Source organism: Arvicola amphibius, chromosome 13 (assembly GCF_903992535.2).
Source record: "Arvicola amphibius chromosome 13, mArvAmp1.2, whole genome shotgun sequence".
Taxonomy (NCBI): Eukaryota; Metazoa; Chordata; class Mammalia; order Rodentia; family Cricetidae; genus Arvicola; species Arvicola amphibius.
Window position 1 is genome coordinate 50,786,265 of NC_052059.1, and position 71,697 is coordinate 50,857,961.

Here is a 71,697-nt window from a genome sequence, read left to right on the forward strand (position 1 = left end):
AAGAGGTAACCCAGAGGAATGGGTTGTAGATAAAACAGTCATCCATGCTGATAGCAAAGTGTAATCACTATGACTATATCTGTATCTAAGATCAGAGCATCTAAATGTATAAAGGACGCCTGTAGAACTGGAGAAGGGAATGGGAGCTGTACGGTAGTCATTGAAAGCTTTGATTCCTACCCTAAGATCAGCTAGAGCACCAGATGGGAACATTGTAAACGTATTTTTGAGCCTTGGCAGCATATATACGGAGTTTACCGAGCAATGGCAGAAGCATGTGCATTCTTACCAGGCACACACAGAAAGGCTTTGGGATGGAGTGTTTATTAGGTCACAGAAAACCAAATAAACTTAAGAAAACTCAGAACCGTGCGAAGTACCTTTTCTGAACACGATAGACTAAAACCAGAAGCTGGTTAAAAAACAGAAATTTCACAAATGCATGAAACTAAATAATGTTTCATGGACTAACTTTTGGTTGTTTTTATATGCATGTGTTTATTTAGCATGTGCACATACATGTTAGGTGGCTGGGAATGCCTGCTGCATCATGTGTGGGGGTCAGAAGGCAACCTGCAGGAGTTGTCATGTGGATCCCAGGGAACAAACTCAAAGCCTCTGGCTCAGGGGAAAGCGCCTTCTTGCTGGCCCTTTAACTTCTGGTTCAGCAATCCCACTCCCAGCTCTGCTTCTGCCTTACTCTCTCAGCTTCTTGGTCTGTACCCTATGGAAGAAGTCTACCATAGACTGGCATCACCAGAGACTAAACTACTCCCACCACCATGCCATGATGCAACTTTCTAAAAACCATGAGCCCCAGACAAGCCTTTCCTCACTGTGACCAGAGTGCCATGAAAGTTACCAGCCTAGCATCACAAGCAAATGGCAATCCCCTGTGCTCCCTCCTCCACACTTTTGAGCTCAGTGAATTCTGAAAAACCTTTGCTTCCTAGTGGAGGTCCCGAGGCCTAGGAACAAGACTCAAGGACGGCTGTTGAAGTTACGCGCAGTGGCTGCTTCTCACAGGTAGCATGGAGATTTCCACAGGCACGTCCCAGACTTGCCCCATGTCTGTGACATCAGGAGTTCCCTTGCCACATTGGGGCCCTGCTGTTCTTTCTTTTGGAGAGCACGCTGTAAGAAAGAAATTTCTTAACTTTCTACCCGTTACCATTCCTGCTCCCGAGGTCCACACTTTGAGCTGTCTTCTCTGAGATTGACCAGTATTTCTACAATGTGATTTTATGTCAGTTCTCAATCTCAATCTCAGCTGTAGGCCTCGCTCATGGCTTTCCCGTTTAGTTTTGGTAATTCATAGCTCCAGAAATCTTCTTTATTTTGTATTACTTTTTATAGTACTGGGGGTCAAACCCAGCGCCTGTGTATGCTAGGAAAATTCTTTAACCCCTGCGCTATAACCCCAGCCTATTTATTTATCTATTGTTTATTTATTATAATTTCAATTTCTCTGTTGAGAGCACGTATTTCCTGACTCTTAACATGAAACGTAACAGTTTACACCTTAAAGACGAGCTTCCTTTAATTCCCTGAACCTGTCCAGAGTAACTGCTTTGAAGTCTCCTTGGGCTTTTTTGATGGCTTTGCCTTGTTTTCTGGTCACTTTGGGTTTTGTTGCTGTTGTTGTTTTTCCTCATGTCTGGTCACTTTGTTGAAAACTGGTCATTGTAGCTCAGCAATTCTGGTTTTGCTTGATTTTCCTGAAAGTTCCTGGTGCTTGGTTTTAGGGACTTATCTGGGCTTGGTTTACCAAACGAGCCACCTCCATGGTGCTTGGCCGCTGTCATCTCTGCACAGAGCAGTGCCAACCAGTATTTATTTTTTAAGATTTATTTTCATTATTTTCAATTATGTATGCTTTATTATTTTCAACTGTCTGTGTGTCTGTGTGCATATGTGCAGGTGCTTGTAGAGGCCAGAAGTCCTGGATCCCCTGGAGTTGTAGGTACAGGCAGTTGTGAGCCAGCAGACATAGGTGCCGGGAACCAAACTCAGGTCCTCTGCAAGAGCAGCAAGTACACCCAGCCACTGGGCCACCTCTCAGACCTTTTACTCCCCTTTTCAGTCTGGACCCCCAGGGGTCTGGTCTCTTTCCACGTTGCCGGATAAATCGTTTGAACAGAGAGCGTGCTCAGACGTCTTGAACAAGAAGCTCTCCACGCTTGGCTGCCCAAGCTGGGTGTGGTTGGAGAAACAGTTGTACAGCAAGCCCTCCCATCTCTCTTTGATCTCACTTTGGCTGCACTCTCTTGGGTCTCCCCCCCACCCACCCACCACCTCACTCACGCTTGTGTTAGCAATCCCCTGGGTGTGGGCAGAGACTTTATTATCTCAACTTCATTATAGCCACCTTGCCTGAAGGATTCTCCCATTCTGGCTGAGTGTTTTGCCACCTGGAACCAAAGCTATAACCTTAAGCCAGGAAAGTTGTAGGTTTTCCTACCTCTTGTCTACAACTGAATATATAACCTTTAGCCTACAAACGGCAGATTCTCTTCTCCTCCTCCCAGACCAAACCTGCTCCCTCTACCTGGTACACCACTGGTTTCAATTAGCCTTGGGACCAAGCCCACCACAAGCAAATATATGATTTTTCTTATCCAAGATAGCACATTGCAGGGTGGCAACACAACCAGGTCACAGACTAGTGGCCATCCTGGCACAAGAGAAGTTCTTAATGATTGGTCATTTTCCAGTGATCTGAATGGCTGTTCTTTATATTTTTTTGTTGACAATTTTGTCTGATATACTTGTTGCCGTTCAAAGGGAGCTATCTAATGTCTCATGCCACCACTTTGAGGTGAATCTTGGGTTAGATTATTGTAACTTCTTTTCCCGCTCAACTATTTTATCGCTCACATCTTTTGATTTTAATTAGAGATGTGCTGCTACCAGGAGGTTGGTGTAGAGTCATGGAAAGAGAGCCCTGAGTTTTGCATAAGTCACCTCAAATGCTCAAAAATAAACGGGGAAAGTGACCGAGGGAGGCAGTCAGGCTGAACGCAGAGCCGGGAGAGTCAGACCTAGGGTCTGGTCTCAGTCATGCCCCGAAAAGACTTCTCTGAGGCTCCCTGACTTTCTACAATGTCTAACAAAGGATACCCCATCTAACCTGACATCCTTTACCATCTTTCCCCTGGGTCCTGTCCCCACCAGTTCTCTTAGGGGCCCTGTGACTTTTGGGGGTGAAAATGGCTGAAGTCAGCTTTCACTTCTGCTCAGACATCTGAAGCCAGCAGCAACATTTCCTTGTTCTTGTCTGAGTGGTTGCTGGAATCCGTGTGTGTGTGTGTGTGTGTGTGTGTGTGTGTGTGTGTGTGTGTGTGTGTGTGGTGTGCAACCTCTCTTTGCGAAAAACAGAAGGATACATTTTTCTCAGGCTAAACCAAGGCAAAGGCCATAATCTACAGCCAGCGAATTGGAATCTCTTCTCAGCCAACTCTCCCCGCTCTTCCTCTGTATCTCTGGGTAGATGAACCAGTGTCAGAGCAAGGAGAATCCTGACTTCCCTGTGTATTCTCCTAACCTCAGGTTCAAGTGTATGAAAGCTATCCAAACATTCTCTGCTCAAGGGAGATAGTTCAGTTTGTAAAGTGCTTTCTACGCAAGCAGAAGAAGCCAAGTCCGGTCCTCAGAACCCACTTTAAAACAAAAGCTGGTGTGTGCTTATGATCTCAGCCCAGAGGAAACAGAGACAGGAGGATTCCTGGAGTTCAGTGGCCAGCCACCATATCCTGTTTGTCAAGTTTAAAGTCAATGGGAAAACTTGCCAAACAAAAAACAAAAACAAAAACAAAAAAAAGACACCTGAGGAACAATTTCTGGGATGTTCCTCTGGTTTCCACACACGTGCCTGTTTGTTGCAGCTGAACACTCCAGCTGTTTACTCTGTCATAAATTCTGTGACAGGAACATTTGTACGTGAATCCAGCTCCCATCCCCAATTCAAACCTTTGGGGACAAGCAGCAACACTTAGCACCCAAGAGTTCTGAGCCCTGCCGCAAAGAACTTCTTAAAGCTCTTTTCTACAAGGACTTGCAGTGAACACTGTCTTAGCTGTCTTAGCCCTAAACTCCCAGGAAGGAAGCTCCATTTGGAGACAGATTATAGGGTGTGGTGTAGAAACTGGTAGGGTGATGACACACTCCATCCACCCAGACCATAAGGACCAAGGAAGATCTGCCCACCGGTTCCTAGATGCCTGGATGAGGGTCATCAGGAGCCCATGACGTCTCAGTGACCTTCTTAGTCCCATTTGCCCCTTGACTGATGTGGGAAGGGACATGCCCAACCATGGTGTTACAATCCTTCCCCCGTCACCTCACTCTTTCTTCTCTGAGTTTCATTGCCAAGTAGAGCGGTTAGTTGAAGAATCTCTGGGGTCAGAACCACGCACGGGCTGCTGCACTATCCAACGTGGGGGATTTGTACTTACCAAGCATCTATTCCACACACTCTAGTCACACCCATTCTGCCACTGAATGGTCACAGCATCCTGTGACCTCACTAATATTAGCATCGTTTAAAAGCACAGCCAAACCAACGGACTGGAGAGGACAACGGCCCTAGTTCCCACAGGTGGCCCAGACAGAGCCCACTGAAAAACACTTCCTCGAGTTAGCTGGAGGTGTGTTGGCCCCGCTGAACCAGCTGAGGGAAAACACCAGCCACGCGGTGAAACCAAAACCCATGAGAAAACTTTGGGGTGGCAGAGGGACATCGTGACCAGCACAGCTGAAGGCTAGGTACCCATGGAACTTCCCAGGAGCACTTCTGGGGCTGAGGAGTCAGCAGTCCCCAGAAGACTTGGCTGGGGGGTGGAGCTCACATTGAGCCACTCCTTGGGGCAGTCATAGAAGTCTGATCACAACAGGGGGCACACAGGTACCTCTGTGTGCTGCTGGCAGGAAGCCACGAGCAACCAACGCTGACTGAGATGAGAAGTATCCCTCTGGGGATGGGATTGAATTATCTTAACTGGGTCCAGAGCTTCTGGTTACCACTAGAGGTTTCCTCAATCACGTGTACCCTGGGATCTGAAGAGCCATGGTGAGAAGCTACTGAAGTCTTGCAAGGTCGGTCTCTCAGCTGGGTTCTGGGCAGTTCATTTCTCTACATGATGCCATTCGTGCTCTGAGGCCTCTGGGATGGGTGAGCGGGCAGGGACTTTGCTGTGGGTATTACAGATAAGATTCATGCGCTCTGTGCTGTGCCTATGGATAAGGTACCCCACTGTCTGTTCCCTGAGAAGTCTTTGGATTTCTAAAAGTGCATCCATTCAGGGGAGATCCTGTGTCTGAGGTTCCAAGATGGGAAGGGTGGTGAAGGTTCCACAGAGGGCCTGGGCTGTGAGAGAAGATGGATGGGGACATGCAGAACAGCTGTGGGGCTAGAGGCAGGGTCCCCAATCTCCTAGGAAGGAAGGCAGCTGGAGCCACCATGCAGAGTCCAGTGAGGTTGGCAGCAACGTGTGGCTCAGTCTGACTCAAGGTCAGTGTCTGGCCGTTGCTTTTTCTTACTTTGTTTTTGAATGAAATTGTCTGGTTTTTTCAGGTATCCCAGGGGTGATATGGCAGGACTGATTTCTGGAATGATCTTTTTGGCCAAGATATGTGTTGTTAGGAAAGGCAAACTAATGAAAGAATAAATAGTTGATAACATATTTTGAAAGGATTTTTGTTGTTGTTGTTGTTTTGGTTTGGTTTGGTTTTTGGTTTTCCAAGCAGGGTTTCTCTGTGTAGCTTTGGTTGTCCTAGAACTCACTTGGTAGACCATTCTGACTTTGAACTCAGAGCTCTTCCTACCTCTACCTCCAGAGTTCTGGGATTAAGGTCCGTGCCACTACGTCAGGCTTTCTTGAAATGATTTAAAAAAAAAAAAAAAAAACAAAAAAACAAAAAAACGTATCTTGGACCTGGCATGGGGAGATAGATTAATCAGTAGTGTTTGCTTTAGAAGTGTAAAGACAGCTTGATGCAGTAGCATACGTGTAAAAAAAAAAAAACCTGGGCCTAGTGGCATACACTTGTGATCTCAGTCCTGGGAAGTTAGAGAAAGAAGGATCCCTGAGGCTCATTGGCCAGTTAGTCTCTCCTACTCCATGGCTTTTGCTCCAGTGAGAGATCATGTCTAAACAAAACAAACAACAAATAAAAAATACAAAACAGCTTCTGAGAAACAACACCCATACATGTGCACACACATACATACAATTTTATTTATTTATTTATTTAGGTCTTTCAAACAGGGTTTCTCTGTAGCTTTGGAGCCTGTCCTGGAACTAGCTCTTGTAGACCAGGCTGGCCTCAAACTCACAGAGATCTACCTACCTCAGCCTCCCGAGTGCTGGGATTAAAGATGTGTGCCACCACCACCACCCGGCCCATACACACAATTTCAAAGACTTTCAAAGCTCTCATTTACTTTGTACTTGGCCATTGATTCCATCCTCACTGGCCCACACCAACAAAGAATCAGTGTTACCTTGAGCTGGAACTGTGGGGGAATTCTCTTGACTTGTCTGCAGATGGAAGGGCTAGTTCCCTTGAACTTGAGGGGAACTGGGCCTAGAGTATGAGAGGCAGACACAGTAGCGGTATAGGATAACTTTACAGACTGCCGCTTAGCCAGCTCACCAAGACCAACCACACCAGGGATAAGACGTGTGCTTCTGTGAACTTCTGCCGCCATGCACTCCCCGCCCCCGCCCCCGAACCTGCAACACAGCCCGAATAAACAAAGGACTGTAGAGAACCAAATGGAAGGCCGTTCTCCAATGTCCTAATCTTCAAGACTGACAGGGTCACAAAAGAACAAACATAGGTGGTAAAGCCCCAGATCAGTGCCCCTGGTGCCACTGTACCAGTGTGAGTATCTTAGTTCTGGTGACTGCCATTTTCCCCATCATCCTTGAATTGTTTTCAAAATAAAAAGTTCAGAAAATAAATTGTACTCATCTCGCCTCAGGGCAGAAGTGGTCACATCATGAGCACTCCTGGGGAAACTTGTCTTTGAACCTTCTGGAACACAGGAGGCCTTTGCCACTCTCTCTGATCCTACTCCTTCCAAGCCTCCATCTGTTTCAGGGCCAGGTTATATTTCCTGCCCCTCACTGTATTTTTCTTCTGTTTATTTTTTGTTGGGTTTACATTTTCAAGCTCTCCCTTGTGTCAGGGGCTGTGGAGCTGAGCACGGCCTGCCCTGCACGGCAGTGCTCACTGTCTAGTGTGGACTCAGCCTCCCAAGCCCAACTGTTCTTCAAGGAGGCAAGGGGGCGCCCAGACCTCCAGAGAGCCTCTCGACCAAATGGAGACAGTCATCCTTTAGGAGATACCACACAGGAGTCCATGGCTAGCCCAGCAGCTGTGGTCTGTGTTTGAAAACGCTTCCCTCTGCTTGAACTCTGGTCTGTGGGATGGAGCTCGGGGACCGGAGGCTGAGGCTGGCAGTCAGGGACCTGCTGCGAAGGTTCAGGGGTGTGGAGAGGAGCTGTGGCACAGAGCAGCCCAGCTCTTCCCCAGCAGGCCCAGAAGAGCAGGTGTGCTTGCCTCAAAAGCGATGCCTCTGCCAGATTGGCGATGCCTCTGCTAGATTAGCGACGCCTCAGAAGCTGAAGAAGGAAAGAGACTGATGAAGTTGCAGGAAGATGATGCCTAGATGTGAATCACAGCGCAGAGATGAGGATCAAAACAGAGCACAGTGGTTAGGACCTCACCTCAGGGGGCTTCCTGCCAGCATGGCTTCTGCTAGGCCATGCTTTGTTGTGCTGTGTAGTGTTGTGTTATGTTGTCCTGGAATCCTCTTCTACCTACTCATGGAGAACCCCTTCCCTTTCCTTTCTTCCTTCTCCCCTCCCTTCCTTTCCCATTCCATCCCATCCCCTCTGCTCCCCTCCCTTCCCTTCCCTTCCTTTCTTTCCTATTCTCCCCCTTTCTTTCCTCTCCCTGACTTGAGACTGAACCTAAGGTTTCAAGCTTGCTAGAAAAGTGTGTGCCACCGACCTAATCCAGCCCCTTGTTTTCCTTTCGTTCTTTTATTCTGAGACAGAGTCTCACTGGGTGTCCAGGCTGTCCTTTACATCGCTCTGTGGCCGGGACAGGCATGAAACTTTCAGTCCTCCATCCTCAGCCTTCTGAGAGGCTGGGATCGCAGACCTGATCCGCCAGGCTGGGAAACCATTTTTAAGTGACTGAGAGAGTGACGTGCTGAGAGCAGGGGAAGGTTAGGCTAGGAGGAAGAGAGCCGGAGGAGGAAGGGCCGAGCTCCAATAGTTCCCCTTTAACCGTGGTGGACACCACAGTGGTCTCCATGGCCTGTGCTGTGGGCTGAAGCAGCACATTCAGGAGAAGGGGCATCCTTGAATCCTGGCACATTTTACATCCCTTGATGTGGTGTGGTACAGGGGTCTGAACAGGGATGAGGCTGTGGAACCTGCTAGGTGAGGGAAAGTGAGACCGTGGCCTGACTGTTCTGTGTTCTGCTCCCTTGCCATGTCAAATAGTAGCCACAGCCCCTTCTGAGCAGAGATCTGGGTGCTAAACAGAACAAGATGGAGGTTCTCCTGCAGAGCAAAGTCTCTCACAAGGTGACCGTGGGGCTCCCAGACCTCCCTCACCAGAAGGATGCTAATTTCCCAAGCCAGTGGCAGGAAGTTCTCGGGAGACCTTGTCATCTCCACCTTGTTGGCCTCTGTACACCTGACAGCTCGGATGCTGCCCCAAGACCAACAGGAGAAAAACATGACGCATCTGGTGTGCACATCAGGGGATGCTTGTGTCCACAAACCCACTGTGTTGTCCACAAGGGCTTTAGGTGGTCCTCGTTTCCTGGGTTAAATCCCTTCTGACCTTCAAGACCAGGGCTCCTGCTGTGTTTCCTGGAGCTGATGAGTGCTCTGAGCCTGTAGCTGTTGAGTAGAGGCTGTTGATCAACGGTGACAGAAAAGGGCATACGAGGAGAGAGGAGAGGGGCCTCTAGGTGTCATCTATGGTACAGTGTGCGCACTCTTACATAGAAAGCCCTAGGGTTTGCAGAAGCTTCCCTTAGGTTGCAAGGTTTGGGCAGCTGGGGGAATAGATGACCTGTTTCATTCCTGTGCTTAATTCACTTGTTTCTGGGCCAGAGGGAGCCTTTTCCTAGCTCTATCCTGCACTGGTTATGCTGTAGGAAGATCTCCTCTGCAGAGGTTCCGTGTCCATAGGAGGCAGGAGGCTGGGTGGGTTTCCGGAATGGCTGGGCTCTGTTGAAAGGGACAAGAGTGTCGTTTACATCTGAGATGGGCAGAGACACTTGCTCTCCAGAGCCCAGGCCTGGCAATCCCATTCCTGTGTGCAGGCTTGGAGCATGACGGGACAAAGGAGATGGGCAGATTGTGGACATGAGATAGCTGGCAAGATGTCTAGAGCTGGAGTGTGGACAGGAGGGGATTTTTAAAAGATGAACGCAGTCAAATATATCAGTACAAGTCTTTAGTGCCAGCAGTCAGGAGGCGGGGGAAGACAGATCTCTGTGAGCTCATGGTTAGTCTAGTCTGAATGGTGAATTCGAAGCTACCCAAGGATACGTATGAGACTCTATCTCAAAGAGATAGAGAGATTAGATAGATAGGTAAATAGATGATAGATAGATAGATAGATAGATGGATGGATGGGATAGATAGATGATAGATGGATAGATAGATGATAGATAGATAGATAGATAGATGATAGATGGATAGATAGATGATAGATAGATAGATAAATAGATGATAGATAGATAGATGACAGATAGATGATAGGATGTCTGATGCTCCTGCCTGGCATCAGCTCTGCCCCTGGAATCTATCCTAGATCTATGGCCTCTAGCTGGTCCCCGTAAGGGTGTCAAGATACAGATGGCTGCTGATGGATATTGTTGAGTGCGGAACGGGCCTGTTACTGTCACTAAGAAGGGCAGGTGTGGTCACCCTGGCTGCAGGTACAGGCAGCACCTCCCTTCAGGTCGGAGTTTTAGAGGACGTCAATGTTCTAAAGCAGGCACATTCACCCTGTTTGGCGGCTATGAGTGCAGCCTCAACACAAAGTCATCCGTGTAATTAAAGCATTATGAAGTGGGGTTTGCGACTGGTTGATTGATTGATTGATTTAGTGTTTTTGTAACTTCATCGGACAGTTCTGGAGCATGAATTTTGTAGATGACAAAGTCATGTTCCAATGTCAGGAGCTGGGCAAAGGTTTAGGGTAAGGGGGACTCAGAAGGTGAGAGGCCCACTGGCCCCACTGGAATACAAGGCTCAGATGAGAGGCTTCTGAGCACTTGCAAGTTAGGTACATTCTAGATGCTGACCTGAGGTGGTGGTGGTGGTGCTGTGTGGGTGGGTGGGGGGGGAGCTTCAAAGTCCATGTTGATGAATAGCAAAACCACAACCTAGTATTAGCCAAACATAGGATGCTGATAATGTAGACAGGACAAGATGGTGAGCTGGAGTTAAGACTGGAAGAAAAGCCCAGAAGCCAAGTGTTGGAGGTGGACAGTGTCCTGATGGTCTCTTTGTCTCTGAGACCGTACTGCTAGATGGAAGCCCTGGCCTGGTACCTTGGCTGGGTGCCTTCCTTTTTCTGAGTTTCTGTTTCCAACTGTGCTTTTTGCAGTGGGGTGGGAGAAATAAGCTATCTCTCAGAGGCCACATCAGACCTTGATGGCTCTGTGGGTATGGCATTCCCTCGGGTCAAACAGTGAAGAATGGTTAGATAGGCAGCTAGAAATCTGGTCTCGTTTGGTCCCCAAAGGGTCCTGTGTGTGTTAGCTGCAGGAACCTGCTCCAGGGCCCAGAGCTGGGTAGGAAGAAGGCTGAGATGCACACTGAGGCTCATGTCCTTGGGATTAGTCCGAATCTTAGCACCGAAGCAAGGCTAGGAAGTGAGAGTGGGGGCGGGTGGAGTTGGGGAGGAGTGAGGTAGGCAGTTACGGAGGTGAAGACTGCTAACAGGTTGCACCATGACCTGTGCACAGCGACTGAGAGATCAGGAGCTCGGATGTCATGAGCTCTGAGCTACGCTAAGGGAAGACCACAAGCTTTGACCTACAACCTCTAGCCAAGAGAATTTCTACCCCCAGGAGCCTCTGGCGCCTGTTTGCCTGGGGACACGTCCTTGCTAAGCCTGCGTCTCTGCCCTCTGGGCTGTTCATGTGGTAACCTTCCCTTGTTCCTCTAGGCCACTGGCTAGATCTTTCCTGCATTGATCCCTCCTCCTACTATCCTGCCACTTTTGGGGTCAAGTTCTCCTCACATTCCTCTGCCTCTTTGGCCCTCAGCTTTGCGACTCTCTGTCACCCCTCAGTCATTAGACGTTGGGTCAGTCAGAGACCAAGATGCTGTGTCAAGTCTGAGGAGAACAGAAGTGACAGTGGCTATGAAAGTCGGTCTGGCACGTCAGCCTTTCATTCTAACAAGAGTCTGAGTTATGAGACTGTGGAACTGTCCCCATGGTCCTGCAGACTGCTTTGATCCAGCAGAAAAGGAAGCCAGGGCATTTGTGTGTCCAGACTCAAAGGAGCACTGGAGTCAGAGAACAGGACAGGCCCCTTAGGCCCTTGTTCACTTCTCCTAGAAGGACTGTCCATGAAAGAGAATCTCCTGGGAGCCCCGCTTGAGGACTTCAGCTGGGCTCTGAGGGCAGACCTGAAGGTAGTTCACTCGGATCTGACTTTGACCTCTAATTAGCCTTTGGAGCCTCTCTATGTCGGAGCTGTCTCTTTCCCTCAAATTCTGCGGTATAAACCTATTCACAGTTTTCTCGGTAGCTGTGTGGGAGTAGCTGACTTCATGCTCTCATAGGGACCCCATGAGGACCGCAGATGCCAGGCAGAAGCTGGGCCAGGCCAGGGTCTTGGCAGCTGAGGGACTGTAATGTTTCTCACCACTAATTGGTCACCACAGACAAGCCATTTACAGCTGACTCCAAACGTCAGTCTGTGGGTGATGTGAATGTGACCATCAGTCTCTGATGACATGAAGAAAGCAAGACAGCATGTCTATTCCACAAACCCCATGGATTTAAACACAGAGCCCCCCTCCCCCCTCACACCCCTGCACACAGAAGCCAGTCTCTTCTGAGGACAGAAACTAGGAGGAGTGTGAAGGGAAGCAGGATGGATGCTGGAAATGATGATGGGGTCTTCCCTGCTCTTTCTCATGCCAGGCTTGGGGTTTGTGGTCATCCGAGTCTGGGGGTTCTGCTAGCTCTGCCCTGGCCTTACACCCCCAAAGCCAGTCACAAGGGAAGCCACAGGAGGAGTGGACTGCTGGGATCAGAGAGGGAGGGCCACTGGGAGCTAATCTAACACAGATGTATTATTTGTTTCCTGACTTCAAATCTGTAAAATTTATGTAACCCCCAAAGGTAATACTGAAAACAGACAGGAACCGCGATTCGCCTGACTTTGCTGATGTTGGTCCTAAGGCCTGGTGCTCACTTTGGCTTATCCTGGGCATAGTTTATCACGGATGCATGGGAGATATTACTTTGGCTCTGCTTTTTCCTCCTCTTTCCATCATAAGCTAAACATCTTCCCGTGACTCTATGGCACAATGGCCATCCTCAAGACTGCAAAATATTGGACTTCTAGTTTGCTTTGATTTTTTAAATGATTACACAGCAAGATGTGACTCAAAACTGAAACAGCATACAGGCAAAGCTATTCTGAGCTGCGCCGTGTAACCAAAGGCTGTCTCTTTCTAATCCCTCCAAGGAATGGCAATTAATTGGGAACACAAGATGCTTATTTGGGGGGCAGAATAGGGTTGGCACCGAGCCGCATTGTAAGTGGTGACGATGGTGGCTGAGAGTTTTATCCTCTTTGATCTGGCTCCCTGACAACCGTATTCGCTGGCCAGTGCTGTGATGTGGTCTTTGGCCAGAGAACAGACTTTCCTGCCTGGGAAATGAAGTGACTCATAAGGAAACAATCCCCAGAGCTTTGGGCTAGTTTGTTCTTAATCAGAAGTCTGTGAATCTGCTTTGCCAGGAAAAGGGATCCTGAAAGTCGGTGCCAAATTTAGCATATAAAAACTCTCTCTCTCTCTCTCTCTCTCTCTCTCTCTCTCTCTCTCTCTCTCTCTCTCTCTCTCTCTCTCTTTCTCTCTCTCTGTTTCTCTCGGGCATGGGATGGGGTGGCAGAAAGTTGTCAGCTGCCATACGGATGCTGGGATCCAAACTTTGGTTCTCTGCGAGAGCAGCAAGTACTCTTAACCACTAAGCCATCTTTCCAGTCCCTAAATTTCTAATTTATTGTTTTGTTGTTGCTTTTTGAGACAGGGTTTCTGTGTACCCCTAGCTGTCCTGAAACTCACTCTGTAGCTCAGGCTGGCCTCAAACTTATTTAGAGATTGGCTTGCCTCTGCCTCCCGAGTGCTGGAACTAAAGGCATGCGCCACTACGCCCAGCTCTAAATATCTATCTTCAAAAAATGTTTGAATACTCTAATTTTAATAGTAATAAAAGTAAGCTCTCTTACTATATTTCTTTTTTAATTTTTAAAAAAGAAAACAAACTTTCCTTTTTCATTTTACATACCAATCCCAGTTCCCACTCCCTCCCCTCCTCCCATTCCCTCTACCACCCCCCATCCACTCCTCAGAGAGGCTAAGGCACATTGCTCTGAGAAAGAACCAAGGCCCTCCCTACTACATCTAGACTGAGCTAGGTATCCATCCAAAGAGACTGGGTTCCAACTCTTACTGTATTTCAAAAATAAAAAGCAGTTACTTTTTAGAGCTGGCCTATTTTCATTTTCAATATTTTCAATTTCGTTACAGTCACTAAAGAGACTGTGTACTTTGAAATATTTTTTAGAGAAAGAGTGTCAAGCAACTCGGGCTGTCCTAAAACTTGCTAGGAGGCTAAGGATGACCTTGAACTTCTGATCCTCCAGCTCCTGAGTGCTAGGGCTGCAGGTGTATGCTTCCAAACCCAGTTTGAGATGCTAAGGGTCTCGTAACCCAGAACTTTGTGTATGCAATGCAAACTTTCTATCAAACAGAACCACATCCACAGCTCCATATGCAAGGTTCTTACTTAAGAAAAACATTTTGTTGTTTCTACACTACGTGATTTCACCAGTTTCGTTCAGATTTCCCTCCTGAGAGTCAGAACAGCCTGTCAACTTGTGGAAGATGGCGCTTCCCACTGTGAGTGAGCTATAGGTATCCACCTTAAATGTTTTTAGCTAAGGCTGAAGGGGCCTTTTGAAACGCAAGAGATGTCAGCCTGATAGTCTGACAGCTTCCTGATGCAACAGCAAGCTCCTTCCTTTTCAAATAGCTTTTTTTAATATCTTAAATTTTTATATATTAAATTTTTCATTTTACATACCAACCCCAGTTCCCCCTTCCTCCCCTTCTCTCGCCACCCCCCATACACTCCTCGGCGGGTGGGGGGAGGTAAGACCTTCCTTGGGGAGTCAGCAAAGTCTGGCATACCAAGTTGAGGCAGGACCAAGCCCTTCCCCCCTGCATCAAGGTTGAGCAAGGAAATGGGCTCCAAAAAGTCAGTTCGTGCACCTGGGATAGGTCCTAGTGCCACTGCCAGCTCCCTTCGTCCCCAACAGCTCAAATCACATAACTGTCACCCACATTCAGAGGGTCTAGTTCAGTCCCATGCAGGTTCCCCAGCTGTCAGCCTGTAGTCCGTGAGCTCTCACTAGCTCGGGTCAGCTGCCTGTTTTTCCCATCATGCTCTTGACCCCCTTGTTCATATGAACCCGCCTCCCTCTCTTCAACTGAACTTCAGGAGCTCAGCCCAGTGTTTGGTTATGGGTCACTGCATCTGCTTCTTCCGGTTACTGGATGTAGGGTCTATGATGACAATTGGGATAGTCACTAATGTGATTAAGGTGGATGGCCCCTTCAGACTCCCACCTGCTAGGAGTCTTAGCTGGGTGCATCCTTGTGGATTCCTGAGAATTTCTCTAGTACCAGGTTTCTCTCTAACCCCCAATGGCTCCCTCTATCAAGAAATCTCTTTCATTGCCCTCTCCGTTTGTCCTTCCCCCAACTAGGCCTTTCTGGTCCCTCATGTTCCCATCTCCCATCCCCTCCTTCTAAGCCCCCCTCCCAGTTTACCTAGGAGATCTTAACCATTTTCCATTCCTGGGGCTCTCCGTGTGTGTCCCTCCTAGGGTTCCCCTTCTCATCTAGCGTCTCTGGAGTTGTGGATTGTAGCCTGGTTATCCATTGCTTCAGATCTAATATCCACTTACAAGTGAATACATACCATATTTGTCTTTCTGGGTCTGGGTTACCTCACTCAGGGTGTTTTATTTTTCTAGTTCTCTTCATTTGCCTGCAAATTTCAGGATGTCATTGTTTTTACTGCTGAGTATTACTCCATTGTGTAAATGTGCCACATTTTCTTTATCCATTCTTCGGTTGATGGGCATCTAGGTTGTTTCTAGGTTCTAGCTATTGCAATACCACTCTTGGGCATACACCCAAAGGATGCACACTTATACCACAAGAACACTTGCCTAACTATATTCATAGCAGCATTATTTGTAAGAGCCAGAACCTGGAAACAACCTAGACGCTCATCAACCGAAGAATGGATAAAGAAAATATGATACATTTGCACAATGGAGTATTATTCAGTAGTAAAAAAAATGACATCTCATATAGCTGTTTTTATTAATGACAAACTCTCCTGCCCCACTCTATGGCTAAGAGACTTTCAACCAAAGTGATGTGAGTCCTTAAGCCCAGTGACTTCTTAAGTGTGACTGACCTCCTTCCCTCGCAATCTTGTTCTGGAGCTCCTTAAAGTTTGTGTGAATGGGACACCAAGCACAGGCATACTCAGCTTCCATTCTTACCACTTCAGAAGTTGGTGCTAAATTCCCTAGTTGATACTGCTGAAAATGGGAAGTCCTCATTAAAGGGAAAAGACTTCTTGAAATCCAGCAAGCAGTCCTGTTGTCAAAGCCAGCAGATTGTGTTTGCATTGTGGTGGTCTGTGATGTAGTGATGTCTCTGTGTCAGTCCCAAGTCATAGCTAATGACCCAGTCAGTGTGCAGACAGACACTGGCTAGAGATGAACGTTTTTGTACCTTTGTGAGTTAAAGCACACATTCTGTGTGGCAGTAGGGTGTTTGGGAGGTGAAGAAGTGTCCGGTTTTGATGCTTGGGTTTTCTTTAATTGACTAATTGGTTCACTCATGCATTCAAAAAAGAGAAATATGTGCCATGCGTCCTGTGCTCCCAGCACTAAAGGGTCTGCGAGGCAAAGGTGAAAACAGACGCTAGTTCTTCTCCTGGTCTCAAGGGAGGCTGGTTCCTTGCCTTGGGATACATGAGTCCAAATCTACCTTTAAGGTGTTTGGGGCAACATAATATGGTCGTCTTTAAGAAAAATCACTTAAGCAGCAAAGGCTAGACCAAGAGTCTCTTGAATTCTACATGCTTAATAAAATATATTCTCTTGCCATTTTATCCTTATGCACCATCCTTCTCTTCCATACTGGGTACCTGTGTGCTCTCTGGTGTTGAGTCTTGGTAGGGTATGCCCATGTTCCAGGCTCATCTTCCATGTGCCTCTCATTGTTCCAGGAGAAGGCTGGTGATCACACTGGAAAGGGACCCTGAAACTTATCAGTATAGGATTCTTTTACCCCATATCTTGGCAGGTCTGGGCATAGGTCTAGGTCCCCCTTCCACCCTATTGTACCTCCATAAACCTGCCATAGACTCATGGGACTGCTAACCGTGGGGTTGGTGCTACTTGGGGATCACTCGTTACACTGCTGAGGAGACAAAGCCCCAAGGGGAAGGGATTTATACCAGGTGAGTCAGGGAAATCTCACCACCCCACTGAGCCTTCAGAATGGTCAGAACGAGCAGTTTAGAGCATTTTTGGTAGCCACACGGGAGAACTGATCAATCCCATGCCATTTAAATGTAGTCTATCAGCAAACCTCAAATCCGGGACTCTGTGGGCACTGTGTGGAGGAGAATGACCGGCAAAGTAGCCCGCTGCCGGGCCTCCACGGGGCTTGGGGGCCACTGCAACAGGAGAAGTCTGCCTGGGAGAGGCTCCAGATCACTGCCCTGCCTTTAATGAGATGAACATTGAGGACTTCTCTGAATCACAACAAGCTTAGAGTTGTGTTACGTTGAATAAAGAGGAAGGCTCTACTGAGAACCACACTTTCTCTTTCTGCCACAAGGACCACTTTATTTCAGCATCTTGGGAAACAACTCAAGGGGCACCTCTGCTTATGAGTGGATGGGGTCCGTGCGAGCTCTCAGACTCTCGGTCCCTCATCACCCTGACCCTGTGCCACCTGTGCCTGAGTTAGGCGATCATTCCCACTCGCTGAAACATACAACCCAAACCAGAACCACAATCTGTCCTTGAGGAAAACACTGGAAGCCCAGCCGTCTGCTCATAAGAGGCGCTCGTGTCCCTAGGTAACCATACAGCCATAACCAAAGAACACTAAACAGAGCATATGGACCTCTGAGGCTCCAAAGGTCACCCCGGGAAGATGATAGGCTATGTTTGTCCCCTCCCACCTTTCATCCGGGTAAAGAACCTCTGGCATACCTGGTCGATCTTTCTAGTCTGTTTTCTTGTTTATAAAATAGGGCAATGGGGCTAGGGACTGCCTTGGGGGCAGTGTGAAGTCTGTGTACAGTGGAGATGCAGGGCAATAGGTGAATAATTTAATCCACCTACGGATCAAAGGCCTGATTGGAGGACATGAAAAGGAGCAGAGAGACCAGAGGAGACCCTGCAGTATCACAGTGAGGGAGACGACAGTTCAGATCGAGTAAAATATCAGGGATGGAGGCTGCAAGACATGTCCAATTAGGCCACCATGTTGATGATGGCACCAACAGAAATTAGTTGTGCATGGATGTGAGGAGGAAGAGGAGTTGATATTAGGGCAGCACAGTTGTGAGGGGAGGGGACAGTTTCACATTTTGTTAAAAAAGAAAAAATCAGACGTCATAGCACCATCCACGGAGTGGCTTTCCTTCTGGTCATCCACGGTGTGTGTCTGGTGTCTAGTGTGCTTCCGTATGTGTGGTGCAGGGTGTTTGTGATGTGTGTGTGCATGTGTGTGTGTGTGTCTGTCTGTCTGTATGTCTCTTCCTGTATGTATGTGTGTGCTCTTTTACCATCTCACAGCCACTGCAGCTTTTACTGAGGCCTTTTTGCCGTTTCTATTCTTTCCCTTTGATGACATTTTTTTTTTCTCTTCTTGAGCATTTATCTCATCCCACCGAGTTTTAGAAACATCTTGTAGAGTCTCTGCTGGAATAGTGATAGAAAGCCCACTTGGCTTTTTGGAGGCTGTGGGGAGAAGGCTCGCCTCTGTGCTAGCGTCATCAGCCTGTGAGATTGTCCAGCAGGTACAGGGACTTACAGTGCACACCCGGCAACCTGAGTTCAGGACCCACATGGTAAAGGGAGAGACCCAGCTCCACAGAGGTGTCCTCGGATCTCTGAACACCTGCTTCTACACACACAGCATGAGCACACACAGCAACAAATGAAATGTAAATCTTTGAAATTTACTATAAATAGTGAGCAAGTTTCAACAGTTACACGTTTCTGCATAAGACAGATGAATGAGCTGAGCAGATACAATAATGGCCCCCGTGTGTAGTGTACCACAAAGGAAAAAATGCAAAAGCTAAATTGAGAAAAACCTCTACGACATACGACCCAATGATGTGTGTATTAAACATATGTGCCTTTTATAAAATTCTCTGGCACATTATGAGGAAACCAAACAGCAGCATTAGAAGCTGTGGTTAATAAACACGATAGATTTTAATAGATGTAAGTTAAAATTGTCTATGATCACTTTTCATTTGCAGGTAGGCAAGATTGGCTTCCCCCACCCTTTTCCCCGTTGACAAGGAAGTAAAAAATCAGAGTGTAAATCAGTCCACCATCGCAGATCTGAAGATTAAAAAAATGTGCCTGATTTTGACACCGAATCCCACTGTTAGAGTCACAGCTTTAAAAATTCCCAGGGGCAGAAGAGAGGGCAAAGGGGCAAAGGAGCTTGCCACTAAGCATGACCATCTGGGTTTGATCCCGCCTTGTGAAAGGAGAAAACCAACTCCTACAAACTGTCCTCTGATCTCCACACACAGACCATAGTGTATGTGACACATATGCACATGCACGCACGCGCCCACACCCACACACTATCAATCAATGTAACTGCAATTCTTCCAAACGCACAAACAACTAAATATATATTTTACAAGTTTGTTTCCAATAGATTTATTTATAAATACTAAAAATTGAAAATAACTTGTTTGGTTAAGAGTGATTATATAAATTAATGGTAAATATGTAGAATGGCAGTTAATAACCTGTCAAAATTATATAAGTTATATTTTATTTAATTACCTAACTTTTAATCACTTAATAAATACAAGTTATATTTACTTATGAATATAATTCACAGAATAATACTCATGAAAATAATCAACTTATTAAACAGGATAAGCAGTCTGGATATTTTAAGTATGCGTGTATATGTAAAAGCCCTGGTAACGTTAATGGTAACTATTTATAATGGTTTTCCGTTGTTGTAGCTATTTTTATTTACTGTGATCTCAGTTTTAGGGTTTTTTTTTTGGTTTTGGTTTTGATTTTTGAGACTAGGGCTCATGTAGCTCTGGTTGACCTTGAACTCTTAATGTAGCGGAGGATGACTTTGGACTTCTGATTGTCCTGACTTCACCTCCTGACACAGCTGGCAGTGTCATCAGACTGAGCCACTGGCTTTGTGTAGTGCAGGTGATGGGACTCAGGGTTTTGCACACACTCGGCGAAGCTGCCAGTGAACCACATCCATAGTCTGCCGCTGGGGTTTTTCTACAGATGTTGCGAACTTAACAAAAAAACTTAAATTAAAAGGGAAAGAATACTTTTTAATAAGCAAACTTGGGGAGCACACAGGGTGAGCTTCGTTCCTGCAGGGGCATACAAGCCCCTCCACTGTGGTTAGGGGTCAGCTGGCGACTCGCGGGAGGACACTCAATGCCTGTGCCTCTGGAAGTGCACCCATGGCAATTTAACCTTGACAAAGATTAATGCAAGGGTTTAGTTAGATTCTGACCTTAATCCAGGACATTTTCACACGTGTCTGGGGTGCAAAAGGCATTGGAGGTCAACTGGTGTGTAAGAGAAGGGACGGGAGGCCCGGAGCTCTAATGAGAGGCTTGATAGACACTTGAGCAATGAGGGGATCGAAGCAGAAAGCAGCAGGGAAAGACAACTGTGCCGAGCATTTTCAAATCAGGTCGCAAAACAGGATGTAGATAATGATCCCATTTTTGCTTTTTAAAAATAAAATGGTCTTGGAAAATTACATACCAGAGTGTTCACAGTGGCTGTCTCTGAGTGATGGTGTTAGGGGTAATTTTTATCTCCCATAGTTATTTTCTGAATTCCCTGTGGTAAAAACAAATCACTGTGTAAAAGAGAAGGGACGTTGATTCATAATAGGTCTCATTCTGCAAGAGTGGATGGAACTGGCCAGGGGCAGGGTGTCACCTCCCTCCTGTCCCTCTGCCTTTCTCAGATGGGGTTCAGGACACGCACTCTGTTTTTAAAAATTGAGTGATTGCCTGTTTTGCTTTGTTTTGCTTCTCTCTGCGAAAGGTGTTTAGGCAGCATTTGACAGCCCTGGTAGAGGCCCAAAGCCTTCCAGTGCTGGCAGTTTGATTTGACTCCATGGATTTCTATGTATTTTCTTTGACATCCTCAGATATGTACAGATTGCCCTCTCTGTTCCTTTTACACATCTTGATTGTGTAATAAACACCACCTGGGAATTTCCTCTGCTTAACAGTAATATATTCTGGATGATTTACCTTTCTCTTACTTCATGTCTCTCTTACTTGCTAGTTTTTACCCGTGCATTCACTACTTAGCTGCATGTTGTGTTGTATATGCTACACGTGGATATTTCTTTCTTTCTTTCTTTTTAAATTTCGGATAGCCCCAAAGATGTCAGCTGGAAACTAAAAATGTGCCTCCCAGCCCCCCTTAGGGCTCCGTCTCAGAAGCAAACGGGGTAGATGTGTTTTTAAACCTGCTTTGGCTATGATTGGCACTGCACTGAGTCTGGGGAGCTGGGGAGATTACTTAGTCCATAAAGTGTTGTACAAGCGTGAGGGTGAAAGTTCCATTCCCGGAACCATGTATATCAGCTGGGTGCAGCGACAAATGCTTTTAATCTTCTGTGGGAAGATAGACTGGTGGGTCCCTGGGGCTTGCTGGCCTGTCAGCCTCCCCTATTGGGTGGACCCCAAGCCACCCAAAGTGGATATATTTGAATTCCAACACCTCAGCGGTAGCTATTCGGAAAGGCATGGAAGGCCTCTGCCCTGCTGCCTCTTTTCTTGCCTTAAATCACCCAAGCTCTCCCTTCCCCTATTTTCATCAGTTACTTATTCTCAGGGGTCGGTTTTATGGTTTAAAATAGCACATTTAAATGCTGATACCTTCATTCACCAGCTTCCAACTAGATCTGTCTCCACAGTCTCTACTTTGAGCTGCACATCCTATTTTTAACCATGCGGTTATTATGTTTATTATAATATTTATAATATGATTTATTATATTAATACATACAATATATGTAAAATACTAAGCCTTATAACACTCTTGTTCTGTGCGCATATTAGCTTTGCTGTGCTTCATCAGTAAGTTACTACCAAAATAGATTAACTGAAAAGCAACCATTACAATAATGGACTAGACAACACTTTTATACTGTTAGTAAGATAGTTAGACACACAGAAAGGCTTTATGATACAGTATCAGCATTGTGAGGGATGATCGCCCAAGTGTTGGGCTCTAATGAAGCATCTTTTGTTTCTCTTTCTGCATTCAGAGATTCATTCCACTGCCAGTATCTCTCCTATCTCACACTGTCCTGGTCCTGACCACAGCCCACCCAGTCTTTCTTGCTACTTCCCTTTGCAGTTTTCTTTCTCTTGTGAATGCATGAGTATAAGGAAAACTTCCTCTGGCTTTTTGGTATGATTTGGGATGTCCCCACGGAGATAAAGGAGCACACTTAGGGGTCCAGTTATGACTTAGTGAAAGCTAAACTGACTTACTCAGGAAATGAGCACACATCGGTAGCCCCAGGATTTAGAAGGCTGAGGCAGGCCATGCTGGATAATGAATGAGACTCTGTCTCAAAAAAAAAAAAAAAATGTAAAGATGAACACCCTGTTCAACCTTCCCCACGTAAACACTTCCATCACCCCCAAAGTTTCCCTTAGTTGTTATCCATTCTGTCCCTCTCACCATCCTCTCTCCTGGGCAGTCACACATCTCCCACGCCAGCACTTCGTACATGAGGAGAATAGGTTTTCCTGTATATTCAGCCTCTGTTTCACAGCACAGTGCTCCTAAGACTCACTCATGTTCTTGGAGGTGTCGATGGCTCATTACATCCAAATTTTTTTCCTCTTTTTTTATATTTATTTATTTATTTATTATTTATTATTTATTATGTATACAATATTCTGTCTGCATGTATGCCTGAAGGCCAGTAGAGGGCACCAGACTCCATTACGGATGGTTGTGAGCCACCATGCGGTTGCTGGGAATTGAACTCAGGACCTTTGGAAGAGCAGGCAATGCTCTTAACCGCTGAGCCATCTCTCCAGCCCCTACATCCAAATTTTTATCCATTTATAGTTAGTGGATGTTTGGGTGTGTCTACTGAACGCTCACTTGAGCAATGCTGCTATGACTGACTGTACATGTGCAAGACTCTCTGTAGTCATTGTCATTTCTCTGTGGCAACTGGAGTCCAACGCCAACTTCTTATGCCACGGATCATGCTGTCAGTGTTCCGTCTAAAAAGACAGTGCCAGCCTAGATGTGGTAGCACACAACTGTGAATCCCAGAACTCAGGTAGTGGAGGCAAGACAGTCAGGAGTTCTAGACCTGATTGGGTCTCATGAGGCCCTGTCTCATCATGAATAAGATACACAAATAAATAGACAATACCAGTGGGAGGTAAATAAAAGAACATGATATTTATGAACGAAGATGTCACAGGGAAAACTCACTATTTTGTAGACTAAAATTTCTAATATGAAAACAAACGTGCTTTTTAAAAGACGACATTAGTAAGCCAGGAGAGATGGTTCAGTGGGTAAAGGTGCTCACGGATGAGTGAGTTCTATCCCTCAGACCTGCATGGTGGAAGAAGAGAACTGGCTCCCACAGGTTGTCCTCTGACCTCCACACAGATACCGTGCATGTGTGCAAGCGCGCGCGCACGCACGCGCGCGCGCACGCGCGCGCACACACACACACAGGCACCATAGCTCTCATGAGGGATCAGAGGGCAACTTGCAGGAGTTGGTTCTCTCCTTCTACTGTGTTCTGAGGACCGAACAGTTTGTTAGTCTTGGTAAGTACTTTCACCCACTGTGCCATCTCTCCAGATCTTAAAACTTTTGGTTATTCTTTGGGATTTCTTTATGCAGGGAACCAAGTTGTCCATGAACAAAGACAATGTTTATTTACTCCTTCCTGACCTCATCTGTCTGTTTTTCCTTTCCTGTCAGATTTCTAGGACTCTTAGAATGATGAGGAATCTGAGAGGTGGGTGCAGACACCCTTGCTGCCTGTCTGGTTCTAGATTAGTTTTTGCTTGATTTCTTTTTTATGTTTCAGATCACCAATTCAAACTCCATCCATATCGCTCATATTTATCCTATTGCTCAGTCATTTATTTTCTGTTTTTAGAATGTTCTTTCCATGGTTATTGCAGAGAAAGGCGAGCAGCTGAGAAGGGGTAAGGGGAGAAGGATAAGGGAAGAGGGAAAAATTCTGCAAGTCGGAAAGTATCACAGAGGTGCAAGCTAGTACAGAAAGGAAATTGTTTCCTCTGTCAACAAACTATGAAGGAGGAGCCAGTGACCTGGGCTGGAGTGGGCCTGGGATGGTGAACTCCACAGGAGCAGGACTGAGCCAGTGATCTGGGCTGGAGCAGGCCTGGGACAGTGAACTCCACAGGAGCAGGAACGGATCCATACCAGTGACATTTATGGAAGCAGGACAAGGCCAGGCCACCTAGCCAGAGCGGGCCTGAGACAGAAAGCTCTGCTGGAGCGTGAGCAGATCCAGACCAGGGACATTTGAGGAAACAGGACTGAGCCTGCAACCTAGGCCAGAGCAGACCTCAGACAGTGAACTTCACAGGAGCAGGTACAGGGGAGCAACCACTGAGGGTGTGGGCCAGAGTCAGAGATCTCTGCAGGTTCAGGCATGAGTCTGGGACCTACAAGGGTATAGGCAGGAATCAGAGACCTCTGCAGTTTGCAGTTTAAGCATAAGTCTGAGACCCTCGAGGGACTAGGCCTGAGTCAGGACCCCTGCGGGTCCAGGTGTGAGAGTCTGGGACCTCCAAGCAACTGGCCTGAGCAAGGACCTCAGAGGGACCAGTCATGAGTCTGGAGCCTCCAAAGGAGTGGGCAGGAACCAGAGACCTCTGCAGGTCCAGGAATGAGTCTGGGACCTCTGAGGGAGTAGGCCTGAGCCAAGACCTCTGCGGGACCAACCCCAAGCCAGGGACATCTGCAGGAGCAGATCCAGACCAGGGACATTTACAGAAACAGGTGTGAGCAGGCAACCTAGACCAGAGCAGGCCTGAGACAACTAACTCCATGGTAGTGGAGCAAACACCAAGAGTGCTGAGCCTCCTCCAGGAACACAGAGTTACCAATGGCTTGACTGGAACCGAGGCATTGACTACACCACAAGGAACAGCCATCTGAGCCTTGGATCTAATGATACCTGGAAGATTGATAACCAGAGTCACAGACAGCCCCAACTACACCAATTAAAGGAAAAGATGGGTAGACAAGGTAAGAACACATGCAACACCACAAAGAACAACACAATGCCAGAAAAATCTAGTGACCTACAACAGCAAGACTTGAACAACCAAATATAGATAAAGCAGAAGAAAATGACCTAAAAAATAACTTCAGGAGAATGTTTGAGGCCCTTAAAGAAGAAACCAGAAATTCCCTCGAAGAAATAGAGAGAGAAACAAAAAATTAGAAGACATCAACAAATCCCTTAAAGAAAACCAAGAAAAAGCAATGAAACATGAAAGAAACTATTCAAGACTTGAAAACTGAAATAGAGACAATAAAGAAAACACAAGCCTAGGGAATTATCAAAACAGAAATCATAAGAAGACAGTCAGGAACCACAAATGCAAGCATAAACAGCAGAATACAAGAGATGGTAGAGAGAATCTCAAGCGCTGAAGATACAATAGAGGAGATAGAATAATCAGTCAAAGGAAACATTAAATATAACAAAAGCTTAAGACAAATACCCAAGAAATATGGAACACCATGAAAAGGCCAAAGCAAAGAATAATAGCTATAGAAGGATAAATTCAACTCAAAAGCACAGAAAATATATTTAACAAAATCATAGAAGAAAACTTTCCCAATCTAAAGAAAAATATGCCTATGAAGATACAAGAAGCTTACAGAATACAAAGTAGATTGGATCAAAAAAAAAGTCTCCTCGCCACATAATAATCAAAGCAAAAAACATGCAGAAGAAAGAATATGAAGAGCTGAAAAGGAAAAAGGGGAAGTAAAATTATAAAAGACCTATCAGAATTACACCTGGCTTTTCATTGGAGACAATGAAAGCCAGAAGGTCCTGGTCAAGTGTTATACAGACATTAAGAGATCACGAATGCTCAGACTACTATACCCAGCAAAACTTTCAGTCACCATAAGAACAAAACAAAATATGACAAAACCAGATTTAACCAATACCTAGCCACAAACCCAGCCCAACACAAAGTACTAGAAGGAAAACTCTAACCCAAGGAACTTGGCTACATCAACAAAAACACAAACAATTGATGATCTCACAGCAGAAAATCCCAAAGAAGGGGAAAACATACAAATTAATATCACCAACAATGAAAACTAAATTACCAGGAGCTAGCAATCACTGGTCATTAATATCCCTTAATATAAATGGACTCAACTCACCTATAAAAAGATACAGGCTAACATTTAGATACAAAAACAGAATCCATCCTTCTGCATACAAGAAACACACCTCAACCTCAAAGAAAGACATTGCCTCAGAGTAAAGCGTCGGGGGAAAAAAATTCCAATCAAATGGACCTAAGAAACAAGCTGGTGTAGCTATCCTAATAGCTAACAAAATAGACTTCAAACTAAACTCAATCAAAAGAGAGAAAGCAGGACATTTCATATTAGTCACAGGAAAAATCCATCAAGAGGAAATCTTAATACTGAACATCTATACCCCGAATACAAGGGCACACTCACATGTAAACACTTCTAAAGCTTAAATCATACATTAAATCCTACACACCAATAGTGGGAGAATTCAACACTCCACTCTCACTACTGGAAAGGTCAGTCAGACAGAAAATTAACTGAGAAATACAGGAACTAACATGTTATAGCTCAAATGTACTTAACAGACATCTATAGAATATTCCATCCAAACAGAAAAGAATATACCTTTTTCTCAGCACCTAATGGAACTTTCTCAAAAACTGAACACATACTCAGTAACAAAACAAACCTCAACAAATACAAAAAAATTTGAATAACCCAATGTACCTTATCAGATCACCATGGTATAAAACTAGAAGTCAACAGCAACACTAATTCCAGAAAACCCACAAACACATGGAAATTAAACAATGCTCACCTGAATCAGCAATGGGTCAAGGAAGAAATAAAGGGAGAAATTAAATACTTCCTAAAATTCAATGAAAATGACCACACAACATACCCAAATTTATGGGACACAATGAAAGCAGTGTTAAGAGGAAAGTTCATAGCACTAAATGCCTACATAAAAAAAGCTGGAAAAATCCCACACTAGTGAATTAACAGAACATTTGAAAACTTTAGAACAAAAAGAAGCAAACTCACCCAAGAAAACTAGATGGCAAGAAATAATCAAATTGAGAGCTGAAATCAACAAAATAGAAACAAAGAAAACAATAAAAAGAATCAATGAGACAAAGAGTTGGTTTTTCGAAAAAAAAATCAACAAAATAGACAAACCTTTATCCAAATTAACCAAAAGGCAGAGAGAGACTATCCAAATTAACAAAATCAGAAACGAAAAAGGAGACATAACAGCAGACATGGAGGAAATCCAGAGAATCATCAGGTCATACTTTGAAAACCTATACTCCACAAAATTGGAAAACATAAAGAAAATGGACAACTTTCTGGATAAATATCACTTATCAAAATTAAATCAAGACCATATAAACAAATTAAATAGACCTATAACTGCTAAAGAAATAGAAACAGTCATCAAGAGTCTCCCAACCAAAAAAATCCTAGGACCAGATGGTTTCAGCTTAAAATTAAAATTCTACAAGATTTTCAAAGAAGAACTAATACCAATACTCTTCAAATTGTTCCACACAATAGAAACAGAAGGAACACTGCCAAACTCTTTTTATGAGGCTACAATTACCCTGATACCCAAACTACATAAAAACATTACTAAGAAAGAGAATTACAGACCAATCTCACTCATGAACACTGATGCAAAAATACTCAATAAAATGCTGGCAAATCGAATCCAAGAACACATCAGAACCATCATCTACCATGAACAAGTTGGCTTCATCCCAGAGATGCAGAGATGGTTCAACATATGAAAATCTGTCAACGTAATCAACCATATAAACAAACCGAAAAATAAAAACCACATGATCATCTCATTAGATGCTGAAAAAGCTTTAGACAAAATACAACATCCCTTCATGATAAAGGTCTTAGAGAGAGCAGGGATACAAGGAACATACCTAAACATAATAAAGGCAAACTACAGCAAGCCAACAGCCAACATCAAACTAAATGGAGAGAAAGTCACAGCCATCCCACTGAAATCAGGAACAAGACAAGGTTGCCCACTCCATATCTATTCAATACAGGTCTTGAGGTCCCAGCTAGAGCAACCAGACAACAAAAGGAGATCAAGGAGATACAAATCAGAAAATAAGAAGTCTCATTTATTTGCTGATGATATAATAGTTTATATAAGCAACCCCAAAAATTCTACCAAGGAACTTCTACAACTCATAAACACTTTCAGTAATGTAGCAGGACACAAGCCCTCCTTTACACAGATGTTAAATGGGCTGAGAAGGAAATTACAGGTTAAGGCCTGGGATGGTTGGCATGGGAGAAGGCAAACCATGGCCGAGGTGTGCTCTGTGAGGTCGCCAGTATTTTTCAGCAAACTGGGGAGCTGCCATGCTGAGATCTGGCATGGGTGGAGGATAAGCCACAGGATCCAGAGGGTGAGATGGGTAGAAAGATGCCCATTGCTGTGGTGGTAAATGGTGTCTTCCAGTTGTCAAGAACTCTGGTGGCCAAGAGGCACTCACAGACGACTGTGACTCAATTGTTGAGGAATTCAGCAGGACAGGCGACAAGGACTTAGAATCTTTGATCAACAGGTATCCGTTGCGAGGAGCAGAGGAAGTCTCTAGGGACGTACTGGTGGCCACAGACTCCTCTGTGGGCTGCCTATGTGGCAGGTGGGCTTTGACAGCATCTGGTGTGAATGCTTCACCTGAGGCATCTTGTCCTATGAGCTGGCAAAAGCTGATGGTGCTGACAAGTCTCTCCAGCATGCTGTGCAGACGTGAAACTAGTACCTTGTACTCCTTGGATTTCTTCCTGCGGCCTCTGAAAGCCTTCACGGTCCTGATTCTCTTCCTGACTTTGCTATGCTCCCTCTTCGCCACCTTTTTGGTGGTGGTGCTTTCTACTGGTGGAGGTAAGGGTGAGTCAAAGGGGAGGAGGGGTAATAATAGGTGGAAGAGCCCCAGCCCACATGCAAAGGCAACGATCATGTCCATTGCCCAAGTGGTGGAGCTGGGGGTCAGCCATAAAGGATCAATGCTTTCCAGAAGAGAGAGAAAATTCTCCATCTGAATCGCCCTGTTGCTCTCAGGCAACTGAACACTGAGAGTTCTCTCTGAGAGTTGGTAACTGGACCCAGGTCTGCATCACAGAGCTCCTGTCTCCCTGTCACAAAGGGCTCCTGAGTGTGGGGGAGGGGCGCTAGGAAGAACTGACCAATCACTCCATCTTCCAGGTTTCACATGGCCTCCATCCTCCTCAGCCTTTTGTGTCTATTTCCAATTCCATCTGCACACTCCATCAGAAACAGAGTCTCGTCCATTTTTTCTTCCTTTCCTGCCCCCAGAGAGAGGCTTGTCCATGTTCTGTGGGCTTTAGAGACCTCCAAGCCACCTCCAGTGACATATGTCCTCCAAAAGGCCCCACCTCCTAATCCCTTCCAAAAGTTCTAGCAACTGGAGACCAAGCCCTCAAATATATGAGCCTGTGGGGTTTATTTCAACCACCACAGTCCATTCTCTGTCCTCCATAGGCTTGTAGTGATATCATAAAGCAGAACTCACTTCATCAAACTTCAAAAGTTCCCATAGTCTTTCATAGTCTCAACACTACTTCAAAGCCCCAAATCTCTTCTGAGACTCATCAGTCTCTGTAGAAGAAGCAGCAGGCTGCGTTCCTGCTACCCGGCTCCCGGCCACCTGGTTAGCTTATGCCCCCAAATAATAACACACAAATTGTATTCATTTAAACACTGCCTGGCCCATTAGCTCTAGCCTCTTACTGGCTAACTCTCACATCTTGCTTAACCCATTTCTAATAATCTGTGTAGCACCACAAGGTGGTGGCTTACCAGGAAAGATTCAGCATGTCTGACCTGGTGGCTGGCTTCATGGCAACTGTCTCAGAGAGGAGAGGCATGGCGTCTGACTAACTTCCCTTCTTCCCAGCATTCTGTTCTGTCTACTCCACCTATCTAAATCCTGCCCTATCAAAAAGCCAAGGTAGTTTCTTTATTAACCAATGAGAGTCCTCCATCAAGTCTTAATTGTAACCTAATATAAAAGTAAGCATCAAATTGCCTGTTTCAACATACAGTGTCACAGAAAACATATTTCCATTCCTAAAGGGAGAAAAGAGGATGTTGTGAGGACATGCTGGACCAAAGCAAGACCAAAACCCAGCAGGGCAAACTCTGCATCTCCATGTCTGATATCACAGGGTTCTTAGCTCTCTCAGTCCTCTCAGCTTTGCTGACAGCAACACACTTCCTTCTCTTGGGCTGCGTCCACTCCCTGTTAGCAGCTTTCCTTGGCAGGGATCCACGACTCTGGCATCTCCAACATCTTAAGGTCACCGATAAAATCCAGGCTTTACCTCCACAGCTTCACGTAATGGCCTCCCTAAGCCTCCATGCAGGGACACCGCAGACTAATGCCTGTCCTCAGCAGCTTTCCTTAAGCCAAGAGGATGATTCCACAATGTCTTTACTCATGTTTTCTTCATGACTATAACACCAGAACCACATGAACGAAGTTGCCAGGTTCTACTGCATGCTTAGGATAAAATCTGAAACCTAGACCCATCTTAAATTGTATTGGCAAAAGTTGTGATTTGCTGTTGCTCTTTAGGGACAAGTCATTCCTTAAGGCCTTTTCTTCTCACAAATTGCTGGATTGGCTGGCTGGGGTCTTGCCCTGAGGGGACCCCTCTCTTTACTCCATTCCTCTTTACCTCTTTCAGCACCAAGCCAGGCTCCAACATTACATTTTTTGTGCTCTTAGTCCCCTCAAACTGGACATTTGTATTTCCTTCTGCCATGCCTGATCTTTCTCATTGCAGATGTGCATGCCAGTGACTGATCTCTAATAACCACACAACAGAGACAATAGAAAGCTGTCTTGAAATCTTCTCTGCCTTGAACGCATTGGCACGGGAGACCACTTCCTTGGCTGTAAGATCAGAATGTTCCTGCAACTTGTAGGTGTTAGAAGAAATCTAGTCTGATTATAAGAAACATTAGAAGCCGGGCGGTGGTGGCGCACGCCTTTAATCCCAGCACTCGGGAGGCAGAGGCAGGCGGATCTCCGAGTTTGAGGCCAGCCTGGTCTACAAGAGCTAGTTCCAGGACAGGCTCTAGAAACTACAGGGAAACCCTGTCTCGAAAAACCAAAAAAAAAAAAAAGAAAAGAAAGAAACATTAGAATTCCTTCGAGAATGAGATGGTATGTTGTAGAAGCTCTTTATGCACCGGGATTTATCTGCTTGCTCGCACAGTTCAATCTCCAGGCTTCGCATCTGTGTGGTGACACCAACACAATCATGTTTTCTGTGTTTCAGTTTCTATAATGTTCTCTGTTGCAAAGGGAAGTCTCTTTGTGGAGAGATAGGATGTACACTTATCTTTTTCGGTGAGGCAGTTACATCTTGCTTGCTCTGTGTCTGGCTTCCTCTGTGTCTGGGTGGCTTGGTATCTTTTTCAGCAAGGCAGTCACATCTTGCTTCCTCTACGGCTGGGTGACTTGGTCTACACGCTCTTGATGACTGCTTTTAATCCTTAACTTGTCACAGTCTTGAGCTGTCTGGGAAGAGATCCTCAATGAGTAATCGTTTAGAGCAGGATAGCCACTGGGCATGTCTAAGGGGAATTAGCTTGATGACTGATGTTGATATGCACAGACCCAGCCCACTCTGGGCAGCACCATTCCTTGTCAGGGATCAAGGGTTGTGTAAAGATAGAGAAGGGACTGAGTATAGGTAAACACACTTGCTTTGCTTTCCCTGTTCTTGACCCTAATGTGATGTGATGAGCTTCGAAGTTCATTTTGTCATGGTTTTCCCACAATAATGGACTGCCACTTGGAACTGTAAACTTAAATAAACTCTTCCTTCCCCCCCAAAAAAACAAAATTAAAAAAAAACTATGCAGGAAACATAGGGCCACATAAGAAATCTTTTGCTTGTTTGTTTTTGTTTGTTTGGTTGGTTTGGTTTTTCGAGACAGGGTTTCTCTGTAGCTTTGGAGCCTGTCCTGGAGCTAGCTGTTATAGACCAGGTTGGCCTCGAATTCACAAAGATCTGCCTGCCTCTGCCTCCCAAGTGCTGGGATTAAAAGCATGTGCCACCACTGCCCGGCTAGGATCACATAAGAAATATTTGTATGGAGGACATAAAAGAGGCAGTTCACTTATAGACAAGTAGATAATTAGCATTTTTTATGGGAAACTCAAAGAAAGGACTGCGGAACTACTGGTCCCTATTACAATGCATGCTCCGGAAGCAAAGGCAATTAACAGCATCTATGTGAAGTATCATCAATCCAATCACTGACCTTAAAATGCAAATCCTGGAACCCAACCCCACCTTTGAGGCAGAAACGTTGGGATGGGGCTCCCTTCAGCTGCTCACTGCACAAAACCATGTTTCAGAATCCTTTGCCATACAAAGAATGGGTTCCATTAAGAAGTAATGAGCTTGAGATTTAACATTTCATTGAATTGTTTAAAGTTACAAGAAAAAACCCACCAAAGAGTAGATTACGACCCTTGTGCCGTTAATGCAAGATATGAGGGTAGGCTATGCTGACGCGAGAGCAGATCACTAGCGTGTTTCCGTGATCACTAGCGTGTTTCCGTGATCACTAGCGGGGGATTTTTAAAAATATAAATTTGCATGTGATTTCCCTCTGAGGATAATTTTGATTCACATAAAGGAGTTTCATTTATGTGTATAATCACACAGTGCGTGTTGGGCTTCTCCAAGGCTTCAGAGAGACTCGTAGGTTTTAATGCGTCATCGCCATTCCGTATTCCCAGCAGCCTCACGAGAAGGTCAGCTTCCCTCCTGAAGCTCTGCTCAGAACCCTCAAACCGTTTATCATCAGAAAATCTTCTCTAACAGATTTGCCGCAGTGGGGGTGGGAGGATTTCCACAGCAGAAATGATCTGGGTTTTACAGAATTGAAACAGCACCAGGAGAACCTCCTCCTAACCGTGCGCCTCAGTCACACTGCTCACACCAAATCACACGTGCCCAGGGGTCCTCGCTCGCTCAGCCAGACGGTACAAAACCACATGTTGTTATCAAACCCATTGCTCACGTTGGGAGAGTAAACTACTTGGGAGCTAAGTAGGAGCAGTTCAGGTGTCTTAGTTAGGGTTTCTATTGCTGTGATAGAACACCGGGACGGAAAAAAAGTGGGGGAGGAAAGAAGGAATTCCGATTATACTTCTGCATAATTTACTTATTTAATTATAATTCTGCATAATATACTTCTGTTTATCATCCAAGAAGGTCAGGACAGGAACTCAAATGGCAGGAACCTGATTCAGAGACCATGGAGGAGTGCTGTTTACTGGTTTGCTCCCCATGGCTTGCTCAGCCTGCTTCCTTATAGAACCCAGGACCTCCCCAATGGGCTGGGCCCTCACCCATCAGTTCCTAATTAAGAAAAGGCCCTACAGGCTTGCCTACAGATCTTATTGAGGCATTTTCTCAGTTTAGGTTCCTTTCTTTCAGATGATTTTAGCTTGTGTCAAGTTGACATAAAATTAACCAGTGCAAACAGTTAATCCCTTGATGGGACTATCAGAAGTGTTCAGCTATCTAAAGAAATATTTGTTTGTCTATGTTCTGCCTGCATGTATGTCGGTACACTACAGATGAGGTTGTCAGGTCTCCTGGGACTAAAGTTACAGGTTGTTGTGAGCTGTCATTTCAGTACAGGGAATCAAAGTCTTCTGGAAGGTGCAGCCAGTGCTCTTAACTGCTAAGTGATCTATCTCTCCAGCCCCAAATTATCAGTCTTTAAAAACCATTGCACATGACTTGGACTGTGTTCGCTTAAATGATTCTGATACACACTCTATAATTCAGCTAATGGAAAAATCTTCATTTTCTCAACACATTTCCTGCCTCAAATGCCCTCGGGAAAATACCTGCCTGTGGTAGGATTGTGATTGGCAGTCTTTCTGGGTTTCCCATTTTCTGGCCATTTCTTCTCTCAACTCCCAACTAACAAATGTGAAACCTATGATGAAATTAGAGTATTAGCTTTTGTAACTATTAATGAAAAGTCTGCTGAAATGTTGGTGAGAACATAGTGGATGGAGACAGAGCACTGAACTTTGATGAGCTTAGCATCGCTACATTGTGTCCCTCCTACAGCATACATCACCCTTAGGGAGCATCCCTAGCAGGGAAAGATGCATCTGAATCAAATTGAGCCTGTGGCTTTTGCTCCATGTATAAGAAGGAGAGAGAGACAGAGAGAGAGAGAGAGAGAGAGAGAGAGAGAGAGAGAGAGAGAGAGAGAGAGAGAGAGAGAGAGAGAGAGAGAGAAGTTTGCTATGAACCATAACGAGGAAGCAAAGTCCAAAATATAGAACATCCTATAGGGCTTGTATTGTAAAAATCAAGGACATGGAACTAGTCAAAGTTGGGGCAGGAGACTAATGATCATCTCAAGTTGTGTAGGACTGTGTTGGAATCTCAAGGGCAAACCAAGGAAGAAGCCAGCATGAGGGAATTACTGGATGCGTATTGGGTGAGCTGGACACCTTCTGCTGTGTGAGACGCAGTACACTGTTTGCAAGTGTGGAATGTTTGAAACAAAATGAATAAAAGGTTATAGATTCCTGAGAGCCATGGCTGGGGCTGCTTCAAGTTCAGGTGTGGAGGGAACGATACTGAGTTGTAACTGTTGAAAGCAAAGCTTGCTATCCCCTGACTGCACGATGGCAGACAGATTGCTGCTGTCCCTAACTGCCATCTGCAGAGAGGGACTAGGAACATTAGCCTCTCCTGGTCATTGAAGGAACTGTAACCAATGGTTGTTCATGTATCTGGCCTAACAATGTGGACATTTAGGTGAGCTGGACACTGTTTTAAGATGTACTAATAATAAGTAACCCTAATTCAGGCCTTATAACAGCACCCTGGGGGTAGAAATAGTCACTACTCCAATTAACACACTCAGATCCTGAGACACTTACTGAAGGGCAAACAGTTGCACTCTGTACCTTTGCTTACTACGCTGTGTGACCCCCAAACCAGTGCCCTGTGGGTGGATGACCCCCAAACCAGTGCCCTGTGGGTGGAGTGTTATGATCGCTGCACCAAATACCAGACAGCCCCTGCCACTCGAAAGTATGAATCAGAGTCAGACAGACCTGAAACTGTATACCCTAACAATGACTTCATTCGTGATATCTGTTTCAACCAGGAGTCTCATGTTTCTAGAAGAACGAGCCTGGGTTTCTGGATTAATGATGCCAGTGTAGGTATATAAATGGCTCAATGCTTTGCTGGCTGCAAGGGGGTTCCACTGACCACCATCTTTCAGCCCACTCCCAAACCTTCTGGTTTCTTATACCAAGACTTGGCCTCCAAAGAAAAGACAGACAATCCCAATACATCTCAGGACTATCTTGGAAATTACAAAGCTCTGGGGCGGGGGGAGAATCGTGACTCCCACAGGCCACTCAATAGCTTATTAGCATCTGAAACAAGCTATCATCTGTGTTAATCATATATATATGATTATATATATATGTATATATATAAATGTTTATTTGGTGTCCTGTTTATTCCTTGCTTCTTCCTTGTCTTCATCTTGTGGGATGGGGTGGAGGACGCTGGGCAATGCTTGTTAATTGTATATACATTGTTGACCTTTCATTTTAAACCTACACATCTGCTCTTTGTGCATCAACTTGCCCAAACATCTTCTGTGCACTGAACCTAGACAGGAGCACATCAGGGAGAGACGGAACAGTTGCAGCTGCCCGGGAGCTGCGGCTGCTTAGCAACAGCCCAGCGGTGCTGGGACAACTGCTCTTGCCCAGGCAGCAGTGTTCACACAATTGTTTTGATATTTCGGTGCCCTTTCCCCTTATTTTACACAAATAGACACAGGAAAGCATAATTAAAAGACATTCGTGACCAGCTGGAAATGGATTGCAGAGACAAGCCAAGCGGACAAGATGGAATTGAGAATGTCGTACTTTGGTTTTAATTCTGCAGAAAGAGAGCTCTTGGACCCCATCCTAGATGATAGGGCAATTATTCGATTTTCTCAGCCTCATTTCAAGGATGCCTTCTTCAGAAGGCTTTGTCTGTGGTACTAGGAATGGACTCAAACCTTCCCATCGACAGGGAGACAGACTCCAAGAAGTGAAATGGTTTGCCCATGTTCAGAAAGCCGGTGGGCGGTCTGTTCTGAGCTCTGGTCACCCAACCCCTGACTGCCATTGTTGGAACAAGGGGGGAAAGAAGTGGCCTTGGAAGCTCTGTGAGCAGGTGGCATCCCTCTCAGGGAAGAAAACAGATCGGAACTTGATCTGTCCTGGCAGGGTCGCCTGTCCACCTGTTTCCTGAGTGAACTACCACAGTGTCAGAGCTGCTGCTCCGCCACCTTCCACGCCACCTCAAAGCCTCCCTGGATCTCCTGTTTTATGCCCAAGAACTATTGCAGTCAGTCTGCTGATGTAATCACAGACATCAAAATTGGAGGTGTCGATTGCTGTTCAACCACAATACACATAACAGGTGTGGCTAAAGGGTTTCTGCTCTCTGGCTTTAACTGTTGCCTTCACCACATCCCGTTTGGTTGAGGCTGGGTTTTGGACTTTGAGCACCTCCCTAGGGTAAACAGGGACCTCCCAGCCCTTGTGAGAGTCTACATGGGGGTCAAGTATGTTTCTAAGCAACAAAAGTCTCCTGCCCTCTTTTTGGTAACCCACAAAGTACACACACACACACACACACACACACACAGAGAGAGAGAGAGAGAGAGAGAGAGAGAGAGAGAGAGAGACAGACAGACAGACAGACAGACAGACAGACTCACATCCTCCTCTCATCTTTTCTGGGAAGGGAGGCCATTGTTTACTGGATGAAGACAAGCCTCCCGAAACACCGGAGTTACGTGTGCTCCCCCTGCCCTGCTGGACTTCTGTACTTCCTGTCTCTAACCACCCTGAAATTGCAGAGTTAGCCCAAGCCCAGTCACAAAAAAGTTGTCACACAGCCTCCTGAGTGACTAGTCTGTAGTTAGTCTTCACTGAGAACCTGTGCATTCCCTAAAGTCCTGGAAAGTCAGTTGTTCATGGAATGTAAGTAGAGGGTCGTGAACTGGACTTCCTGTCAGAGACTTTAAATATTCCATTTTGCTGGTTAAGTGAACACGGGCTCCTCTGTCAATGGTGAGGTTTTATTTTAGCATGTCGAAGAGGGTGCTCTGCAGTCGGAGTTGTAGGGTGAGATGCCCTACGCAGTGGACAGACTGAAAGCTAGCCCAGCAGGCACTGAAGGCCGGCCATAGGTGCCTGGTAACACTGGAAATTTTGTGTGGAGGAGCGATCACGGTCAAGTTTATTCTTTGGCGAAGAATCTTAGTGAACGTGGGAAAGACCCAAACACCCAGGGAGGGAAAGGGAGACTACTCAGTGACATAGAGGCCCTCTGGCAAAATAAGACTAAAACCAGGCCACCAGACATGGTCAGGCTCCTGTCAAATCAAGATCACTCCCCGGCCCAGGTTACTGTCCCTGAGAAACTGGGACCTATGCCAGATGATGGCTGTGTCCTAAACATGAATAGTTTTCCTCCCTGGGTCACTGAGAAAAAGATGGGTACCAGATTAGCCCTCTTGTCCTCTTCTCCCGTGCTCTGATGTGCAGAGCTGCGCCATCACATATTTCTAACCAGAAGGGGTTGAAAGGTTGGATGCAGGGAGCCAGGGGCTTGGGTTCTCGTTCACTGCTGTGTACTCTCCTACAGGATGGGGCTGCTGAGCAGCAAGAGGCAGGTTGGCGGTGAGAAGGGCAAGGGCTGGAGCCCAGTGAAGGTCCATGCCCAGAGCAAGGCTCCCCAACCCCTGCCACCTCTGGTAAGTGATCAGCCCCTTCCAGGAGAGAGTCTACGGTATGAGTTACTCCCTGAATCAGCCCCTCTGGTGTCTAGATGACTGTTAGATTTCAGTTTCTGCTTGGTCACAAATCTATTAGTTTGGGGCAATTGGAATCATGCCTGGACCCATCCTGGTCTGTCTGTCACTGTGGGCAGTACCATGATTCTAGCAGAGACCTGATGGTAGCAGAGACTGCTGGTTCTCTTTCATAGATGGGCCCTGGCCTCTCTTCTAGCTGTGTCCAAGTGTCACACAAGACTCTGCACACGGTGAAACATTTATTGAGTGAATGAATGGATTAATAAATGAATGAATGAATGAATGAACAACGAATGAATGAGAATTCAAACTTAGGTCAAGTTATTTCCCTGAAGTGACATACTAATCAGTAGACTCCTAGAACCTAACTTTTTAAATCTGCATAATGCATACTAATTTGAGAAAGATGGTGATTCCTTACTATTGCACTTGCCAGAGATACTTAGAATCCGCTCTCGTGAGCTCCTGCCCCAGGCCCTTTCTTCATCCATTTAGTTCATGGTTCTAGGTTACAGTCCATCACAGCCAAGACGTACAAGCAGGAGGCTGAGGCAGCTGGTCTCATTGTTGCTGCTTTAGCTACATTTCTGTTACTATAACAAACCACGGTGACTGGGGTTACTCAAGGAAGAGCTTCTTTGGGCTTTGGTTCCAGAGGGATAAGAATCCCTGGGTCCAGCATGGTGTTAGTGAGATTTAACCACACTGGTGCCTGGTAGATATAGCTCCTTATTTCATTGTTCTGCCACGGATCGTAAGGGATATTCCCGTGATGAAAAATGCTTTATGTGAGACTAATATTGCACTAGACATACCCTTGTGCTGTGTTCTGGCACAAATGTGTGGAAGTCTACCCTTGGGGTAGACACCAGAGAACATTGATGGAGTTATAGGGAAACACAATTTTAAGATATTTTTCTTTCCCAGTAAATACCTGTCTGCAACTTCTTTAATGATGGAGCCAGAATTTTAATGGAGGAGACAGGGCTTTTTCCCCTTTGAAGCTGTGGCATCTCCATATATAATCAAGGCAAGGATGGCATATATAATCAGGGAGAACAGTGGTGCTCCAAGGAGCGTATACAGAATTTATTTAAGTAATCCCGTATGGTGGCACCCCTCCTTCCTCAGAGCGGGTCCCCACAGGGAATCTAGCCAACTGGTCATTTAGTCTACTTTTGCTGCAGACTGCCCGCTAACTCAGTATACTTCTTTCTGCCCAAGGTTGTCTTCAACCACCTCGCTCCTCCATCTCCTAACCAGCACCCGGATCAAGGTAAGAATGGGGCACAAGAGCATCTCTCCAGGCCACACCATGTGTTAGAACCAGAGCAGTTGGGGTGGGCCCCATAGGACTGGAAAGGGGAAGGGGAAGCTGGGAGTGTAAAAACCACTCTGCAAGCTATCAAAGAGCCCAAAGAAAAGAGTTACGGGAGTGGATCTGGCACTGTCGCGGCCTGGCTCACAGACGCAACCTCGCAGACTCCTTCGCTCTCGGCACAAGGTCTGGTCCACGAGGAGGACAACTCCTTGCCTCCCTCTTTCCGTCTGTGTCCCATCTCCCCTGGAAACCATGTGTGCTTCCTCCTTCATCCCAGACTCCACTCTGCTCTGTCTGGACTATGGTGGTCACATAATGAATGAGCCTCCTCTTGGGCTGGGACTCAGGCTTTGAAGGCTCCATGGATAGGCCTCATTCAGAACTAACCTCCGTAGCATCCCCCATCAGCCACCCACACCAGCCATCTCTTCAATCACTCACGGAGAACATGGAGCATGCAGAACACAGACCACTGTATTCCAGGACAGGGGAAGATGTCACAGTGGTAACACACCTCTCCTGTCCTGGGAGAGATCAACTTGTTATCTTTATGAGCAAAGCGCTAGAACTAATCAGTGTTGTCATCTGGTGTCCCTTACCTGGCTAAGGACACCATCTTTCTCAACAGATAAGTGATCCCCCACTTTCTATCAGGGGGTATCCCGTCTTTAGAATAGAGACTCAGGGGAAGGAAATAACTGTCAGTCTTTGGTACAAGTTTGAGTCTTAACATCGCAAGTTTGAAAGTTCTGCAGTGGATCTGAACTGAACCCATAAGTGCCCTGACCTTTAACCCTGAGTAGGTTTTTGATTCCTTCCTTGTCAGCAGCCCTCCTTCCTGGGTTTGTTATTTTAAACCAGTCCCAACTCATCCCATAACTTAACAACCCCTGTCGTTTATGCCAAACCTCCTTCCACCAAAGATGATCCCAACCTCAGGCCATCCAGGACAATGTTAGGTTATCTAAGAGATTCTGCCAGGTATTCAGGGAGCCCTGGTGCCAAATAGTGATCATTTGAAAGGTGGTCCGTTGTGCTCCCAAACCTCCTGCTGCTTCAGGACCTCCAGAATGTCAACATCCCTCCAAGACGTGCAGAGCCGGGAAGGACAGGTGCCGAGAGCCATTGGGAAGCTCTGGGCACAAACACCATGGGGAGGACAGGGCTAGAGCGGTCGCGTGACTTCTGGGCTAGAGGTTGGGAAAGGATGCTTCACAGGCAAGGTGGATGCAGGGTCTGCTAGGTACCGGCTCCAGGCTTGGTCCTACGGCCCTCTGAGAGCTAGCCTACTGCTAGAGAGGACATGGATCTGGGTATCAGTTCCTGAGAATTCCCCCTGTACTGGCCAAAGAGTAGCCTCGCGTGGCTTCTCTGTCAGTAACCACCTTCGGAGTTGGAAGATGGCTTGCAGCACACAGTCCTCCATACCTCCGCCGCTCTTGTGGACCCCAGTGATAGCCATCTTTCCCTTGTCGTTTTCAGAGCAGCATTTTGTGGTGGCCCTGTTTGACTATGCAGCCGTGAATGACAGGGACCTGCAGGTGCTGAAGGGAGAGAAACTCCAGATCCTGAGGAGGTAAACTTCTAGAGTGCTGTCCCTGTCAGCACAGAATCCCCCACTGTCCACTACATCCCTGGGGCATCCCTTGAGGGTCTTCACTATCGCCACGCCCGTCTCCTGTCTCCTGGCATTTTCTTAAGCTCGAGCCACTGTCCTCCTGCCACGTCCTTCTGTCCAGGCCGTTTCTATTTCCAGCCTTCTGTTCTGCTGTTAAACTGTAGCAAGAAACCTCTCTGGACCCCACAAAGTAACTCATGTTGGCTTTACTTCCTGTGCCCTTTCTCAGGACACCCTCCAGCGTCCGCTTGTTTTCCCCATTTCCCTCTCCCTTCCTCCACCCTTTAAGCCTACACCATGGAGCCCCAAGGTCTGATTTGTTCCTGAAGTTCTGCAGTGGGTTTGAGCTAAACCCACAAGTACCCTGACCTTTGACCCTGCATAGGTTTTCAGTTCCTCCCTTGCCAGCAGCCCTCCCTCCTGAGTTTGTTTTTTTAACCAGTCCTAACTCATCCCTTAAGTTTTGGACACGTCCCATCCGTTAAGACAGGGGCCACTTAGAAAAGGACATGGTCCCTGGGCTAGTCAGGCTGTCCAGACAAATCTTCCTTTCTTCCTCTGTGCCGTGACCCCTTCTGTCCGTCACACGCTCCGCACAGTGGATGGGCCACTCACACAGCACCTCTTGATTACAGTACTGTCTGTCCATCTCTGCCATCCTGTCTTCTACCAGATTAGGACCTGTTGTGGTGTGCTGGGAGCTGCCCAAATCATCTATGGTGAGCCTCTGTCATATTTGTCTTCCCACTAGCACTGGAGACTGGTGGCTGGCCAGATCACTCATCACCGGAAGAGAAGGCTATGTGCCCAGCAACTTTGTAGCCCCGGTGGAGACCCTGGAGGTAGAAAAGTAGGTGGATAAATTGCGTGGAGCCAGAGGTGTCAGGGCTGCTCTAGCCGTTCTGAGTGTGGCAGGGCCAGGACGTGCTGATAGTGGCTGTTGATGAGGGGTTGGGAATCGAAGGTTCTGGATCTCATCTAACACTCTGAAGGATACTGAGGGAGTCTGTCTTCTCATCTGAAAGAAGGGACACTTGCTTCCTGGCTTCTCTGGGTGAGACTATCCCCAGTGCCTGGTCCCCTCCAGAATCCACAGCAGGGCTCTATGCGACCACTCTCCACCACCTCCTGGGAGAATCCCCAGAGGACTTCTTCAGCGTTCTCCTCACCAGCTTCCATACACGGGGAAGGTCCCCCTTGGCCACTCACCTACTCCCTTAAATGGCACCGAGACATGGGCACGCACCACCTCACGGTGGCGACACTTGCTTCCTTCCGTTACCACACACCGTGGGCCCTGGGTCTTTCTCCAGAACCATGTTGTATTAGCTTTGTCTTTTGTCCCTATTAAAAAAATATGGTTTATGGGGGATTTATTTTAGTTCATGATTTAAGAGAGTATAGTCCATCATGGTGAAAAAGACAAAGTAGAATTCATGGTGGCAGGAATGTACAAGTGGGGACCTCTCACATCTTGGTGAGCCGGGAAGTAGCCAGAGCTCCGACAGGAAAGCTGAGCTGACTTGTCACCTCAAGTGACAACCCCATGACCTCTAGTTAGACCTCATATCTCAAAGGTTCCACAACCTTCCAAACGGAACAACTCACTGGGGACCACATATGAGCCTATAGGAAGCATTCTACATCCTACCACAAGTGCCAATGTCTCCGTGCTGAAGAGAGGGGACTTGGGAAGAATCCAGGCCCAGAAAGCCCCTGGCAGTACCGTTATTCATTCGGATGGCAAGACAGTGGCAACCTCATGACATCTGGTGCCAGGGGGAGAGTAGCAGATCGTGTGTGATTTTGCAGACGGACACCAATAGAGGTCTCGTTTCATCAGGGAAAGCATGAGCTTAGAAGTTGTTGGGAGATGGGATGGGTCGGGGTTGCAGGGACTTTGGGGCATCTAACTTAACGAGATGTGAGGAACATCTCAGGATAGACTTGGGGGCATCCCCAACTCTGAGGCACACCCACTCTTGCTGTTTTCCAGATGGTTCTTCAGGACCATCAGCCGGAAGGATGCTGAGAGGCAGCTGTTGGCTCCGATGAACAAGGCTGGCGCCTTCCTCATCAGAGAGAGTGAGAGCAATAGAGGCAAGTCTGGGGGCCTCGCTGTCCCTCTTGCTGTGTGTGACCCTGGGAAGCCCCCATGGAGGCCTCAGTCTGGAGTGGGAGGGATCCCCGGTGGCTTCTGTCCTGTATCCCTGCCTGGGAGCTGGCTTTGAGGCTGTCCACACCTGCTGTTTTCCTGGCCTGAGACTGACACCCCTGGGATCTGGATGGTGGGGCAGTGGGAAGCCCACAGTGGTCATAGCGAAGGGAGGCAGATGGGGCTGAGAATAGCTCCCAGTCCCTGACACACTTTAAAATCAAAGACTCAAGAAGCTCAGAGAATCTTTAAAAAAACATCTCAGGCAGAGGCTGGCAGGTCTTAGGAGGTTGGGAGGTGGCTTGTGTCTAGGTGTAGATGTGGCAGTGACTGGCAAATTAGAAGCTGCCAGGTATGGTGGTGCATGCCTTTAATTCCAGCACTTGGGAAGCAGAGGCTGGTAGATCTTTGTGAATGTGAGGCCAGTCTAGTCTACAAAACGAGTTCCAGGACAGCCAGGGCTGTTACATAGAGAAACCCGGTCTAAAAAAAAAATTGGAGCCAACACCCAAGACTCAGAGATTCAGATCTGTGTGTGGCTGAGTCAGATTCTGCCACCAGCCTCAGGCCACTGCTTCTGCTTCCCTCCCTCCTGTCTGCCACTTTCCAAATAATATTCTCCTACATTCTTCTCCTTGTTTATTTATTATTTTTTTAGAGAGTTTTGCTATGTAGAACAGGCTGACCTTAACCTTGTATTGCTCCTCTTGCTTCTGCTGGGAGCTGGGATTACAGGCATGTACCCCATCCAATTGACATTCCTCCTAATGTCTTCTGTTTTGTCTTGGAGACAAGGCCTCACTTGTTTTTGTGGTTCTGGGACTCAAACACTAGTCAATCCCTCTACCAACTGAACTGCACCCCAGTCCTTAATGTCCTTCTTATTATACGATAGGAAGCATGTACAATTATGCAAAACTGTGAGTGATTATAAATTATGCAGAGCAATAAATAAACCCCCATGTAACCACAGCCAGAAGGCAGAACATTCTAGGTGTAGAAGAGCCCCTCACTCCTCCACTGGCCTCTTCCCTGAGAGGTAATTGGCTTATCTAGAGGTTTTGGTTTTTTTTTTTTTTTTTTTTTTCACTTAACACTGTGGGACTCTCCATTAGCACACGCATGCTCCCCATAATTCCAAAGCAGAATCCCACAATGCATGGCAAAGCTACGGCCTTTACTTCAAGCTAAGCAAGAAGGCTTAGCCTCAGAAGCCCTGTGCGACCCTTGGGATGCCCCTCGGCTTCTCAAGCAGTTGGTTATTGGTTTCTATGTGAGGAGCTACTGACGTCCTGGCTGAGAGGTAGGCAGACTCTCCAGTGGTAAGGAATTTGAGAGGAAAGGGTTCAGTGGGGAGGGTAGGAGAGGAGAGAGGGTGATGGAGACCGAGGAGGGCTGGAACCCCGATACAGCGCCAAAACTAGCAAAAGAATGATAATACTTTTTTGTTTTGTTTTGTTGTTGTTGTTGTTTTGTTTTTCAAGACAGGGTTTCTCTATCCAACAGCCTGGCTGTCCTGGAACTAGCTCTCGTAGACCAGGCTGGCCTCGATCTCACAGAAATCCTCCTGCCTCTGACTCCCAAGTGCTGGGATTAAAGGTGTGTGCCACCACCAACACCCGGCAATACCGTCTTTATTTTTTAACAAAAAATAAAAATGCTGGGGTCGTAGAGATGGCCCGGTGGTTAAGAGCACTCTCTGCTCTCCCAGAGGAGCCAGGTTCGATTCCCAGCACCCATGTGGCAGTTTACAAATGTCTATAACTCCAGTCCCAGAGAAATCGACACCTTCCTCTGGCCTCTGGGTCCTCCACACGCATGGTACACAGATATACAAGCAAGCAAAACACTCAAACACATACAATAGAAATAAATGTTTAAACACCCAAACTAAGCCAGGTGTGGTGGTGCACAGCTTTAAACTCAGCACTTGGAAAGCAAAGGCAGATGGATCTTCATGAGTTCGAGGCTGGCCTGGTCTATAGAGTGAATTTCAGGACAGCCAGGGCAACACAGAGAAACCCTGCTTTGGAAAAAACAAAAACAAATCCGTACTTCTCTATATGCCTCAGGCAGCCCAGCCACTACCCAAAGACAGGAGGTCCCATCAACATGGAGCTGACAGTATGGGGGTGCCTTTTAAGATTACCCAGTTTCTATAAGGTAGGCAGGACCTTGGATGGCTTCAAGTTTTAGGAGCTACATCTAGTGAAGGAAAGAAAGAAAGGAATGCTTTGGCATTTATACAGGTGCAGCATCCCGGCAGGAAAAGCTCTTGAACTCACTATGCTGGTATGAGATCGTTGAACTCAATAGTGCCCACTCTGGGGCCTCAGAGAGACAGAGACATGGTTGCGAGAGCAGGTTGGAATGAGGAAGTCTGCAGTATCCCATCTAGGGCTAAGGTCCGGGGCAAGGGCTGCGGCAGCCTTAAGGTGTGTTGGACGGGAGTGCGGCCTCTTGGCACTCTTTTGCAAGTATGTTGTGAGGAACACATAGGCCAAGAAAGACACAAGCAGGGAAGAGGCTTGAGACACGAAAGCACCCAAAGCTATCAGCCAGGAACGGTAACAAGGGCCTCATGCAGAGAAGTGTCCTGGCCTGACCCCTTGTGGCGGAGGGTGGGACTGCGTCTCAAAGGTGCACCCACAGGGAAAGTGGGGGCACCCCGAGCCCCAAGCCGGCTGTTAACTTTCAGAGTAACCTCCTTTCAGTGTCTCTATATCTCACAAATAAAGAGTTTGAAAATGGGAGAATCTGTGGCCGTAACCTCTGGGGAAAAGCTCATCATGTTCCTGGGAACGGCATGGAACTGAAGAGCGTGACTGGCCGTTTCTCTGGGGAAGTCATCAGGCCACAAGTCAAAGATACTAAAGCTCCGAGTCCCCTGGCAGCCCTCCGTATCTCAGGCACTCCAATAGAGGACCCATGTATAGCTGAGAAATGTCCTGTCTGCCCCAGAGTTCCTGATTCCCTGCAGTTTGGGGACTCGAGGGAAAGTCTGGGTCAGACATCCCAATAGGAAGTGTTGTGGAAGAGTGGAGTCAGACCAAAGGGAAAGGGGGATTGCCCTGAAATGGCTGAGAACAGAATTGGGGGTTCCTTTTTCAGCTCACAGGAGCCCCACTTCTAGTCCTGGGTTTTACATTCCTGCCTCACTTCTCACGTGTCTATTAACCCTCTAGGTGCCTTTTCCCTGTCTGTGAAGGATGTCACCACGCAGGGGGAGGTGGTCAAGCACTATAAGATCCGCTCCCTGGACGACGGTGGCTATTACATCTCTCCTCGGGTCACCTTCCCCACCCTCCAGGCCCTGGTGGAGCACTATTCCAGTAAGAGGTGTTGGGGCAGGAGGGTCCCACAGGAACTCTCGGGTTCTCTATTGTATGATCCCACACTGTGTGAGTCAACTGGGGGCGGGGGTGTTCGCCAAGCCAGACTTCAGGAATTGCCAAGTTTTGGTTTAATGATTCAAAGTCAGCAGCCTAATGCTCAGCATGGGGTTACTTGGGAAGTAACAAGGACCTGCAGTCTCAGAGAGGGCAGGTTCCAGACACCATGTCCTGCCTGCCATAGGAGGGAAGAGACAAGGGACAGAGCTGGGGACAGTGTGGTTCCTAAGGGAAGTCTGCTCTGATGGCCTCTAGCTCCTCTTTTCTTCCCTGATACAGAGAAAGGGGATGGTTTGTGCCAGAAGTTGACCCTGCCCTGTGTGAGCCCAGCCCCGAAGAACCCCTGGGCACAGGATGAATGGGAAATCCCCAGGCAGTCTCTCAAGCTGGTCCGGAAACTTGGGTCTGGGCAGTTTGGAGAAGTCTGGATGGGTGAGTGGTGGCATCCCAGGTTCCCTGTCTCTACTCTGTGTTCTGAGCCTGAAGTGACCATGGGGGCAGATGGCTCCATATGAGCAGTGCACCCCCCCTTTCCTGAGGTGCCTGTGAGGGACAGACGCATAGCTGTGTACCTTTACAGATGAACTAATAAGCCCCGATGCCAAGGAACTCACATCGTTGCTCTATCTTCTTTGCAACAGAAGGGAATCAAATCCAGGTCTCCCTGAATTTAAGCCAGTTCCTCTTTCATTCTTAATTGGCTGCTAGCTTTGCGGCTGGCTTACGTGTATTCGACCATTTTGTCAGGTCCTCTTAGCTCCAACTGTCCAGGCAGAAGCCGTCCATCTGGCACTGGGAGCCAAGAGCCAGGAGGCAGGAGCTCGGGGCTCTGTGTAAACAGAAGCCTCGCTTGCGACAGTGCTCACACCATTCTATCATAGCTGCTGCCTGCTGCTAACTTACAGCGCTATCCAAACAGAACATACGGCCCTTTGTCTTATTCTGCTCTGGTCCATGTCTCCGGGGCACAAGTTCAAAGCCCCATTCTGATGCCTCCCAGAATCTCACACCCAGAACTGAGACACCTGTGGTTGGAGCTGCAGACCTGGGCCTCACAGGGCTCACAACCCTGGAAAGCGCAAGTCCCGTCCCAGCTATTAACTTATACCCTTTAGTGGGTGTCATTCCTTTCCCTCAGATGGTGTGAATCCCACCACAGCCTGAGGCTCCATCATGGGGCTTGCAGCGACAAGCTGGCATCTTACACAAGACATGCACTCCCATCATTGCCCTCAGGGACTGCGTGTTCCCGCTTGGATCTTGGGCCCACCAAGAGTAGGGCTTGAATCTGTGGTGAAGGGTTTTCTTCAACGTCTGAATGGCTCATTTATTCTCCTGCCCCGTCAGGTTATTACAAAAACAATGTGAAGGTGGCTGTCAAGACTCTGAAGGAGGGGACGATGTCTCCAGAAGCTTTCCTGGGTGAGGCCAACGTGATGAAAAGCCTGCAGCATGAGAGGCTGGTCCGTCTCTACGCCGTGGTCACCAGAGAGCCCATCTACATTGTCACTGAGTACATGGCCAGAGGTGAGGCCCCTCCCCTCTCTACAGGACAAGTCTTAGAAGGCAAAAACAAGAGTGGGGCATGGTGGCCGGTTTGTCTGCCCTGGGGGTTCCTATGGGGATCTGTAAGCTTGATCTTATGAGAAGGGAGGCTGAGAAACAAGGTAGAATCCTTTTCCCAGAGCCGTGTTCCCAGCTCAGGGGAAGCTCGGCCTTTCAGAGCACAGGCTTTGTTTCTGGAATGTGTTTTCCCCTCCCAGAGCGTGCCTTATGTTTTCATACCTGGGTTTGTTTGTTTGCTTGTTTGTTTCTGAGGCACACACATCATGTTTTGATGCCTGCTATGATGTACAGAGCCTTGCAAAGTAGGAAGAGCCGTAGGCTGGGCATCCAAAGGTGTACCAAATAACCCAGTTCCACTTCCCAGTTATGGGAACCCTGGCAAACTGTGAACATTTCACAGTATGAGTGACAAGGGAAATGGTACTTGGCAGCCTCCACATGGGGCATGGCAGCTTCTGCAGTGTCTCCCCGGGGGACAGTTGGCCAGGGATGAGACCTGAGTCTACCCTCCACCTAAGGAATCTCACCGCTCCTGTGGCCCTGATATCACCTTACTTACTGCAGGTCTTTAATGTGACCATGCTAACTATAATCATTGCCACCAAGGGAGTCGGCAGGCATCACAGGCTGTGCTGGGTGCTTGACTCCTGGCTGAATTTCCAAGAGCACCTACCTGGCAATGGACTTGGTGGAGGACCTGCATTTTTTTAACCTGCTCTAGCTCTCCCTTCTGGTGTCTTCTTGTTAACTCTTCCCTCCGGGGACATCCCCCTCAAGGAGGGAAGTGGACCAAGAAAGACACACGGGAACATCATGCTGGAAAAGAACACTAACCTTAGGCCCAGAGCTGTTGCCCCAAGAGACTCCAGGCATGTCCCTAAACTTGAGTGAGAACTTACTTTTGGAAGTCTGGGGGTGAGTGTTTTCATGACGTATGAGGCTCCTCAGCCATAGGCAGACCCTCCACAGACCAGGAGAGCAGAGCCGGGGTCCACCACTGTGCAGTTACTGTCTCCCTTTTCCTAGGATGCTTGCTGGATTTTCTGAAGACGGATGAAGGTAGCCGATTGTCCCTTCCCAGGCTGATTGACATGTCAGCCCAGGTTGGTGTGCTATGAAGCCGAAGAGGTCTGGAGGGATGACCCCCCCCCCGTGTTTTGAATCCCCCGGTGAGAGGCTGTGTTGGTCAGATGTGGGCTGGGCTGTGAAGGACAGAAAGTCTGAAGTACTAAATGCATAAGGATCTAGAGGTGAACAGGTGAGAGGCTCTGCCCCCACTGGTGTCTTCTGCTGGGCACAGAATCTTAGCATGGAATGGCATCTTACTATGCCCAGTGGTTTCTTGCTTTACTATCTGCCTCTTGGTCAGTAAGAAGGGGGTGAGGATAAAATCCCATCTTCTTCACTCTAGGGACATCCCCATTACATTTGTTCATACATGTCCTCCCCTCTCCACTTGCCACAATGACCCACTTGACTGCAAGGGAGTCTGGGAAATGTAGTTCCAATTCTGGGCAGCCATGCTGGGATAAGATAGTTCTCTTAGGAAGGTTGAGAGGGCAATGGGTGTTGGAAAGCTAGAAGAATTCTGTTTAGTAGTAGGCAGGTATGCTTTGCTCTAACTTTGTTTTTCAACATACCTGTCTTGTTCCAGCACCAGTAAGTCTTGGTGCAGCCCTGGAACTGGCCCTAGCCTGATGGGTAGGCATGAGTCACTCAGAATACAAGGGATATAATTTTCTAGACACATACACATCTATCATCAGAGAATTCCAGACCTCAGCTGTTCTGGACTGGCCTTTGGTTCCCTCTGGGTCCACGTATAGATGTCTCCAACTTCCGTGAGGCAAGAGCAGAATCAAGGTGGGGCGGTATTTTTCTTCCCCAGGGACTCTAGCTGAGGGGTCTAACTGGCAGGAAGACACATCTGGTGGCTCTGAGTGCAGCTGTCAAAACTGGAACTCTCAGCAAGAAAGCTGTGGTCTGTGGTCAGTCTGTGAGACACACTGCCGACACCTAGAGAGCTGAGAAGGGGAACCTTCCTGCCCACACTTTAACCCACTTGCCCGCTTGCCCACTTTAACTTCCTCCGCTGTCCCATATTATCTGCAGCCGGTATCAAACTCAGGAACTGAGGTCACACTGTCTTTTTTCCACTGGGGTAGCAGAGACCTGCTGAGGCCGCTGGTAGGGTGGGTGCAGAAAGTTAACCCCGGCCGCTGGCTTTGAGGAAGGCGCTTGATGCTCAGGATCCCGTCATTCCGTTTCCTTATCTTTCCTTGCCCCTTCTCTCTTCACTCCACTACACAAAGACCCTCTCCCCGAGGAAAAACCTGGGTCCTTCCCATGTGGCCTCTGCAGTCATAAAAACAGTGCCTGCCCGGTGTCCTATCAATACCCACCTATCAGTGTCTACCACACCCGTCTATTCTGTGTATCGGATTGTCGTGGACTCTTCTTGTCCATGGATTTCCAGCCAGTGCCCAGGACCCGCCCTCCTTGTCAGAGGTCATGTCCACCAAGGCTTTCCTGGACAAGGGATGCTATGGGCTCTGCTCTTGGACCATTTGTCCCTCATCAATGGATGAACAAGCCTTTTGGTGTCCTTGGTTACAAAACAGCGGCGAAGAGAGCTGCTAGAGAGCCCAGGCTCTCGCCTCTGTAGCATCTTTTCCAGAGCAGCCTGGCCCATTGTCTTCTATGTTCACGCAGTTTCTGTTTTCTAACGCTGACCAATACGTGTTAAGTAAGAATGTGAGCACCACCGAAGCTGCCCCGGTAGAAACTGCGTAGGCTCAGGCTCTCTGCCCCTCACAGCCTCGCCCTAGCAAACACATACTGACTGAGTGGTTTCCCAAGGAAGTGAAGGAGTAAAGGAGGGGACTCACGCATGAAGCAGGGCACGTGGAAACCAAAGATGTAGAGCCAGGGCAGGAGAGAAGCTGCGAGTGTATGTACTTGAGTTCCTGTGCAAGTAGGTTCCCGTCAGAGGCTGGCAGCCTGCAGGGACAGATAAGAGCTAAGGTGGCTTCGTCCATCCATCAGTGAGTGGCTAAAGCTTGAATGACTTGGCACAGGTGATTGGAACAGACACGGCTCCTCTTCTATGAGAACCTCTGTTCTCCTGAAACCCACCCTTCCCCGACAAGGGTTCACTCGGGGCAGGGACAGGTCCAGGGCCTTAGCTGCAGTCAGCTCACTGGACACTGACCCTAACTCTGCATCCTGAGATGATGTCTGATGTTTCAGGTCAGACTGTGTTGGAGGAGGCTGCTTGTTCTTCCCAGCTGCCCTGCTATCTTAGACCCGAAATAATCACACAGGAACTGTATTCATTAAATCACTACTTGGCCCATTAGCTCTAGCTTCTTATTGGCTAACTCTTATGTTAATTTAACCCACTTCTATTAATCTGTGAACTGCCACGTGGCAGTGGCATCTGGCAAAGTTTAGGCATGTCTGACTCTGGCAGTGGCTCCACGGCGGCTCTCTGACTCCGCCCTTCTTTTTCCCAGCATTCAGCCTAGCTTTCCCTGACTACTTAAGTTCTGCCTTGCTATAGATCCAAAGCAGTTTCTTTATTCATTAATGGTAATCACAGCATACAGAGGGAAATCCCACATCAAGACTGTGACACACACACACACACCAAGGAAGGGACACAGCCTGTTAGACATTAGTGATCCCAAGGCATGGTTGGCTCCTCTGAGAGAAATGTCCTCTGAGAGAGCAATCCTGTCCTTCCCTGCTATCCCTGTACACCTTGTTCATTCTTTCTTCTCTGTCTCCCATTACCACAGATTTCCTTTGTTATTCCTGGCCTGTAGAACCTTGGAGACAGTTGCCTGGGACGGGAGGACAGGGGTGGGGATGGCAGTCCAACTGTTTGACGAGAGCTTCTCTGCTGCCCTGGGCTCTGGGCTGGTCTCATGGGGAGGGGTGAGTGCTTCCCCCAACCAGGCTTGTTCTTCATTACCTGACAGGGGATGTGGGGCTGGCCCCACATACAGGCTGGAGGGCTTTGTTCTTTCTGCCCTTCACCATGTGACCCATTCCCTCAGATTGCAGAAGGGATGGCTTACATAGAGCGCATGAACTCCATCCACCGCGACCTGCGGGCAGCCAACATCCTGGTATCTGAGACCTTGTGTTGCAAAATCGCTGACTTCGGCTTGGCCAGGATCATCGACAGTGAATACACTGCCCAAGAGGGTGAGCAGACTCTCCCCCTCCCCCGCCTCAACCTTTAAACTTCTCAATTCCCTGGGGCCCCCTCGAATGCCTCCTTGGTCCTGGAGATGAGTCAGGAGACCCATGGGCCTTGTGTTTGCCGTGATGCTGGCCTTCTCCCAGCTTGTTCAGCACTTCCTTTCCCTGGATAGAAGAGGGGGGCAGAGAAGCACCTCAGGTATAGGAGCACCTTGGCACTCTTCATACAGAATGGCCTTAGAATGCTGAACTATCTCCTGGAGACTGCAGCACACATGGATCTAGCAAAGGGTCTGAGGAATCCTGCAGTGGCGCTTAATTCCCATGTGTTTCACCTGCTGATCCCCCGACTGAGTTGAGAGAATGCTTTTTTCCCACCCAGTTCCTATCAACCTCCTGTGGAAGGAGGATGTCATGGAGCACAACTTGGAAAACAGGGCTCAAATGAAACCTAAGCAGCCGACTCTCACACCCCAATAGTGGGCGCTACGGAGTGCTCTGCCCTGTTAATATGAATGAGGAAAATTGACTTTGCCAGGAGACTCTGGTGCACTGAGCAAGCAAGCAGTATCAGCTGAATATGCGCTAAGCAGTGGATTCAGGAGGATAGAAAAGGCTTGGGGATCCATTCCTCTCCTCAGGGAACTTCAGGCTGACGCCTGGGACTGAGACAACAGCGCTAAGACCGAAGTACCGGCTGTGGGCTTTGCCGTCCTCCCATATAGTGGCCCTCAGAGGTGTGTCTGTGTACCAGGGTTTCCTTTTGCAGGAAAGGACCGGCTGAGGCATAGAGCAGTTAAAATGGCTCTCCCTTGCCATGGTCCCTGCCATATGAGACAGGAAAGGATCCTTCCATCCCAGATGGAAATGCACAGGGCTGGAGGCATAGCTTGGTTAGCAGAGCGCTTCCCCGGCATGCACAAAGCCCTCGGTTCCATATCCAACACAAACAGGTCACGGTGGGGCATAGCTGTAATCCCAGCTCTCAGAAGGCAGAGGATCAGGAGTTTAAGATTATCCTTGGCTACATCAAGATTGAAGCCGGTCTGGGATACGCAAGAGCCTATCTCCAAAACCCAAAACCAAACAAAACAAGAAAGCAGACAGATGGAAGCATGTGTTAGTGACCCCGAAGGTTGACACGTTTTAAGAACACCTAAGGTTGTAGCAAACAACTGTATCATTGATCCAATGTCCACACCCTGAAAGACCCCCCCAGTGGGGACAGATAGGAAGGGGCTGGATGCAATTGATTTTTCTTTGGGTCGCCAGCCCACAAATAATGACACGGAGACTTATGAACTTATGAAAGCTCGGCCTTAGCTTAGTCTTGTTCCGTTAGTTCTTATAACTTAAATTAACCTGCTTTTATTAATATATACACTTTACCATGTGGCTTCTTGCCTTTCATTCTGTATGTCCAACTCCCTCCATGTCTTATTAGTATCTCCTCGGTACCTCAATTACCTCCTCCTACTTCCTCTTTCTGCCTGGAAGTCCCACCTACATCTGTTGTCTAACAATTGGTCGTTCAATTCTTTATTATACCAAACACAACAATACATTTTCACACGGGGTACAAATATCCCTGCAACGATGGGTTGCCGTCGGATGAGGGTGGAGAGTTGGCAGTCCCTGAAGCTAATGCACTTTCCTGGCAGGGGCCAAGTTCCCCATCAAGTGGACTGCTCCAGAGGCCATCCACTTTGGGGTGTTCACCATCAAGGCTGATGTATGGTCCTTCGGAGTCCTGCTGATGGAGATCATCACGTATGGGCGTGTTCCCTACCCAGGTAGGTTCTGTCCCTGGACTTCTCGCCATCCTCCTGGAGCCTCCTGGTGGCGGCTCCCCAGGCTCAGTGCCTATAGGAACCACACACTGGTCAGGTCAGGTCCTGTCACAGGGCCACAGGGCTTCATCCTTTCCTCCCGCAGAGCTCGCATGAATCTCCAGGAGCAAGCATAGTGGATACTAAGGGCAGCTTATAGGTGGAGAACAGGATTGTCAGCTTCACCTTGTCCCTGAGGGTGGGATCTCCAAAGTCATATCCTGACATGAGGAACTGGACTCTTGCCTAAGAGGGTCCAGGCAGCAGTAGTGGGTAGGTGTTTTCCACAGTGTCCACCTTCAGTGAATACTTACGTAGGTCACATCTAGGAGAAGCTGCCTATGATCACCGGAAACCCTACAGTTCCTTCTCAACTCTTCTCCAAACAGTGGAAAGCAAAAAACATCCTTAAATATGTCACCAGGGCTGAGGAGATGGCTCAGGGGTGACACACACACACACACACAGAGAGAGAGAGAGAGAGAGAGAGAGAGAGAGAGAGATTAGGAAAAAAATTGGATGACCCCAGAGCCAGATGTAATGGCTCAGGCTTGTGATCCCAGTACTTGGGAGACTAAGACAAAGCTCTTGAGTTCAAGGCTAGCCTGGGTTACTCAAGAAAACCCTGTCTTTAAAAGCAAAACAAAGTGGCACAACCCCCACACCTATGTGACCTTCCAGGGTTAGACTGGCCATAGCATGTCAGAGCCTGCTCTGTCCCATCTAGTCCTGGTCTACTGCCCCCAGGGCCAGCGACTGCACCCCTGAGGTATCTGCCCTGAAGTACCCTGTCTGCCCTCCTGCAGGGATGAGTAACCCTGAGGTCATCCGCAGCCTGGAGCAAGGCTATCGCATGCCGTGCCCGGAGACGTGTCCGCCAGAGTTGTACCGTGACATCATCACCGAGTGCTGGCGAGGCCGGCCTGAGGAGCGACCCACCTTTGAGTTTCTGCAGTCGGTGCTGGAGGACTTCTACACAGCCACGGAGGGCCAGTATGAGCTGCAGCCCTAACCACCCACGGGCTCTGCAAGGCTCCCTGCCTGAGTCTCCTGCTAGACGCGTACTTCGGGTTAATTGTTCACACCTGGCTCCTCTTTTAGATCAGACAGGCTGTAAAATCAGGATGGAATGGCTTACCTACTTTTCAAGTGAGGGAACCAGGAGACTTCATGGTCGGGCGTGGACTCTGAAGGCAGATCCCTGGTCCACCCTTCACTGGCCACGTGCCTTTGGACGTGTTACCTAGCCACACTGTGTCTCCTAGTCCTTGCATGTACAACAAGAAAAGATTGTATTAGAACTTCCCTACAATTGTGTTCAGGCCCGGGATGGGGCTGAGAGCTCAGTCTGAACTGTAAGTGATGGACAATGTGTAACTCTGTCATAACCCAGAGGGTGCCTGATGGCAGACGCCAGGGTTCCTGCTTCTCTGAACTTCAGAGCCTCAACAGCAAGTGCCTCCCTGTCTGCTGCTCCAGAACCACAGGCCAATCCTCCAGGTAGCCCTGGCCTGGCTGTGGCCCTGCACTTTGGGACTTCTCTATAATAAACTCATGAGAGTTTTACATCTTTCTAGGTCTTTACTGGTGACACAATCAGATATGACACACGAAGCCATGAGCACTGTCTTCCATACAATTTCCAGCAAAAAAACACTGGGTACAACCGACAATGTCTACTCTGGCCAGCAGGTGGCGGTCTCGCCCCACAAACCCTGGGTTTGGACTTCCTGGGCTCCATAGAAGCCAAGTACTTTGTGCTCTGAGTTTCCCCAGAACAGAGACAGAAAACCTGAGCTGGGGTGGGGAATCCCCCTAAGCGTGGCGACTCTCTCACCTGTTTTTCTGTCTCCCATGTATTCTGTTTTGTTTATATAGGGTTTTTTTTTTGTTGGGGGGGGGTGGCAATTTAAATCTGTAGAAAGAGTCCATTCTCCATAAACCATAAGCCACAAACCCTCAGCCCTTTAAGTTATTAACATCTCGCAATAGTGAACACACTTACTCCTCCTGAGGGGCTGATACTGACACACTTTATTTCGGGGTTCACACGCTACACTCTGTGTTCCACAGAAGCACAAGGACACGAGCCCATCAAACCCAAATTAAAAAGAGAAGTCTTCCTGACCTAGGCGTCTCCCAGGATCTCCTCTGCCGTAAGCCTCCACGCATGCGAGGTTGCAGGCACCCACAATGATGTTCGGCATTTTACATGGTCACTGGGGATTCATACTCGAGTCCTTATGTGTGCAGAGCAAGCGTTCACGTTAAGCCTGCTCCATGGCCTATGGCTTCATAGTTAAATTATCTCCAGCTGGCACTAATGACCGCCCAGGATCCAGATGCGGGCCGCTAAGCCGAGTGGGCTGTTGGGACATATTACTTCTCAGGAGTTCTGGCTCCGTGGGAACGCTCCTTGGCTCTGGTGCAGAGGTCACCTCAAAGGCTGGCTCACTTAGGCAAAGCAGAAATCCTCGTCCTTCCCTGGGTCAAGTGAGACCGGAGCCCATTATAGCCCGGGAAGAGTTCTCTCCACAAGGGGGCGCACTTTCCCCGCAAACTGAAAGAAGGGTTCCCTTGTGTGTTCTCGTTCACAAATTTACACAGGACAAAGAGCCTTCCACATCCTAACCTGAAGGTGACAGAGGGGAGCCGGGAAGCAGAGAAAATAAGAATAGGGAAAAACATCACCAGGGGAGAGCTCATCTTGTTAATGGCAGGGGAGGTGGCTATAGAGTGCTGTGTTCTCCCACAGTGGTGGTGGCAAGGGGCCTGTACCTGTGACGTCCGGTCATATGGCGGTAGCCCCTTTGGCCCAGAGCTCTGGTGAAGGATACAGACCGAGAGTGGGAACCCCGGGACCATTATTACCTGAGATAGGCATCTGTTTCCCCAGAAACAGGGCATGCCGACCTACAAGGTGAGAGACCATGAGTTCTCTGGGATAAGGTGAACCCTGAATTCAAGTCCAAGCACTTCCTCTCCCAGGATATGTGGTACAGTGTGGGACACCTCTGAGCCTCAGTTTTCCCGTCTGTGAGATGGGCACGCACCGGGTGACAGTTTCAGAGCCTGTGTTAGAGGGAGCTGCAGGATGGCCTGCTCTAGAAGCATTATATTCACAGAGCAGGCACAGGGCTCTGGTCTGCCACGCTATCACTTCCTGGTATCCCCTTCTGGGCTTCACCCTCTGCCCCTTGTACTTCACTGGCTTTTCTTTCGCATCTCTCTAGGGCCTGGGGACATGGATGACACTTTCCAGGGGTGTTCCTTCTTCCTCCAGGCCTGCACTGCAGTTCCTTCCGTGTAGATGATGGGGACGGACATACCTCTGTGAAAGGCTCTTTGAAGTACTCGAGAACACTCTGGAAACACAGTGGGGCTCTCTAAGGCTCCTGTAGCCCAGCGGCTGCACCCAGGCATTTATTTCTCACCTTCCAGTCACCTGCAGATCTAAGATCAGAATGTAACAGAATCCCACTCCTTTACGAGGCTGAGTACTGTTCCACCCAGCAGACATTACACTTATCTTTGTCCCCTTGTCTATGGGGAAACCTATTGTGATACCTCAGCTATGAGCCTGTGTGTCTTCTGGGCTCACCGCTGGAGTCAATGGCCATCTGAGGCTTGATTCCGAGGAACCAATACACTGTTACAGCTTCCTTCATCTGCCATGTCCCAGCTTCCAGTTCCTCCACATCTTCATGGCCCTTGTGGCCCCTGACCTTTTGCTTTGTTCTGTTTAGCATCTTCATACCATGCAAATGGGACCTTTATAAGCCGTCAGCGTTGAGTATGAAGTGCCAGTTTTGGCAACCCCGGGAGGTCCTCATGCTATAAATGAGGAAAATGAGGCACTCACCACGCAGCTGGTAAGAGGCAACCATCTTTGGAGAGGGAGCATGATTAAATCAGGGTTAGGAAGCTCATGGTGAACTGAATCCAGAAAGGGAGAAGTGACTTCCTCTGATTTTATATAGCCCTTGCTGGCTGGTCTGGCTTCCATGGTTGCCTTGTAAGAGGTAACAGAACACAGTCAAAAATGCTTTCTGGAAACTTTGTGTCTGCTCCGGAATGCGCTTGAACCTCTCACAAGTGGAAAACTGGGGCTAAACGAGGTGTTTTCCTGAGGACCTGGGGTGGCATGGTGAGATCTGCGTGGCCGGTTACCTTAACTTCTTGGCGACAGATAGTGGCTTGCCCTGGGTTCTTCAGAAAGCAGAAATATGTGATGAAATACACACTTAAGAGCTCTCCAAACCAGGCTGGATGCTCACTAAGAAGTCCTGTTCTCTAGCCAGACACTGGGCCTTTTTTTGTTTGTTTGTTTTTTCGAGACAGGCTTTTCTGTAGCTTTGGTGCCTGTCCTGGAACTAGCTCTTGTAGACCAGGCTGGCCTCGAACTCACAGAGATCCTCCTGCCTCTGCCTCCCGAGCGCTGGGATTAAAGGCGTGTGCCACCACCACCCGGCTTTCTGGGCACTTCTTTTGCAGCACAGGATGGTGTCTCTAGAGCCATCGCTCCTACAAACGAGCTGAACTTGGGCGGGCACAGCTCTGCACAGTCTGTAGGACCCTCTTGTACTGTCTGGCCTCCAATGTCTTCCCTAATCTAGACAACATACAGAAAGAGACACCCAGACTGTGGTTCACCACTGTACCCCTAGGAAGAGGAAGAGGGATCAGGACCTTGACTCCCAGCACCCCCCTGAATGCCTAGCACTGCAGGACTCAGTCAAGGACCCTGAGGATGGCATTCCCGTGACAAATAGGGAGCCAGGGGATATACCCCAGTACTAATGAGGCCCCAGGAAACATTTTTATGGAGGTTAAGCAAACTCCAGGTCATCAAGGGAACTGAGGGGTCATGGAAAATGACAGGAAGCAGGGGAGAGGCAGGTGCTGCTGAGGCCTCTAGCCTGGCCGACTCAACCGCTGAATGGTGTCCCAGCTGTCCCCTGCCCTGAAGAGTCCCTCTTCATTAGGTCACCATCCCATGATTCACAGAATTACAACTCTGCCTGGCATCACTGGAGAGTGTCCAGGACACTGTTGAGTTAAACTTGTGGGTGCAGAAGGCATATAGCTAGCTGTCACACTTAACCCTGAAGAGGAACACCCCCAAAACAGGACAGGGTCCCTCCCGAGGGTAGCTTCTCTCTTCGCCCCACCATGAAGCAAGGATATTGTGCTCCCAAACAAGGATGTTAAGACATACCCCAGGCCAGTATTGCCACCGGTGTGTCATGTGTTCTTCCCGGGGCCACTTCTCAGGCCACGGTCCCCTCTCACTTCGTCATGAACAAACCAAGAAGGTGTGGTTCCTGCCAGTTTTCCTTGCTTGGGACCCTGCCAGGTGTTCCTGACTCTGCAGAGCCTTCTTCAGCTAGTATCCTGGGAGAAATGGAACCAGACAATGCAGAAAGCAGGAGCCGGGGCAGGTGACAGCCTCAGAATTCCCAGGGCCTAAACTCAGCCCTCATCTGACTGTGGCTCCCTCACTTGTGGTGTGTGGGCAAGCCACGGAAGAACCAGCTGTGAAGGAGTCACCCCTTGGCTCTGCCTCGACTGGACTCGGGGACCCTGGTCAGTTCCTTCTCCATCTTGTGGGGAATCTGTGTGATGTTTGGAAAGCTTCAGGCCCAGGGTTCTGCATACAGCTGGATAGCAACAATACACACACATTCCCTTCACTTAAGTACACTTCAAAGTAGAAAGTCAGGCTATAGAGGGTCACCTTGGGGCCCAGTCTGCCAAACTAGACCGCCCCCCCAACCCCTTAACCTGTTCTTCTTCACATCCACCTTGCACCTTGGCCCCTGGACCACCAGGCCTGTGTGGGCAGCACAGGCTGATAGTAGGGTCTGACGGAGGCTGACAGGAGCCAGTCTCAGGGATGGAGGAAGATTCCTGAGGACTGATGAGGTGGAGGGAATGCTGCCCAGCAGCTGACAGGGATGGAGGAGGTAGGAGAGAGGGGGGAGCACTCTATCTCAGACGGCTGCCTTCTAGAAGGGCCAAGGTACCATCTAGGGCCATCTCTGTCGAAGCCCTTGCCAGTACCAAGGTCAGCCTGCTCTCTTGGTTAAAATTAGCCTCCTGGTCACTGCCCTGGACTGTGAATGGCCTTTTCCCATGAACCTCTCGGGCCTGGCCTCTCAGAGATCCAGCTGGCTCTGTGCCCTCTGCTCCTCAGAGAGCAGGAGACTACATATAAGACCATTCCGGAGGTGGTGAGGGCAAGCCACAGGCATGTGCAGGTGTCCGCACAGGACGCGTGCTGCACAGGCAACTGTCCAGCCTTCCCAGAGACCCCAGGCAGGGAGCGACTGTGAAATCCTCTTTGCTTCTTGACATCGTTCCCTCGCTATGCTGTTTCTCACTCTCCTCCCAGGTTTCCAAGTGACAGCCCCTGATGTTCCTCAGCATGTCGTCAGCACCATAACCCCACCCCCACCCCCACTCCCACATACCACACAGTGCTTGGCTGTGTATGAATAAAAAAGCCCGGAGCAGCAGAAGGCATCCCTGGCCAGGCTCTGCCCTCTGTCGAGCTAGGCAGTGCCTGTTTCCCACTATGCCCCATCCCATGCAACAGGAAGGGCTCCATTGTGTTCTCAAATGGTGGGGAAGCCAATGTGTTACTCTTTTCCCACAGCCCATAGATAGTGACATGTTGAATCTGAACAACCCAGCGGAGCAGGGCTCAGTCCGGACCAGAGTTCAGGAAGCTCTTCAACAGAGACTCTCGCAGCTTACAAATCCATGCCAGACTGTGCAGGCTCCAGCCTGCTTGCCGTGTGGCCTTCTGCAAGGCAGTCAGTCCCAAGCGCAGCTTCCCTCTGCATCCTCTAAGCAGAGGCTAAGCAGGGGCTGGGTCCTTGGGACCACAGCAGGCAGCCCTGGAAGGGGGCTGTTAGGATTTTCCAGGCTGAGTTTTCCTGGGGGAAACTATGAATTAAACTGCCTGAAGCCGATGCCCTGCTGGAGACTCTCTGAGTGACCTCTGATCAAAGTTAAAGTGCGTGTCACCCGGGAAGAAAATATTTGCAGTGCCTGTATAACAAAGGATTACTGCAAAGAAAACCCAAGGTGGGGGAGCGGAGGGGGGGCTTCCTGTTCCTAAACACCCTGGAGACAAGAAGCGATAAGAGAGAGGAGCGGTGCCTGGGAGAGCCTCGCAGAGCCTGGAAACAGAAAAGGTGCTTGGTGTGCCCGCATGCAAGAAAACTCAATACAGGTGCATCACAGTCTGCCGAGAGACAGCAAGGTGGCATTTGTGCCACCATTACACACGGCAGAGGAAGCAGGAAGTCATCATCCTAAGGTTGATGGGAGTGCTCTGTGATCAGGCACAGCAGCTTGTGTGTGTGTGTGCACGCACGCGCGCACACACAGACACACACACTTGTAGGGTTGTTGCACATCTGGAAGGCTACCTTCAGCAAAGCATTTTTCCAAAGAGGAATAGCAGGACTTGCCTACGATGGGATGTTAGACTGCTTTCTCGTGAATGGGCTCTTCTACATGTGGAGATGGGAAGATGTGAGCCACAGGATGGAAAGCAGAAATCCTTCCTGCTCCAATTAAATGCACCAATCATATCTTTGTTAGCCTCGGGCTTATGTACATAGACAGTGAAGGACCACAGGATCCCCACCCAAGAGACTCTGCTGACCTCTGGGAAGGGTGTGGGTGGGGTGGGTGGACTACCCCTGGAGAGAGGGTACTGTCAGCTCTCCCTCCTGCCTCCCACAATCTTTTACCGTGTGGATGCACTAATGGGTTTGGAGAAGGGAAAGGCCAGGCCGGAGGGCAATGATGGATGGATGTGTGCAATCTTGCCTGGTGGTGGAGAATGGATGATGTGACCCCCACAGGGGTTGGGTCCCACCCTGGAGCTCAATACCACGCCTTGTGTACCAGCCCAGCTCCACCCTACACCAGCCCATTTCCGCTGCATTCACCCTTCAGTGTTATCAGCAGCCCGCTCTTTCATTCCAGTAAAGGGGAAATCGGCCAGGAGGCCCAGGAAGCTCAACCACCAGCCCTAGGCAAAGGGGTGTGGTGGCTGAGGTCACAGTCATTGTGTGTGCAGAGGTCTGATTGAAGGCAATCACCAGACCTAGTGTGTCTCAAAGACAGAGTTGTCTTTCTGTCCCTTCCTTTCCTATGCATTAGACATTAAATGTGCACCTGCAGGAACACTTTTCGATAAACCCCATAGTGCCCCCTTTCACAGATGCAGAAATGCTCAGAGATAGCAAGGGACGGATGGACCAGGAAGCATGTCACAGAGTGGATCCAGAGTACTGTGGCTGTGTACACATGGGCAGACCAGGATGTCTGCTCAGGAAGCAGAAGTTTCCAGTGGCCTTCAGCAATGCCAGCCCTGTGTACTTTTACCCCAACAGTGACTTACTCTCTCTCCGTTTCCATGGAAGTGAAATTGGTCTCAAGGAGAAGTGGAACTCACACAAATGTCATTAACAAACCAATCAACTGCAAATGGGAGACTCCTTGGTCCTGAGGAAGTGAGAGGAGCAATGCACCCTCAGGGCCTCTTGGTACCCAGGTTTCTCTGAACTAAGCCAGGCCACTTACCACAAAATAAGCAATGTAAAAGTCTCCGAGAGAATCAGGCAAGTGTCAGGTGTGTTCTGGCTAGCTAATAGGGACCTAGGAATCCTTATACCTACAACTGAGTTCGTAGTGTTAAGAATTGAACATCTTTATCCCTTCACCATCACCAGCACAACCTTCACCACCACCATCATCATCACTGTCGTAACTCCACTATGGCTGTCCTTATCTTCATCACCATCACCACTATTATCACCACCACCACCACCACCACCACCACCATCATCATCATCATCATCATCTTATCAGCTAATCTCTGCACTTCTGCTTCCTCGTTTTAAAAGGACGGCATAATCTCTCTTGTCTCTTGCAGTTCTCTAATTCTGACCGCCCAAGGTAGAGTTTCTTAGATGCTTACTGTTCTTGGTGAAATAGGATTTGCCAAGCTGTGTGGAAGGGTCAGGTCTTCACTCTGGGTTGAAAGGTTAAGAAGCTTCCAGAGACCTACCAAAGGTGTTCAGAAGCTGCCTACTCTTTGAAAGCCAGCCCCTGGAGATGCTGCCAGCCCCTCTCCAGGCATCTTATCTCCTGGAAAGCAAGACCACAGCCCTGCTTTAAAGATCTTCAGTTTGACCGCACAGAGGCCAGAGTGTGAGTCCAGGTTCTACCCGCCGCCTAGCCCCAAGGGCGAGTGTGACTTCCAGGAGGAGGACCCTGTGGAGCGGCCTCTCAGAGAAGTGAACAGTGGTCTAGGATTTGGAAAAAATCCTAGGTGAAAACCTGAAGAGCCCAAACAACATGATTCTCTAGAGGTCTATTGATATCACCTGAGTCTCAGAGATTTAGTTTCAAAACCACAGCTTCCTCTGGGTTCTGCTGTCATTTCTGAGTGGAAGATGGTATCCCAGACCTCAGCATAGACCCTTAGGCCCTCAGTACTGGAGAGCTACAAGATCCCCAGGTCACTTCTGTAAACATTCAAACTCTGGGCTTTCTAGCTGACATCCAAATACCTTTACACTCTGGTTTTTAGTTTAGACTATATACTCCTTCTACCTCCTGAGGCAGGAACTGCCTCTTAGAAACCCCTTCCTCAGTCAGGCAGTGGTGGTGTATGCCTTTAATCCCAGTACTTCGGAGGCAGAAGCAGGTGGGTCTCTGTGAGTTCGAGGCCAACCTGGTCTACAGAGTGAGCTCCAGCACAGCCAGAGAAACCCTGTCAGAGAGAGAGAGAGAGAGAGAGAGAGAGAGAGAGAGAGAGAGAGAGAGAGAGAGAGAGAGAGAGAGAGAGAGAGCCTTACTCAGAATTCCCCAGTTGTGAGGGTGACCATGCAGGGACCCCATCCAGTGCCCAAGAAGAATCAGAAGATAAGGTGGGCATACTACCGAGGAGGTGACATAGACATAGGTGGGTTATGGTAAGTGAGGTGCCATGAAGGGATGGATTTATTCGGAGGCCATGAATGTGGAAGGGTGGACATGTCATGGGAGAGGAGCGTATGTCATGGAGTGGTTAGGGTGTGTATGGCACAAGAAACAGCTCTAAGGAGGGATGTGTGGGTGATCTATCTTAGAGGGATGGGTCTAGAACAAAGGGCAACCATATCCTTAACCCATGACCCTCCATCAGCAAATGTGACAACGTTTATGAAGCCTATAATCATCAACTCTAGACAGGCTGGTAGGAAGGATAGAACAGACCAAGAAAATGGATGAAGAGAGGCCACAGTCCACACAACTATGGTTATCAGTGGCTGTGGGTACCTACTGGGTCTCCTCTGGCACTAGGATGGGGGAGAAATCCTGGAATGAACTGTGGATCCAGCCGTGGATCTTCCCAGCAGCTCAGTCTAGGCTGGACATAGTCCTTTTCTACCTCACCCCAGACCTACCTAGCAGCCATTGGCTGAGGCCCTGTTTGAAACTGGAGACCTTACCATGTCATTCTGACCTTCACCCCCTTGAGAGGGCACAGAAGAGGAAACTGAAGCAGGGAGTAGGTGTATTAGGAGCCAGAGTGATTTCTGGTTTTGTATCTTTTCCTTTTAGTTGGCAAGGTGGCCTGACAGACTGAAGGCCTTGATCCCCCAATACCACTACTGGGGAGATCATTCTGCCAAGAGCTGAATCAGCTGGGTGGGGAAGGACTAAGGTCAGTGTGATATGAGGGTTCCATTGGGATTTTCCATTAGATTCTCTTAGGTTCATATGATGCTCTTAAATATTGGGCTAGACTGCATGAAACTGTCATGTGTATTGGTAAAAAGAACTGAAAGAGTTGGTGGTGCAGCTCAGTGGTAGAGCATCAGTCTTGCGTGTTTGTGATCCTGAGCTTGATGCCCAGCTTTGGCAGTGCTAATAACTGAATATACCAGCATCATGTGGTTTAACCAGGATTGTGGGTTCAAGCCCCATATTGGGCGCCAATTGGTAGAAGAAGGAGGCAACTGTTTGTTAGTTCCTGGATGCTCAGCCCAGAAATAATCACACAGAAACTGTATTAATTAAAACACTGTTTGACCCATTAGCTCTAGCTTCTTATTGGCTAACTCTTTTTTTTTCTTTTTTTTTTTTTTTTTGGTTTTTCAAGACAGGGTTTCTCTGTAGCTTTTTTAGAGCCTGTCCTGGAACTAGCTCTTGTAGACCAGGCTGGCCTCGAACTCACAGAGATCCGCCTGCCTCTGCCTCCCGAGTGCTGGGATTAAAGGCATGCGCCACCACCGCCCGGCTGGCTAACTCTTACATATTAATTTAACATATTTCTATTAATCTGTGTATCACCACATGACTGTTGCTTAAAGGCTAAAGTTCCTGCATCCGTCTCTGGTGGGGCTACATGGTGTCTCTCTGACTCTACCTATCATTCTCCCAGTATTCTCTTTAGTTTTCCCCACCTAGTTCTGTTCCCCTATATCTCTGCTATAGGTCCAAAGCAGTTTCTTTATTCATTAATGGTAATCACAGCATACAGAGGGAAATTCCACATCACCTCCCCTTTTCTGTTTAAATAAAAAGGAAGGTTTTATCTTTAGCATAGTAAAATTACATATAACAAAACAGGTATCAAGCAAGAATTACAGTTACAATATTTATATATACTTTATAACTTTAACTATAAATTCTTCAATTCCATCAAAGACTGCAGAAGAATATAATATTACCTAAGTAAACAGGAAGTACATTGTAAGCAGCTTCCAAAACTCTAGAATTGAAAGAAGTTCTTCCATACCATTGGAGCATCCATCTTCAGCCTACAGGCCCATAATATCCAGCAGACTTTTTCATGAGCAGAAAATTTCAAAGACAGTTCTGCTATATTGGCAGTTTGTCAGTCACTTTCTTCTGTGTCCTGAATGTGTCTGGCAGACTCTTTCATGAAGCAGGAACCCCCGAAGGCTCTTTCTCACCTTTATGCAATTTCAGCAGTCATTTCTTTGTTGGTCCTGCATGTTCCAGTTGATCAAGCAGTCCAGGCAAGAGCAATTTCTTGCCCAAATGGCTAACCAACTCCATAAGGAGCCTCTTCAATGCCTATCTTCCTCTTGAAGTAATTGGTGCTGCCAGGAGCAAACATGTCTCTGTCATGAAAAGTCAGTACTTCTTAAAACATTTTAAATGCCATATTCTGTAGTCTTTGAAAGGTTTGAAGAATACATATCTATCTGAAATATATCTCTGCACATCTAGAAAACCTAACTAACATGACTACAAGCTTGACTATTATAGATGATTATCTATTAACCTATATTTCTTAATTATACATCATTAAACCAAGATTCAGACCAAGGCATATCTCTATAGCATAGCCCCCTTTAAATGTAAACAAATGTTTATAAACAATATTTGAGAATATGGGCATAGTTTTCACCATATTGCTTCCTGCTGTTTATTGGGCAAAGTAATTTTTTGCAGGTTGTTCATGGCAACCTTTCAGAGGGTCTTGATCCATCAAACTATATTAGTCTGGAAGCAATACATAGGTTCTCATCCTCTGTGGAAACAAAAGAAGAACCTCTTTTCCAAAACACATATCCTTAGACCCATATTTTGAATTCAAAAAACCTTTAAAACATATATGTTGGTTTAGCATAGCATCCCCAGAATCAAATGTCTCTCTGCAGTAGAAAAATTCAATGATAACACAATAATATACATAATCCAGACTCTCTGTGAATTTTTCATCTGTACGTGGCTATATTTTAACCTCTATTTCTTTTATTTTTATTTTTAATTTTTGGCTTTTTGAGACAGGGAGGCAGGCAGACCTCTATAAATTCAAGGTGTAATAGCACATACCTTTAATCCCAACACTTGGAAGGCAGAGGCAGGTGGGTCTTGCTTCCTTTGTGTCTAGGTCACAACTACAGAATGAATCTTCCTTCTTCCCAGAATTCTCATTGCTCCACCTCTACTTCTTGCCTGGTCGCCCCACCTATACTTCCTGCCTGAGTACTGGCCCATCAGCATTTTATAAAAAATAATACAAGTGACAGGGTAAAAGACCATTGTCCCACAGCACAGGAGCCTGTGATAGATTCTTGTCTACAGTCTGAACACCATCAACACAAAGACCAGACATATGCACTTCGGCAGCGGCTTCAGGAGATGACCTTGGTCACCTGAACAATGTTGTGACTTTCCTGGAGTTTCATTGCAGCCGAGACCAATCTTCCTGAAATGATAACTGTATCTATAGCTGCTATCTCCCACTGGATGTTGGATGAGTGCACACATGGCAGCTGTCTTCCCTTGTCTAGAGAATGGGTCTCTGAAGAATGGCACCAACCCCAAGGATGCTCAGTCTCTTCCACTTCTCTCTGAAAGTTCCTGTGTGAGCCAAAAGCCTCAGTAAAAAGCCTTAACAGAAATTCCTATGGGCTTTGTCAGGGGCCAGTGGAGGGAGGTGTGGGCTCCAGAGGTAGACACATCTCCCTGGAAATCCTGCTTCTTCCACTTCCTGGGGGTTAGTGACTTCGGGCAGGTTACTCACCCTGACTGTGCTGTGCCTCAGTTTCCTTAGCTGTCCAATGTGGATCCTAATAGTGCCTCCTCCAGGAGACTTTCCGGAATGGTATGTGGAAGGGTTTTAATCCCTGTCCATTAGAGCATCAGGTGTTTTGCACCTACTGGGGGAGCAGCACTGGCCCAGGGCTTGAAGAATATTCTTGCCATTTCCTTCTTTGCTCTGTGGCCACCCTGTGCTGGCTGCACCATGGGTGGTCCTAGGCCACTACAGAACTGTCTCCTTGTGATAGCTCTAGGTCACCTAGGTCAACTGGGGCTGGCAGCAATCCACTCTCCCTGCGTCTGGGTGGGGTGCTGCTGTAGGCTCAGGTCTCTCATCTCACAGGAGGCTGTGTAAACACAAAGCATCCCCAGCTATTTGCGTGGACCCAGAAGCACTCAGCTGGAAGCCTCAGGCCTGTTTGCAGCATCCCAGTGTGGAGGCGCTGCCCCAGGAACCAGCTCACCTATGAACAAACGAATGAGCATGCCCCCAGGGACCTGTGTGTGGTGCATAAGAGACATTGTCCAACGTGCCTTCCCCCAAATCCTGACCCTATAAGCTTTACTACTTAATCACAGCATTTCCCATATTTCCTGTGGATTCCACAGGACCATTGTGAGCCTTACTTTCTTATTCTGCCAGTAGAGAATCATACCTCTTTCCTGCCTAGCTTTGAGTAGTTGTGGGCATTGGGTAGTACAGTGCCCATCGTAGGGGCTTGGCATGGAGAACACTGTGAATTCTGCCTCTCTAGATGCCCTTTTCCAAGGTGGTAAGGGATGGACTAGAGAGGCAGCCTATAGGGCATCTGCTGGGAAGAGAACGTGGATATTGAAAAGCCTTTTCAGAGCTGGGCAAACAGTCCCGTTCTTCCACCTTGTTGTCTTTGTCCTCCTCTGCACCGTGTGTGTGTGTGTGTGTGTGTGTGTGTGTGTGTGTGTGTGTGTGTGTGTGTGTGTAGAACCTTTCAGACCTTCCCTGCCTCTGCCAGAACGCCACCCTAACCTCTTCCCAGGGTCCTGGGACCCACCATTCCAAAGACAGTGACACACAGAGACACGGAAAGTAGAATAGTGGGGCCGGGGCTGGAGGAGTGGAGGAGGATTATGCAGTCTGGAAGCTTCAGTCTGGAAGGTGCAAAAGTTCTAGGAGTAGATGATGAGGGTGCTTGGACTCAGTGGATGTGCTCTTGGCGCTGGGCTGCCCGCTTTAAAACCATTAAGATGGTGACTTTAATACCGAGTTATTTTGTCACCCTAAAATAAAATGTAAACAAAATTAAGGTAAGTGCCTAACCTGGAAAACGAACCCCTCAAAAAGGGATTTGTGCAACTTCCTTCCTCAAGGAACAAATTCAGGAGGCCCTCCATTCTTAAAGTCCAAGGAAGAATATTTTCTTCCCTAAGCAGTGTGTGAAGGAGACAGTTGGTGACACCAAGGGCTGTAAATGGGGGCCAGGAATAAAGGTGCCAGAAAAGAGTCAGGGCTGAAACTGGGCTCAGTCACCTCAGAGCTAATATTGGTCCAGACAGAACTGTTGTGGAATATTAGTTTTAAAAAAAAGTGTTACATTTGTTTATGTTTTGGAATACATGTTTTAATGATGCAAAGATGTGTTGACTTCTTTTATGTTGCATTTGTTTAGCTCTGTGAATCTGTGTTACTTTGCCTGTCTAAAATAACTGATTGGTCTAATAAAGAGCTGAACAGTCAATAGCTAGGCAGGAGAAAGGATAGATGGGGCTGGCAGGCAGAGAGAATAAATAGGAAGAGAGATCAAGGAGAGAGAAACGAAGGGGTCAGCCAGCCAGTCACACAGCCAGACATGGAATAAGAAGGGGAAAAAAAGATATACAGAAATAGAGAAAGGCAAAATCCCAGAGGAAAAAGGTGGGACAATTCAAGTTAAGGAAAACCAGCTAGAAATAAGCCAAGCTAAGGCCGGGCATTTATAAGAAAGAATAAGACTCCATGTGTATTTATTTGGGAGTTGGGCGGCGGTCCCCCCAAAAGAAAAGAATAAAGAACCAAAAAAGTAAAGAGTTAAAAAGAAAAAGAAAGAAAGAAATGAACTACAGAGAATGCGTTGAGAATTCTTGTGCTCTCTTCTGAAGGCCAGAGGTAATTTTGTCACCTTACAGGTTTCTCCAACCATATCTTAGAATCCATGGTCTCTCTGAGGCCCTGTGAGGTGATCATGGCCCCACTGGGCTTGCGCGTGAGCCACCATATTGGAGCCACTCTCTACGGTTGTGGTTTTAAGTATCAAGCAGTTTCCAGATGACTGAATCTCACTGAAATCCAGGGAGTTTGGCCACAAAAGGACTGAGGGAAAATACTGACAAAGGGTGGCAAAACTCACAAGTTATGCTCACAACCAAGAAGGGAGGAGGCCCCTGATTAAGAGGACGGACGGCCTCACTAAAAGTGAAGGCTTGGCAGAGGGCCTCATGGCTCAGCATTCTGCGGTCTCACTGAATGTACAGTTGAGTTTTACCTCAGCTCCAAGGTGATGGGTAACGGCTTCCCCAAGGAGATAATGGCAATATCAAACTAGGCTGAGTGGTGCACGCCTGTAAACTCAGTTCTGGGAAGACAGAAGCAAGATAGGGTTTGAGGCAAATCAGGGGTATGTAAGGAAACCTTTTCTCAAGGGGGAGGGTTATAAATGTAGTAATTCATGGTTATTAAGCAAATGATAAAAGCTGGAATACTAAAGTCTTGATGACATCATCCCAAGAACATTCTCTGTGTCTCCCAGCAACGGTGTCTTGAATGGAGGCTAACAGAGGGGTTGAATCCGTAGTTCCCAAACTGTGTGGCCTAGAATGCCTTGGGTGATCACCTCAATGAGAAAAGGGAGCAATGACCAGGCAAGTCTGGGAAATGTCTCAGATTATACTTGCCTCTCAGATAGGGCTACAGGTTAGCATATTATTAGATGCAAAAAATTCTTCTTACCGGGGCTGGTGAGATGGCTAGTGGTTAAGAGCACTGACTGCTCCTCCAGAGGACCCGGGTTCAATTCCCAGCACCCACATGGCAGTTCGCAGCTGTCTGTAACTCCAGTTCAAGAGAATCTGACATCGTTATATATACCAATGGACATGAAATAAAGTTAAATAGTTAAAAAAAATCATACTAAAAAAATTCTTCTTACCCAAAATTTCCCCAGTTTTTTCCATTAAAATCTTTATCCAGGATCTGTCATCATATGGGATGGAGGTTCCTGGGCCATATTTAAGAAACTGCTTATTTCTATCACCCAGACCCCTTGGGATTCCCCAAGGGGAAACTGATGGTTGCTATCCATTCTTAGGACTGAGTATGTCTTCTAGAGGAAGTAAGCTCGGTCCATGGTCATCAAAAATGAATACGGTGAGAGCTGATAATGGGGGGCTGGGGTTGTGAGAGTGGGCCCGTGACAGGGGACCCCTTACGGCCAGGGCTGAACTCCTCACCAGACAGACAGCTAAGGACACCCTTCTGCTTGGGGTCAGAAACATTGGCTAAAAGAATGGGGGTTGAGGGTTTGCATTGGCTGTGACCAGGCAAAGGAAGGCAGCAAGTGGGCCAAGCAGGAACTCCGGAGAAGTTGACAGAACCTTTTGTCTTCCAGGGACAAGCAAGTGGGGCTTAGCGCTAGTCTGCGGTCCTGGCTGCTCAGAAGGTTGAGGTAAAATGGTTGAAAGGAGTACAGCGATTGTTCAAAGGCAACTGGACAACTTGGTAAATAAACCAAAAAGTAACGAGAGGACTGGGGGTAGAAGTTTGCCTAGCCTGGGTGAGTCTAGAACCCGAGCTGGGCACAGCCTCCTACGACCTCGGCTCTCCTCTGACGACTGTGAGATTAACCTGTTTAGATTCCACAGAAGAGACAGCGAGTGGCTGTGGTATCTGTTTCTCCATGCCTGGCTAACTGCACTCAATAGAAAGCCCTCTATTTCCAGCCATGCTGCTGCTAAGGTCGGGGTTCTGTGCTTTTGACGACTGCGTAGTTTTCCAGTGTGTGAGCGTTGAGCCTCGGGTGCTATTCTTCATTCGTTCACCTGACAGGGAGCCTCACCACATCGTGGCTACTGTGAATAGTGTCCAGCCTTGTA

At 47.7% G+C, this 71,697-nt stretch overlaps 1 protein-coding gene across 1 annotated transcript; it reads left to right on the top strand.

The window, feature by feature from the left end:
• Window positions 1-4,909: 4,909 nt before the first annotated feature.
• On the top strand, window positions 4,910-55,015 carry Blk (BLK proto-oncogene, Src family tyrosine kinase). Its single transcript, XM_038310180.1, has 13 exons — window positions 4,910-5,094; window positions 37,745-37,853; window positions 39,138-39,189; window positions 40,717-40,810; window positions 41,604-41,702; window positions 42,849-42,952; window positions 46,193-46,339; window positions 46,679-46,831; window positions 47,747-47,926; window positions 48,992-49,068; window positions 52,027-52,177; window positions 53,836-53,967; window positions 54,810-55,015. Exons 2-13 carry the CDS (start codon window positions 37,746-37,748, stop codon window positions 55,013-55,015), a joined length of 1,503 nt encoding a protein of 500 aa, XP_038166108.1. The 5' UTR covers window positions 4,910-5,094; window position 37,745.
• The last annotated feature ends 16,682 nt before the right edge of the window (window positions 55,016-71,697 follow it).

Excerpts from the sequence above, each read along its gene's own strand:
- Blk (XM_038310180.1), top strand. The coding sequence starts at position 37,746 with ATGGGGCTGCTGAGCAGCAAGAGGCAGGTTGGCGGTGAGAAGGGCAAG. Across the intron at positions 37,854-39,137 it reads CCCAACCCCTGCCACCTCTG|GTTGTCTTCAACCACCTCGC; the intron begins GTAAGTGATCAG and ends TTTCTGCCCAAG. Across the intron at positions 53,968-54,809 it reads TGGGCGTGTTCCCTACCCAG|GGATGAGTAACCCTGAGGTC; the intron begins GTAGGTTCTGTC and ends GCCCTCCTGCAG.